Source organism: Rattus norvegicus, chromosome 1 (assembly GCF_021556685.1).
Source record: "Rattus norvegicus strain SHRSP/BbbUtx chromosome 1, alternate assembly SHRSP_T2T, whole genome shotgun sequence".
In the NCBI taxonomy this organism is placed as follows: domain Eukaryota; kingdom Metazoa; phylum Chordata; class Mammalia; order Rodentia; family Muridae; genus Rattus; species Rattus norvegicus.
Window position 1 is genome coordinate 208,984,395 of NC_141534.1, and position 60,948 is coordinate 209,045,342.

General features: G+C 46.4%; 2 protein-coding genes across 14 annotated transcripts; both read right to left on the bottom strand.

Moving 5' to 3' along the window:
• Window positions 1-13,967: 13,967 nt before the first annotated feature.
• Window positions 13,968-15,120, bottom strand: Ifitm3 (interferon induced transmembrane protein 3). Its single transcript, NM_001136124.3, is given in 2 exon segments — window positions 13,968-14,272; window positions 14,787-15,120. Coding segments are annotated over 2 exon segments (414 nt in total). The 5' UTR covers window positions 15,036-15,120; the 3' UTR covers window positions 13,968-14,107.
• Window positions 15,121-19,943: 4,823 nt separating this feature from the next.
• Window positions 19,944-60,144, bottom strand: Ifitm6 (interferon induced transmembrane protein 6). 13 transcript variants are annotated; one of them, XM_087561322.1, is made up of 8 exons: window positions 60,048-60,144; window positions 56,707-56,863; window positions 42,565-42,604; window positions 39,960-40,069; window positions 27,773-27,881; window positions 21,372-21,419; window positions 21,042-21,141; window positions 19,944-20,418 (listed from the first exon to the last, which is right to left on the bottom strand). In XM_087561322.1, the coding sequence occupies exons 5-8, from the start codon at window positions 27,844-27,846 to the stop codon at window positions 20,251-20,253; spliced, it is 390 nt and encodes a 129-aa protein (XP_087417448.1). In that variant the 5' UTR covers window positions 27,847-27,881; window positions 39,960-40,069; window positions 42,565-42,604; window positions 56,707-56,863; window positions 60,048-60,144; the 3' UTR covers window positions 19,944-20,250.
• Between the last annotated feature and the right edge of the window lie 804 nt (window positions 60,145-60,948).

Sequence of the window (60,948 nt, forward strand, 5' to 3'; positions counted from 1 at the left end):
TACTAGGCTATTCATTGCTACCTATGTGGTTGGAGCCCAGGGTCAGTCCATGTATAGTCTTTGGGTAGTGGCTTAGTCCCTGGAAGCTCTGGTTGCTTGGTATTGTTTTTCATATGGGGTCTCCAGCCCCTTCAAGCTCCTTCAGTCCTTTCTAAGATTCCTTCAACGGGGGTCCTGTTCTCAGTTCAGTGGTTTGCTGCTGGCATTCGCCTATGTATTTGCTGTATTCTGGCTGTGTCTCTCAGGAGAGATCTACATCCGGTTCCTGTCAGCCTGCACTTCTTTGCTTCATCCATCTTATCTAATTGGGTGGCTGTATATGTATGGGCCACATGTGGAGCAGGCTCTGAATGGGTGTTCCTTCTGCCTCTGTTCTAAACTTTGCCTCTCTATTCCCTCCCAAGGGTATTCTTGTTCCCCTTTTAAAGAAGGAGTGAAGCATTCACATTTTGGTCATCCTTCTTGAGCTTCATGTGTTCTATGCATCTAGGGTAATTCAAGCATTTGGGCTAATATCCACTTATCAATGAGTGCATACCATGTGTGTTTTTTTGTGATTGGGTTACCTCACTCAGGATGGTATTTTCCAGTTACATCCATTTGTCTATGAATTTCATAAAGTCATTGTTTTTGATAGCTGAGTAATATTCCATTGTGTAGATGTACCACATTTTCTGTATCCATTCCTCTGTTGAAGGGCATCTGGGTTCTTTCCAGCTTCTGGCTATTATAAATAAGGCTGCTATGAACATAGTGGAGCACGTGTCTTTTTTATATGTTGGGGCATCTTTTGGGTATATGCCCAGGAGAGGTATAGCTGGGTCCTCAGGTAGTTCAATGTCCAATTTTCTGAGGAACCTCCAGACTGATTTCCAGAATGGTTGTACCAGTCTGCAATCCCACCAACAATGTAGAAGTGTTCCTCTTTCTCCACATCCTTGCCAGCATCTGCTATCACCTGAGTTTTTGATCTTAGCTATTCTCACTGGCGTGAGGTGAAATCTCAGGGTTGTTTTGATTTGCATTTCCCTTTTGACTAAAGATGTTGAACATTTCTTTAGGTGTTTCTCAGCCATTTGGCATTCCTCAGCTGTGAATTCTTTGTTTAGCTCTGAACTCCATTTTTTAATAGGGTTATTTGTCTCCCTGCAGTCTAACTTCTTGAGTTCTTTGTATATTTTGGATATGAGCCCTCTATCAGTTGTAGGATTGGTAAAGATCTTTTCCCAATCTGTTGGTTGCCATTTTGTCCTAACCACAGTGTCCTTTGTTTTACAGAAGCTTGACTGATCTGCTATTAGGGGGAAAGATTTTATTGTGAATCCAGAGGCATCCGGAAGAGTCCAGAGCAGAGAGCAAAGAGAGCAGTCTGGATATGGCCAAGGAAGCAGGAGAGAGCAGTGGAGATAGTAAGAGACAGAGACTAGCAAGAGATAGCAAATAGTGAGAGAAGAAAGAGTAAAGAGAATCACAAGAGAGGATACAAGAGGAGGTGCCAGGGTATAAGGATGAGAAGCTGCAGGGAGGGAGGCTTATGAACTGGAAGGAGTTTAGGGTAGTGGACATGAGAAGGGCTGAACCAATAGATGGATAATTACTCACAACCCTTCAAATGGAAGGCATCCAAACCACATTGAAAGTGATCCCGTAGTGACTGTAGTATAGGTCTCTTAAGGGTACATACCCATGCTTAGTGCATATGTGTGACCAGAAAGTGTTCTAGAGCCTTAGTTCATGATACAGTAGCAACATCCTAATTGCATCATCAAGCAGTTTTAACCATAAAAGCACCTCATTGCTGCTGTAAAATTATAAAAAAGGGGGGAGGCTATCTTTTATCCTGCACTAGGTCTGGTGCCTTGGTGCCCCAAGACATCTGTTGTATGTCTTCATCTCAGTCAGCAAAGCGTCTCACCTGCTTTGCTCCATCCCATATCACACTGCCAATGGCTACTCTCTGAGCCTGGCAACAATCTCTCTACCCATCTAGTTTCCAAAGCAGGTTGCCACCATGCCAGACATACACATCCCAATTTCATGGCAGCCTAGTGCCTCCAGTCACCACACACTCTTTTAAACTTAAATTGCCACATGAAAGAACACACAACACAATAACCTCTGACCCAATTGATAAGATATAATTGCCTACTAGACAAAGCCCTGTACACATCCATCTCTTAAAAATATTCATAACAACCTGTAAATGTGCAGAGAGGAATCTTAACATCCTCCTCCATGTTCTCTCCTCTGCTTCTCCCTCTTGTTCCAGTCTCCTTCTCCCTGTAAAACTTTTCTCCCACCCATCCTTCTTTCTCATCCAATAACAGGCCTCATTCTATCTTGTACCTGCCTTCACCTGTGTAATGACATCATCCTACATGTTGTGACCACTGGTAAACACAACTACCAAGACTTAGCTGCCATTTTCCTTGGTTCTCTCAAATCTAACTTCTTGCCTATGGAGTATCATCCTCTCTTCACTCTTTTCATGACCAGATGTAGGTTGTGGTAGTTAGTGAAGGTCTTCAGCCTTAGATGAGGAAAGGTTAGATCAGGTGAGTCTATGTCAAGTCAGTGTATGCTATAGTTCAGAACAAAAAATGTCTCTTTAATCAAATAGGAAGGCCCTGTTTCCAGGAGCAGGAAGATGAAGGAAAAGGAGGTGGAGGAGGAAGAGGAGGAGGAGGAGGAGGAGGAGGAGGAGGAGGAGGAGGAGCCACAGAGCCATCAACAACCATTATCAGAACATGGACTCAGATGGCTAAATGTACCTTTCTTGACTTAGTCTTCAGGAAGTATGGGGCTGGAAAGGCATGCAACTGGAGGAGTTAGTCTAGAACAAGAGTGAAGTCGAAATGTGTCCAAACCATAAAACTCTCATCCTGAGACCAACGTGGGTAGAATTGTTCCCTTCTTGCTCTGGGCCTGTATGGCCCCCATGTCTGCCACCCTTGAGATAGTCACATAGCACGGTGGTCAAATTACAGGTTAAACTTTCTCTTTCCCTATAAGGACGTGTTGAGCAAGTACCCGGATTTCCTTTTCATGCAAATGAAGCATTCTCTGCACCTCAGCCCTGGCCAATGATGTCACTTACCCGAAAACCCCTACCCACTCCCCAAGGTTTATATAGTCCTTGTTCAATCCCAATCAAGAGAACTGTTTAGAAGGGACAATTTGCAATTTCATTTGGAATAACAAAAAAACCCAGGATAGTAAAAACTATCCTCAACAATAAAAGAACTTCTGGGGGAATCACCATCCCTGACCTCAAGCAGTATTACAGAGCAATAGTGATAAAAACTGTATGGTATTGGTACAGAGACAGGCAGGTAGATCAATGGAATAGAATTGAAGACCCAGAAATGAACCCACACACTTATGGGCACTTGATTTTTGACAAAGAAGCCAAACCATCCAATGGAAAAAAGATAGCATTTTCAGCAAATGGTGCTGGTTCAACCGGAGGTCAGCATGTAGAAGAATGCAGATCGATCCATGCTTATCACCCTGTACAAAACTTAACTCCAAGTGGATCAAGGACCTCCACATCAAACCAGATACACTCAAACTAATAGAAGAAAAAGTGGGGAAAAGTCTCGAATACATGCGCACTGGGGAAATTTTCCTGAACAGAACACCAATGGCTTATGCTCAAAGATCAAGAATCGGGCTGGAGAGATGGCTCAGTGGTTAAGAGCACTGACTGCTCTTCCAGAGGTCCTGAGTTCAAATCCCAGCAACCACATGGTGGCTCACAACCATCTGTAATGAGGTCTGATGCCCTCTTCTGGTGTGTCTGAAGACAGCTACAGTGTACTCATATACATAAAATAAATAAATCTTTAAAAAAAAAAAAAAGATCAAGAATCAACAAATGGGACCTCATAAAACTGCAAAGCTTCTGTAAGGCAAAGGACACTATCATTAGGACAAAACGGCAAGCAACCAATTGGGAAAAGATTTTTACCAATCCTACATTGGGTAATGGGCTCATATCCAATATATACAAAGAACTCAAGAAGTTAGACTGCAGGGAGACAAATAACCCTATTAAAAAAATGGAGTTCAGAGCTAAACAAAGAATTCACAGCTGAGGAATGCCAAATGGCTGAGAAGTACCTGAAGAAATGTTCAACATCCTTAGTCATCAGGGAATGCAAATCAAAACAACCCTGAGATCCACCTCACACCAGTCAGAATGACTAAGATCAAAAACTCAGGTGACGTTGGAGATTTAGCTCAGCGATAGAGCGCTTGCCTAGCGAGCGCAAGGCCCTAGGTTCGGTCCCCAGCTCCGGAAAAAAAAAAAAAAAAAAAAAAAGGACAAAAACTCAGGTGACAACAGATGCTGGCAAGGATGTGGAGAAAGAGGAACATTCCTCCATTGTTGGTGGAATTGCAAGCTGGTACAACTACTCTGGAAATCAGTCTGGAGGTTGCTCAGAAAACTGGACATTGCATTACCTGAGGACCCAGCTATACCACTACTGGGCATATATCCAAAAGGTACTCCAACGTACAACAAAGACACATGCTCCACTATGTTCATAGCAGCCTTATTTATAATAGGGAGAAGTTGGAAAGAACCCAGATGCCCTTCAACAGAGGAATGGATACAGAAAATGTGGTACATCTACACAATGGAATATTACTCAGCTTTTAAAAACCAATGACTTCATGAAATTCATAGGCAAATGGATGGAACTAGGAAATACCATCCTGAGTGAGGTAACCCAATCACAAAAAAACACACATGATATGCATTCACTGATAAGTGGATATTAGCCCAAAAGCTCGGATTACCCAAGCTAATTAACAGACCACATGAAGCTCAAGAAGAAGGACGACCAAAGTGTGGATGCTTCAGTCCTTCTTAGAAGGGGGAACAAAAATATTCATAGGAGGAGATATGGAGACAACATGTAGAGCAGAGACTGCAGGAATGGCCATTTAGAGACTGCCCCACCTGGGGATTCAGCTCATATACATACAGCCACCAAACCCAGACCATATTGTTAATACCAAGTAGTGCATGCTGACAGGAGCCTGAATTAGCTATCTCCTGTGAGGCTCTGCCAGAGCATGACAAATAGAGAGGTGATTGCTTGCAGCCAACCATTGAATGGAGAACAGGGTCCCTGTTGAAGGAGTTAGAGAAAGGATTGAAGGAGCTGAAGGGGCTTGCAACCCCATAAAAACAGTAATACTAACTAACCAGAGCTCCCGGGGACTAAACCACCACCAAAAGGGTACACGTGGACAGACCCATGGCTCCAGCTGCATATGTAGCCGAGAATGGTCTTGTTGGGCACCAATGGGAGGAGAAGCCCTTGGTCCTGTCAAGGCTGGACCCCTCAGTATAGGGGAATGTCAGGGTACTGAGGCAGGAAGGGGTGGGTGCTTGGGTGGGGGATCACCGTCATACATGGGATAGGGGGTTTTGGACAGGAAACCAGAAAAGGGGATAACATTTGAAATGTAAATTTAAAAAAGTATCCTATAAAAAGAGAGGGGGGTGCTGTTTCACTGAAAACTGTTCTGGAAAGACTATTTCTTCCCCACTCACACCAGTTGAGATCCTGGTAACCCACCTTTCTGCTCAGTTAAGCTTCACTCTTTCCAGTCCTACCCTGCCTGGTTAAGCCTCATTCCTTCTGGTCCAGCCCAGTGCACTACGGTGCCTGGATACCTGGAGGGCAGAAGCAGACCCAGGCTGGCAAAGGAGGTAGTTTGCATTCTACATAGCCTGGGGTCAAACAGTGCTGAAAGAGATGACCTTTTACCTTATCCCCTTCTTCAGAAGGTTTCCATGTCCTTGAAGGATAAGCCTTGAAGTGAGGAAGTAGCCGTTCCTGAAGGGGCCTGTTTTGTGCCTAGGCCTTGATTCCTATCTTGGGATTCTGTGAGACCAAAGAGCGAGAGTTCAGTCCCTATCCCCAAAGCTGCAAAAGGGGCACGTGGGCTGCCTGTGCTTACCCTGAAGTGTTCTTCTAGGGTAGGGAGAGCTGATGAAACAGCGGTTTCCCCCTTAGTTCCAAGTGCTGGGGTGGAACTGCAATGTTGTCTACTGGTCTGTGAGGGACAACTGCTACTGAGGCCACTTGTAGCAAGAACGTTTTCCCTGGGAGACATGAATAAACATTTATCCCCTCCTTACTGGACTTCAATGACCAATCAAAGTACAATTCCATCCAAGTCTAATCTGGTGAACCAAAAAGATTCTTGTTGGGGCTGGAGGGATGGCTCAGTGCTCTAACCTCTTCCAGAGGTCCTGAGTTCAAATCCCAGCAACCACATGGTGGCTCACGACCATCTGTAATGGGATCTGGTGCCCTCTTCTGGTGTGTGAAGACAGCTACAGTGTACTTATAATAAATAAATCTTAAAAAAAAAAAAGATTCTTGTTGATTATTTAACATAGGTAAGGAATTACTTTAAAAGCAAAGATTATTCCAAAGCAGCCCCCCCCCAAAATAAAAGTCTTATCCTGCAACTTCCATAGCCACACTGGCGGAGTGCCCCTCCAATTAACTTCTTCCAATCTCTATATACTCTTTCACCTCCTGAGACCCCAAGGCCATGTGCAACTATGGCAGAATCACAGCTGGCACAGAGGAGCAAGACCTGGTATCTAGACTCTCCCGTGAGGTTCCAGTGACCCTCCCCACCCTCTCCTACTGTGAAGGATTCTCAACAGTCAATTAACCAAATTCAAATTCCAGAGGAAGCATCACATTTGACATGGTTAGGGTTTTACTGCTGTGAAGACACTATGGCCAAGGCAACTCTGATTAAGGACAGTATTTAAGTGGGGCTGGCTTACAGGTTCAGAGGTTCAGTCCATTATCATCAAGTTGGGAACATGGCAGTGTCCATGCAGATGTGGGGCTAGAGGAGCTGAGAGCTCTACACCTTCATCTGAAGGTTGACAGGAGATGACTGGCTTCCAGGCAGCTAGCATGAGGTCTTAAAGCCCACACCCACAGTGACACATTTCCTCCAAAAGGGCCTCACCTACTCCAACAAGGCCATACTTCCTAATAATGCCACTCCCTGGGTCAAGCATATTCAAACCACCACAACATTCCATGACCGAGAGGAAACAGAAGTGTTTTATAATGTCAAGGGGTTATTCAGCCCTATCTCATGGGTCATATGTGTGGTGTCAACTGAGATACAGGCTGCCAACTTGCTAAGTAGTAAATTTTAAAGAACTAGTTCTCTCTTCTCTCTTCTCTCTTCTCTCTTCTCTCTCTCTCTTCTCCTCTCTCTCTCTCTCTCTCTCTCTCTCTCTCTCTCTCTCTCTCTCTCAACAGTTAGGGCCAAGCATCTAATTCATAGAGAATTAAATTCCTATAGTATGAATAAGATGTCCTCCATATTCCCCATATTCACATACATTGAATAATTGATCCCCAATTGGTGGCTAACAGGAGACAGATGTCTCCCTCTGCTTCTTGCTGTGGACTGAGATGTGAGCTCTCAGCTTGTGCTCCAGCCAACACACCTGCAACTTGCTACCACACTCTCTCATTATAATAGACTCTGGAATGTTCTTATGTTCTTTTTTTTTTTTCCTATTCTTTTTTTTTTTTTTTTTTTTTTTTTCGAGCTGGGGACCGAACCCAGGGCCTTGTGCTTGCTAGGCAAGCGCTCTACCACTGAGCCAAATCCCCAACCCCGACTCTGGAATGTTCTTAATGCTCTGGAACCATAAGCCAAATAAATCCTTCCTTCCATAAGTTGCCTTGATCAAAGTTCATGAGGATCCTTCAAGGCTTCAACAGGACTGATTCAAAGAGATGCCAAGAAACCAGGATGAGAACAATCTGGGTTTTTCGTTCATTCCTACATCCCACACTCAGGATTTTAGAACCGAACTCCATAATGTCACTCCTGGGTTGGAGGTGGGGTCATTGCAAAGCCCGATGTCAGGAGGCACAGAAGATCCCACAGTAGCTTTCAGGACTCTGGTTGTTAAGATAGTACATCTAGGGGAGGGCAGGAGGCCTAGAAGTCATATTCTCTCAGCCTCTCCCTCGTCCATCCAGCCATGCAATGAAATTTGAAATGCTGGCTCCACACAAGGTTGCTAAAGAGGATAAAGTATCAAATGAATTGTGTGTCCTTCACCACAAGGGGAACTTCCTTGTTTCTAACAGTCACCCAGCTCCCTCATTGTTTTTGCAGGAAAGTCATGTGTTCCTACAGACTTTGTGTGTGTGTGTGTGTGTGTGTGTGTGTGTGAGAGAGAGAGAGAGAGAGAGAGAGAGAGAGAGAGAGAGAGAGAGAGAGAGGAGGGGGAGTGGGTTCATAGTTTGTTTTTCTTGCAGAGATAAGCATTGTGACCAAAAGCAATTTGGGGATTGTCTTACCTTTTTATTGCTGGGATAAGACACTATGGCCAAGGCAACTTTGGTGTGGACGATCACTGCTGCTTGACAGAGGTCCAGCGCATCGACATGGCAGACCACAATTCTCTACCATCCTTGACTCTCATCTTTGATGAGTCTCACTGTGTGTTAAGGGAGTTTCCTTACACTTTTCTCCTTCAGGATATTTTGCATGAGCTTTGGCAGAGGGTGTGTACAATGGCAGTCTCTCTAAACAAAATCACTCTTTGGCAAAGGTCTCCACCGCAGTGGAACCACGCAGAGTGATCACTCTGCCTACTCCTACACAGGAATCCCTATTGTGCCCCACTGTTTGCACCAAGCATAGAGAAGTTAAAAATTTACTCACTGAAAGATGGTGCCAGAAATTCTTGGGTGCATTCGGTCTGGAGGGTGAAAGCACACAATCAAGAGAAACAATGGACCCAGACCTGAGGCCTTGGCAGTTGAGGTGAGAGTTCAGTTAGTAAGTATAGAACAGTGCCCAGCATTGACTCCCTGGTACAGGACTTACAGGAGGAATGGCAAGGCTGGTGTGCCCCATGAGAAGCAGATCCTGATGAGAAGGTAGACTGGCTTGGTCCCCCTCTGCCATGGACAGCAGCAGGCACTGAAGGAATCAGGATGGTTTGGCCAATGGAAAAAGAGTAAGATGCCAGGCTCTTCCCTTGGGGAGCTCAGGAGGAGGACGGGCCGTGTTGTGAGACTGAGACACAAAGGAACAGGACTAGGAGACGATGTTATTTGTTATTATGCTACCTGGTGCAAATGCTGCCTCATGCATGTCTCTGAGGAATGAGAGCTGCTCTCATGGGACTCAGTGTCTGGCACCCCCCTGACCACAAAGGCTGACCGCAAAGGCTGAGAGACTGAAAGAGGAAATGGAAAAGGGGCACCTGGTGGGGTTACTGAACCTTATTAAACAATGGGGACTTAGATGCTTGGGGAACTTACTGCTTTTGCTTCAAAGAAAAAATATGGTAATAAGGTTAATGACCTCTTTCATTCTGGATGTTGGAAAATGGGCTAAAATGGGTTAAAAAAAATCCATAGAGAGATCATATATTTCTTGGAGTCATTAAGTCTCCATTCAATATTGCTTACGGCTAGCTAGTATACAAATGTAGAGTATTAAAGGTGTATTCAATAAACACAGCTATCTTTTTTTTTTTTTTATTAACTTGAGTATTTCTTATATACATTTCGAGTGTTATTCCCTTTCCCAGTTTCCGAGCAAACATCCCCCTCCCCCCTCCCCTTCTTTATGGGTGTTCCCCTCCCCATCCTCCCCCACTTGTGGCCCTCCCCCCAAGAATCTAGTTCACTGGGGGTTCGGTCTTAGCAGGACCCAGGGCTTCCCCTTCCACTGGTGCTCTTACTAGGATATTCATTGCTACCTATGAGGTCAGAGTCCAGGGTCAGTCCATGTATAGTCTTTAGGTAGTGGCTTAGTCCCTGGAAGCTCTGGTTGCTTGGCATTGTTGTACATATGGGGTCTCGAGCCCCTTCAAGCTCTTCCAGTTCTTTCTCTGATTCCTTCAACAGAGGTCCTATTCTCAATTCAGTGGTTTGCTGCTGGCATACGCCTCTGTGTTTGCTGTATTCTGGCTGTGTCTCTCAGGAGAGATCTACATCCGGCTCCTGTCGGCCTGCACTTCTTTGCTTCATCCATCTTGTCTAATTGGATGGCTGTATATGCATGGGCCACATGTGGGGCAGGCTCTGAATGGGTGTTCCTTCTGCCTCTGTTCTAAACTTTGCCTCTCTATTCCCTCCCAAGGGTATTCTTGTTCCCCTTTTAAAGAAGGAGTGAAGCATTCACATTTTGATCATCCGTCTTGAGTTTCATTTGTTCTAGGCATCTAGGGTAATTCAGGCATCTGGGCTAATAGCCACTTATCAATGAGTGCATACCATGTAAACACAGCTATCTTGATACACCCTCAGATCATATCAGACTTCTCCCTTGCAAACTGCAAACCTCCTTTTCTGGACTTCAGCACAACTTTAAAATGAAGTGTTTACTTTAGGGCTCACGGTTCCAGAGGGCCAGAGACCATTACTATCATAGCAGAAACATGGCAGCAGTCAAGTAGGCATGGCATTGGAACAGGGGTTGGGGGCTCACAAGGGAAAGAGAGAGGAGAGGGAGAGAGGGAGAGAGGGAGAGAGGGAGAGAGGGAGGGAGGGAGAGAGAGAGAGAGAGAGAGAGAGAGAGAGAGAGAGGCCTTGAAATAGCAAAGCTTACTTCACCCTCCAGTGACAAACCTCTTCCACCAAGGCCACACCTCCTAGTCCTTCCCAAACCATTCTACCAACTAGGGGCCAATTATTCAAATATATGAACCTCAGGGGCTATTCTCACTGAAACCACCACAGGGAGGAAAAGGTTTATTTGTCTTATAGGTTACAGTCTGTCACTAGGAGAAACTAAGGCAGGAACTCAGGGTAGGAACAAATGCAGAGAACACATAGGAACACTGCTTACAGGTTCATTTCCATGGCTTACTCAGCCTGCTTCTTAAATAGCCAGGAATACCCACCCTGGCTGGGCCCTCACATATAAATCACTCATCAAGAAAATGTGAGGTTGGAGAGATGGCTCAGCAGTTAATACCACTGGCTGCTCTTCCAGAAGACCTGGGTTTGATTCCCAGCACACATGGAGCCGCTAACAACCGCTCGTAACTCCAGCTATAGGGGTCCAACACCCTCTTCTGTGCTCCACGGACATTGCACACATGTGGTACACAGACATACATACAGGTTGACAATCAGACTAACCTGCAGCAAGTCAGCCCAGGAAAGGGCAGGGGATGGCCCTCCCATGAATGTAGGCTTCAGGCTAGTTTCATTGTCACTTTGATACAAATTAGGGTCATTTTGGAAGTGGGAAGTGCATTTGAGAAAATATATCTATCAGACTGGCCTGTGGTTCATTTTCTTAATTGATGACTAGTTTTGGGTAGTGTTATGTCAACTTGACACAAGTTCTGAAAGGAGGGAACCTCAATTGAGAAACTGCTGCCCTAAGACCCAGATGTAAAGCATTTTTAAAATTAGTGATTGACAGGGGAAGGTTGACTGCTGGGCTGGTAGTCCTGGTTCTATAAGAAAAAAAGCTGAGAAAGCCATGGGGAGCAAGCCGGTAAGCAACAGCCTTCCACGGCCTCTACATCAGCTCCTGCTTCCAAGTTCTTACCCTGTATGAGTTCCCATCCTGATTTCCTCAAATGAAGAACAGTGTGGAGGTTTGCATAAAGATGGCATTTGTGGACTTGTATGTTTGAATGCTTGGCCTTATTAGGAAGTGTGGCCCATTGGAACAGGTTTGGCTTTGTTGGAAGTGGTGTGTCACTAAGAAATTGTGGGACCTCAACTCAGTTCCCTTCCTGCTGCCTGCCTATCTGGATGTAGAACTCTCCAGAACCTCGTCTGCCAACCTGCTGTCACACTTTCTGCCATGATGATGATGGACTAAATCTCTGAGATTGTAAGCAAGCCTCAATGAGAAGTTTTTCTTTATAAGACTTGCCGTGGTGATGGTGTCTCGTCACAGCAATAAAACATTAAGACAAACAGTGGTGTGGGACTGTAAGCCAAATCAACCCTTTCCTCCCCAAGTTGCTTTGGCCATGCTGTTTCACCACTGCAATGGTTACCCTAAAGCAATGACTGATGTCACAGGGCCCAACTCCCCGGGAATGGTACCCACCCCTGAAAAGGGGCTCCTGGCCGGTATAAGAACGTGCACTGAGCAAGGCGTGGGGAGCAAGCCATCAAACAGTGCTCCTCCAAATAAAAGTTGCTTTTGGTCATAGTGTTTTACCACAGCAGTAGAAACCCTAACTAAGACAGAGGTGCTCTAGGCATGGAAGAGACTGTGTGGGGCCTGGCTATGGCTCTGAACAAGGACCACGAGATGCTGTGACTGTTTTACCTCAGTTGAAAAGACTTCCAAGGCCCCCAAAAGCTCCCCTTCCCTAAGCAGAGTTGTGGGCTAGGTCAATTTTTAACCAGGGTTTTGTACAGAAAACTTGCCTGTCCCTCAGCAACTCCTGTTAGCCTTGCCCAGTCCCCAGGATCATCTTCCATCAGATACTGCAGTAACGGAGCAGAAGCCCAGCACTGCCCTCTCTGCCCTGAGAGCTTCCGTCCCCTTTAAGGTCTTCTGTAAAGGAGGTAAGGTTTGACCCTTGACAACCAGGAAAAAATGTCAGGACAAGACGTCTTAAAACAGTAAGTTTGTTAAGTACTAAGATAGGAACCAGGCAGGGGTGGCATACATCTTTAATTTCAGCCCTCGGGAAGCAGAGACAGACAGATCTCAGAGTTCGAGGCCAGCCTGATCTACAGAGTATGTTCCAGGACAGGCAGGGCTACACAGTGAAACAAACAAACAAACAAACAAACAAAAACCCAGGAAGTATTATGACACGCATGAAGGCAATTTTGGCTTTATCAAGTTTCTTAACTCTCAGTGAAGAAGACAGAATAGATCTCTATCCTGCTTCCTTTGTACCCCTTTAGTACTCAACCAATCCCCAATAAGGCAAGATCCCTTTATAAAAGTGTGTTCTGGGAAACCATAGCTGCTTGCCCCAGAGGGAGGTCTCCTACCAGCAGAGGAACCTTATTTTATTCACCTTCCCTTCCTCAGAGTTAGCCTGTAACCACATTTGCCAAACCTTCTTTCCACACACCCTCCTTTAACTTGCAAAAGAAACCCAAATCCTTTAACTTGCAAAAGTGCCCCCACTCCTTTCTACCCACCACGCCCACTCCCAATTCCTGGCTGTAACCGTGACAGCGCCTCCCCCCACCCAAGGTACTTCAGATCCATCGTGCTGCCCTGGCTATTGTGGTGACATTAAAACCCACCACAATGGTTTAGGAGGACAAATGGAGTCCAATAGACACAGGGAGAAGACCCAGGCAACTCTTGAGGTGCTTGCCTCTGGGAACCAGAAATAAGTGTCCTTGGAAAGGCACCCGTGAGATGAATGATTCACCCCAGCACTAACAGAGACAGACAGCGCTGATCCATCCCCGGGAGACTCATAAACTCAATGCACCTAAGTGAAGTGGAAATGTGGGTCCTAGGACCGGACCGCCTCGTCCCAAGGGCATGATTGGCACTCTCCCTTAGCAGATAGGGTCAGGGAATGGGTGGGGGGATGTAGAAGTGTCATCTGGCCACATATATGCAGAATGCCGGCAGGGGGCTCCAGGGCAAACCGGGAATTAACTGCAACGCTGCTATGGGACCAGCAGGGGACACCAGGCCCCCACCACAGCACCCTGCGAATCCTGGAAAGCCCACATGAAGAACAAGGACCCAGGCCTGCTCCTCCACTTCTGAACTGGACTGGGTGCCCTGGAGATATAGAGCCAGGGTCAGATGAAGCTTCGGTTCTCCCTGCCTGGAGCAGCCAAAATACCCCTCAGGACTTTGGCCAGTAAATGTCCACAACGGTAGGTCAGAAACTACCGCCAAATTGAGGATAGCCTACATGCCCACCTCAGAGCGAGGAAGATTGAGGGGTAGGATGAATAAAAGCAGCCCAAGGATGATGGCTATCAAGTGCGTTTTATTGAATCCATTGTGGATAGATGAGTGTTACACCTGCGTGTCGGGAGGGGCAGAGGGGCAAGGAGGGATGCAGCTGCAGATGGTGGAGCACGTCAGGATCAGAAACCAGAATCCTCTATCAAGTCTGGAGACGAGGAGCATTAAGAGCAATGATGACGACAGTAACAATAGTGATAATGACCATGAGGATGCTGAGGACCAGGGAGCTGATGTTCAGGCATTTGGCAGTGGATGCGTAGGCCTGGGCTCCAGTCATATCACCCACCATCTTCCGATCCCTAGACTGGAGCAGAGCACATAGATAGATGGTCAGTGGCCCTGGAGCTGATAGGCAAATGCTCTGACAGTTTTCCTGTCATACTCCCTGTGGACTGCATCTCCCCGACTTAGGTCAGGAACATTTTACATACTCTGATCATCCGGGAGGCCCTAGCACTTGTTGTTCAGCCCTCCATGGACTATTGAATCTCCGGAGCACTTTCCACACAGGCCAGCCTCCCAGTCTGTAAGGTGAAGGGGCACTATAGGCATTCCTCTCGACTGCACTAGGAAAGTCTGACTCCAGAATCCCCAGGCAGCCTCACCCTGCATCTGCACGGGAGAGTCTTTAAGACACACACACACACACACACACACACACACACACACACACACACGCGCGCGCACATACCCCACAGAAGGAAGAATGCACACAAACTTATTTTAAACAAAGGACACACATGGGGCCATCTGGGTTGATGGACTTCAGGCTCACACACACCTCCTTACACCATCACCCCCACCTCTAGCACACTCACCTTCACAGAGTAGGCATAGGCAATGAAGCCCAGGCAGCAGAAGTTCATGAAGAGCGTATTGAACAGGGACCAGACCACATGGTCAGGCACAGAGACCTCTCTGGGCATGTTGATCACGGTAGTTCTGACAGAAGCCGATCCGTGGGGTGCCCCCAGTTCAGACACCTCATATTCTTCCTTGATTCTTTCGTAGTTTGGGGGTTGTCCCCCAGTGGCAGCGTTCACGAAGGCTTGAGAAGTGTGGTTCATGGTACCGAGCAAAAGCAGCAGCGAAAGGTAGAGGATGGAGAGTTCTGTGGCTCTGTCGGACTGTTCTCCAGCAGTTTCGGTTCTCAGAAGTTTCCTTTTCCTGAATTTTGGCTTAATGAAACTGGTCTGCGTTCTGAGAGGCGGGGATCTAAAAAGCCTGCGGATCAAATTACTCCAGGGCAGGATGTCAGGAAGGGTTGTGAATCAGGGGAACTTCCCGGCCAGGAATCCAAGTCAGGACTTGTCCCAGGGCCCAAACCTCGGTGCTTATGAGTGAGGGGTTCCTGGAGTCTACCAAGCTCATGCTAACAGCTGCAGATAGAACCTCACTATCCCTTATCAAAGTCCCAGCCAGGCCCCCAAAAACCCTCTATTCTCTCAGCGATAAAGAGTGCCCAGGGGCTGGGGATTTAGCTCAGTGGTAGAGCGCTTACCTAGGAAGCGCAAGGCCCTGGGTTCGGTCCCCAGCTCCGAAAAAAAAGAGAGCCCACTGCACTCACTATGGAGGCCAGTTCTACTGGCTTCGGTTCAAGTTGACATTGGGGTGAACGGTACTTCTTGTTGTGTTTTATGAAAGGTAAGGAGGGAGAAGGAATATCTCTGGTAGATGTGTAGCCAGATGTGGGGGAAGGGGGTGCCTCTGTGGGCCCATGCTGAAGCATCCCTACCCCCGAGGGACCAGCCACAGGACAAACAAGGACAGTATAGTAGAGAATAGAGTTTAATAAGGGCATGGGGAGGGGAGTTAAGAGGGTAGTAGAGACAGAAAGGCAGAGAGAGAGAGAGTAGAGCCAGCCATGAGCACTGGAGACAGAGGTGGTGGGGAATGGGGAGAGGAGGTGGAGCAGGAGGGAAAGGACAGAACTAGAACAAGAAAGCAAAAGAGAGAGGAGGGGGTGAACAACCCCTTTTAAAGTAAGTCAAGCACACCTGGCTGTTGCTGGATAACTGTGGGACGGAGCCTAGACAAAATGCTAACACTTCTCTGTGTTTCTTTTTGCCCTAAGCCAAGAACTAAATGGTCTTAAGTCACTTGGCTATGACCTCATGGTCCTGAGCTGGCATGTTTGTGCTATGCCAACTCTTTTCCCCTCTTGCCCTATCATAATTTATTAGTGCTAGTGGAATGGTCACCAAGGACCTCCGTCATGCCAGAGAAGCTTTCTCAAATGTATGGTGGGGTGAGGGCTGTGGCCAGGAAAGCCACTCCTGACCATACTGGAGGATTCAGTTTAGTGTCCTTCCCTGATAACTGGGAGGCCTGGCCTATCTTCTTTTGTTAGGAGTTGTACCCACATTCTATCTTGGTGGCTCTGTAAGGACCAGGCTACTAGACCTCCTGCAAGGAGCTCTGTAGCACCCATCCTTCCTAGAGCTGAGTCTTGGGGGCTGGGGATTCTCCAGTTTCCAGGTTCTACTCATTTCAGTATTTCTTGAGTTCTTCACAGGGACATCAGTGTCTCCGACAGACACCCCTCTTTGCAATCCTATTTGCTGGTGCTGGTTTAGTCAACATCTGTGAAAAAGTCATGGACATACCTACCTCACAGAGGCTCCTGCCAGGCCTCAGGGGTACCATGTAACAGAGTAGGGCTTTGGTCTGTCTGTGCGGACTCTGATCGGAGCCTGAAAGTGGTGGTTTCTGATGGATTCTGATAGGCTATTTCTTTGTGTTCTGTGGAATACTCTTCAACAAGGCCTACGTCATGCTGCTCTTCTCACATCTTCCTGTTGCCTTTCAGCCATGTGAGAGATAAAATAATATAAATGACCCCTGAGCTTGTAAATGATAGCAAGTGGCATACTATGGTCACAACACGACCTGGTTTCAGGAATACTGGATCTTGGTATAACTTTTTCAAATAGTTAACAATATTCAATTTCAGCTGTAGCTGTTTACTATGGTCTCACAATATTCCTAAAGGCAAATACACTTGCTTCTGGATTTTCACACAGCCATGACAGAGACCATCCTGAAAGTTAATGGTCATCTCAAACTTCTCTGCCTCTCTCAGTCACTAGGATCCTATTTCCTCTCGCCTGGCAGCCTTGGTGAGCCATGAGGGCTATGCTATATCAAGGCCTTCACATGCATTCAATCCCCAGACTCATCTCTCCACCCACAGAGGTGGGGAGCTATATTCAGCCCTGTGTGAATGTTCACCCTAGTCATTGTCTTCATGTGGCCCCCCAAGTGAGCTGAACAGAAGACCTCTTTCTCCTTCCCATATGGGACATTCCTTGAGACTCGGTCTTTGGATTTCTCTATCTTCTTTGTTCAGTGCTAAGGGCAATCTCTGTTGCCCCAGGGATCATCAGAGGGACAGGGATTGACAAACCCTGATGCAAGAGCAAAGGTCAGGGCCAGCGTTCTGCTCCATCCAGGATGATCCACTTCTACCCATGATGCACAATTGTTGACATTTTACCTGTTGGGTTCTGCCCTTGATCTGCTGTCAAGGGACAGTTCTAGCCAGTGTTCCTTGTCTCTGATTTAGTGTCCCTTACCTTTCAGATCCACATCAGATACCTGGAACTGATCTCCAACTGGACTCCTAATGATGGATCTGCAAGGAGCCCATTGTCTCAGTGTAGGTCAGGGGTGGGGGTTCCTCTGCTGTCCTCTCAGGATAAGACATTGTTTTGTTTACACTCTGGCATCAGATAGGGAGCAACCTGGAGTCTACTGCCAACCAGCTGACCACCTAACCTTGCCCTGAAGGCCACCAACACAATGGGAAGTTATAATGACTTCCCTTGCTTCTGCTCTTACACATTTGGTGAGTGGGAAGTGAGTGGAGGGACTCTTCATGGCTGAGCAGCCCCACTGTGGACTCATTCGTGGGTTGCTGTAAACACTAGGCATATCTAGTCTCATATGTTCTACCACAAACAAGTGGTTAGGATGATGCTCATTCTAGAGATCATGGCCTGCCTCCTGTGTCCACCAGTGCCTAACAGGTCTGGGGTTTCCGTGCCCTCAGGATAACTGCCCACACATTGCTCATACGAAGCATTAGGAAGGACCGAAGTGTGGCGGTAGAGACTGTGATTCTCATCCTGAAGTCTCTACCTTTCTTCAGTCATAGGCCCAGGACTGAGGATGAGCACTCTGAAGTTCACCCCAGGACCATGAGTTTTAGTAGAAATTGCATCCTGGGTTCTTCTAAAAAAACTCTTGTTCCTTCCTGGTGCAATCTGAAAAGGTCTTGGTTTCCCTAGGACTTGGTCATTCCCTTCCAGTATGATAGCAGCTCTACCAGTGGGATCCTGTCTCCACTGCTATTAGGGTCTCTGTCTTCCTAAGACAGGCTCATCTTCCCAAGACAGTGAAGGAACTGATATTGCTCCAGAAGCCTGGACCTTGGTGAAGTGGGCATCTCTAACACCACTTACCCTCACAAGATGAGTTTTAGGGCCTTACATTATCTCAGACCCCAGGACTAGAACCCACATACCAACACAGGGAGACAGTACCAACCCCGGAGGGCTCCTAAGACTTCTAATTTGGGGTGCCCAAAATGAGGTGGAAATGCAGGCTCCAGGGCATCCAGGAAGAGGAGAGGTGAATGAAGTGGAAACCTGTGGTTCTTCTGAAAGTTAGTTATAGTAAATGTTGTTTTGCTGGGGCACACAGGTGAAAGGATGTCTTGCTAAAGCAAACACATAAAAGACTGCTTTCCTAAAGCAGACACAGGTGAAAGGATGTTTAGATATAGCAGACACGTGAAAGAGTGCTTGATGAAGGAGTGTAGATATGACCCCCACAGATGGTGGGAAACGAGCACTGAACACTGTTGTGGTTTGCACTGCCTTGCTATTCTTCACTGAAGACACATGTGTATTGGTTCGCCTTGCATAGCCTTGTTGAGCTCAACTTGTGATAACATTGTCATTGAGAGAAACTCAACCAAGAACTGCTTGTGAGGTTCCTGCAGAAGCTTGCAGCTTCTGCAGCCTTCCCTCGGGCCCCTTGGCAAGCCTGAAAGTTTCTTCAGGATTAAGCTACAGTTGCTGGTTTGTGCCTGGTGTCTGCTTGCTGAAAGGACTGGACTGAAGCTGCTGGTTCATGCTTGGTGTCTGCCTGCCTAGAGAACCAGTCTGCAGCTGCTGAGTCGTATTTGGTGTTTGCTACAGGACTGAACTGCTGCCCAAGAAGATTGAGCGCTCCCCTAAGGAACTATCGCTGAACAGGACCACTTCCCCCATCCTAATAACTTTTCTCCTCCACTGCCTCTGCTGGGTGGTGGGTTAGAGGAGAGGCTGAGCCCTTATTAAAAGTAGGTTGCAAAAAATGTTATGCCTACAGGTGAATTTTGAGAGCAAACTAATGGTGAACGTTGCAGAGGTCTCTTAAGATATGCCCCACCCTACTTCAGGATCTGAAGTACACTGGATCAGCCATGGCACCTAGCATTGAAGATTCAGTGTTCATTTCCCACTGCCCATCCCTGACCTGAAATAAACCTGTAAGATGTGTGTGAGAAGGGTCAGAATCCAAGTGGGAGACCTCCATAGAGATCTTGAACACAGCTTGTCTGGGTCAAGGGTTTTTTCCTCCTAAAAAGGGAGGACCCTGGGCCTTGTCCTCTATCCCTGGCTTAAAACTCATTAGTGCACAGTTCTACACCCTTTCTGTGTACTCTAGGGACATGGAGCCGGGCGTAGGCAATGCTCAGTTACTGCCTGTCTGTGCCTGCTAAGTAAAAGAGGACACTATTCAGGATGCTTGTCAGCTGCTGTCTCCATCCTGAGGAAATCTGCTTAGGTGTGGATGCCCTGCACTACAACCTCCACCCACCCACCCCCTCCCCATCCACACCCCTGCCCCCCCACTCCTCTTCAACAAGAAGGAAGTCAGGGAAACTTTGAGTAAGCTTAGTACAGGACCAGTCAGGGGACAATGAGTCATAGCACAAAGGGTACCACATGCACTTTATTGAATCCACTGAGAACAAACAGATGTGGGAAGGTAAACTGACAGGTCAAGGCCTCTGACCAGGATAAGGGGCATCTATGAAGGGTGGTGTACATGCACACTTTCTTCACGAAGACAGTGCATGGGAGAATTTAGACCATTGACTCTGATATCAAGAACACATACTTCATGGAGTCCTACTCTTATATCTAATAGGTACTAAAGGTACTAAATTAGGTACTAGTTTAGTTAATTAATAATTAGTTAACTAACTAGTTAGTACCTAACTAGTAGGTTCTAATTATGTCGGCTATAGGATAGGCTTGTTATCCCTGCACTGTATAAAATGATAAGTATGATGAAGCAGACGACGGAGATGACCACAGCAATGATGTTCAGTTTCTTGGCAGTTGAAGCGTAGGTTTGGGCCCCATTCATGTCGCCCACCATCTTCCTGTCCCTGGACTGAAAGAGACAAGATCAGTGTGTGACCTCGGAGCAAGTCTTTGAGAGCCAGGTGCTCTGCCTCAGTTCCCTCATTGTCCTTCCTGCCCAGTGCAATCTCCTTCCTCAGGTCAGTGACCCCTATCCCTTTCACACACTAGGACCATCCAGCAGACCCAAGTGCTGGCTGCTCACCTCACCATGGGGGTGTCATTTCTTATAAGTCTCACCTGTACCCAGCCTGGTACCACAGGCTGCAGGGTGAAGGGGCATTTCAGAAACTAAACACTAGAGGTTGGGGATTTAGCTCAGTGGTAGAGCACTTGCCTAGCAAGCTCAAGGCCCTAGGTTCGGTCCTCAGTTCTGAAAAAAAGAAACTAAACAGTAGAGCAAATTCCTCTAAACTAGAGTGAAGACAATCTCATCCCAGAATCTCTGGGCATTCTCTCCCTTTGCCTACATAGGAGAGTCTCCAACGTACAACCCACATATACATTCTATATGGTATTTACACAGTCTATACATTCAGGACACCAAACAGAGGGTCACAAATACAAAAACACGGGCTGCACATGTCCAAGGTGCCCTGTCCTGTCCAGGGCAGGAGGAGCCATAACCTCATACATGCCTTCTACAACACTCACCTTCACAGAGTAGACATAGGCAATGAAACCCAGGCAGCAGCTGTTCAGGAAAATTGTGCTGAATGTGGACCAGGCGACATAATCCGGCTGGATAGTGTCACTGTTGATGTAAACCACAGTGGATGGCGCCGGAGCTGAGCCAGGATCCTCTTTAACCATGTTTTTGTGCTTAAAGAAAACTCTTGTCTCAGAGAAGCTCATATGAGTGGTGGAGTCATGGGCACTTTTATAGAACCATTTGTGAGATAAGATCCAGATGCCTGGGGATGGGCTACATAGGATAGCTCCACCCCCACACACTCCCCCACCCCCACCCCACTCCACCCTTACCTCCTCAATGGCCTCTTCGAAGTTCTACTTTCTCCAAAATTTCTGTTCCTGTTTGCAAACCAATGAACTATCTGAGAAGTGGGAGGTGGAAACAGATTACTGAATGGTAATCACACTAGGACAGGGTTCAAGAAGGGCAGAGATCCGGAGAACCTTCTGCACTGGAACCCAATTCAGGACTTAACACTCTACCTCTCTACTTAGAATAAAAGTATTTTATTCCAGTGCTTTTCTCCAGGCCCGGGAGTCTCCCCAGCCCAAAGCCAATACTCACAGCAGCTATTTCCCTAGCCAGGAACCCTGAAGCCTTCTACCATCCCATCCCCGGGTGCCCAAGGCTAGTCCTCACGATAGGAGGCTTCTCTGCACAAATCCATGTCCTCTTACTGGCTGACTTGCTTCAGACCAGGGTGGAAGAGCTACAAATCAGTCAGCCCTGTTGTGCCAGGACTGATCGTCAGTACGGTGCCTTTCTGGCCGGGGCTCTGCTTACAGGCTGGGAGACTGCATGATTTATTCCAGGCACGTGGGAGCAGTCCTTCCCGTGCTAGCCTAACTTACTCGTGTGATTCCACTTTTCCTTCTCATCCTTCATCTTTTTACTAAAAGACTTGGAGTTTGGGGGGGAAAGATGGATGGGTCTGGACCACACCCAGTGGGGCCACAGGAGTTGCAATGCCCGGTTGACCAAGACCTTCCTGACACTGCAATTATTTCTTCTTGCCTCAGTACACCCTGACGGAAAGATGGAGAAACAGGATGGGAAAGAAATAAGCAAGTTCTGAATGTGCTCTTCAGTTTCCCCCTGAATGACAGACACTAAGATCCTGAAGCAGTCCCCATCCCCAGGCCCTGGCCCTCTCCTCACACCACAGATCCTAGACTACCTGCTCCTGCTGTGTGCTCAGAAGGCCCAAGACCAGTAGTCCTCAGCATGGCAAGGCCACCAAGGATAGGATGACTTGTCCTATCAGCCTGGACATCTGTGCTGGATCTTCCTTAAGGCAGTTTTGTGACCAGCGGCCTGTCGCTCGTGGTGGGTTGCACCCATCAAGTGCCTAGCATAGAAAGTACCTTCTGGTTTTGAAGACTTGGTTCTGGCTCCAGTTCTGCTGCTATGACAAATACCCCGGCAATAAACAATTTACAGGGGAAAGGTTTAGTTGCTTATAACTCCAGGTAAACACACATCCACACATCGTCCCAGGAACGTAAAGGCAGGAACTCAGGCAGTCTCAGCACAACCGCAGTCAGGAGCAGAGAGATGCGTCGATTGTGTGATGCCTACTTACCTGCTTGCCCTCAGCTAGATTTCTCCTCTCTTACACTTTGTGGACCACCCCTGCCTAGAGAATGGCATTCTCCACAGTGGACTAGGTCTTCCTGTATCTATTAACAAACTAGACACTCCCTCATAAATAGGCCTACAGGCCAACCTGATCCAGAGAATTCCTCTTCAAGACCCTCTGCCCAGATGATTGTAGGCTGTGTCAAGCTGATGCTCAGAGCTAACCAATATACTCAGTAAGGGGGGTGGTGAAGATAATTTTAAAATAAAGTACGGCACGTATATTTCAGCAATTTTTTAAGACTTATATATAAGTACACTGTAGCAGTCTTCAGACACACCAGAAGAGGGCATCGGATCCTGTTAGAGATGGTTATGAGCGACTATGTGGTTGTTGGGATTTGAACTCAGGACCTCTGGAACAACAGTCAGCGCTCTTAACCGCTGAGCCATCTCTCCAGCCCTCATCAATAATTTTTAAAAAGATTTATTTTTATAATTTTGAATGTTCTGTGTCTTTGGGGGTGTTTGTGAACATGAGTACAAAGGCCTGAGGACACCGGAAGGGGGTATCAGACACCTTGGACCTGAAAGCTTGGGTCATTGTTATAGGTTCTGGGAACCTAAAACTTTTTGTTGGCCAAAATATTTTAGTTGTGTGGTCATTTTCTTCAGACTGCAGAACCACTTCTAATGCTTTCTTCTTTTGACAGCATAGCTTGGCATAAGAGGGCGTGCACAGGAGCGACTGCGCTTGTGCGACTGCGCTTGTGGGTAAGAGCTCTGGTTTATCAGGAGTGCCCTGTACACGGCAGCACATGCTGTAGAATGAGCTTCTCCACGTGGCCACTACCCAAGGGAGTAGCACAGACCCCTCTGCTACTTTTCAGACCTGCATGAAAAGTAGGCACCGTATGCTCAGCTTGGGCTGAAGGGGAGAGGTACCAGCTTTACAATCCCAGAGATACTTGGTAAGCAAAGTTAGAGCCAAGCCAACATATAGCCAGACGGAAAATGCAGTGTCCACTTCTTGTAGCTGGCTTCATACTCTGGCAACAGAGATTGAGGAAGGATCCAATTAGTGGGAAAACAGGAATGAAAGGAAACTGAGACAATGCCTTTCACCCTAGCCCATCTTATATCTGTGTCTCCCTTGGCCAAAAGGTGCTGAGAAAACTGTGTAGATTTTACACCAACAAGATATACCCTGAGGGCAGGGAAGAGAGGGTATGGTGTCTCTTACACACATCTGAGTCTTGTTAGGAACTATCTGGCCCCCGGGGGTCAGGACCTCCTTTACCTACACAGTTACCATAAAGCTATTTGCAGCCTCAGATCAGTCCACTGCAGTACGTACGTACGTACGGCTCTTCATCTGAAAAGTGGTGGGGACACAAGGTCTGTCTGTGTAGCCAGAGTGCATGAGTTGTGAAAGAGCTATGCCAGAAACAGGTAGGAATGTTTGCATCTTCCCACAGTCTCAAAATATATTGACTGACAATAAATAATAAATTCACAAGCTATGTCAGTTTTGCTAACAGTCATTTTCCAGATGAATCTTCTCTCTCTCTCTCTCTCTCTCTCTCTCTGTGTGTGTGTGTGTGTGCGCGCGCGCGTGTGTGTGTAACTCTCCCCGTCTCTATTTCTGTCTCTCCCTCTCTCTCCTCCCTCTTTTTCTCCCTCCCTGTAGACAGGGTTGTCCCTGTTATAATCCTTGATAGCCTGGAATGGTCTATGTACACCAGGGTGGCCTCAAGCTCACAAAGATCCACCTGCCCCTGCTTCCCAAGTTTGAACACTGAAAGCACACACCACTACAGAGACAAGCAGGGTCACAGGTTTGAGCTGAGTCTTGATCTTAAATCAAACTGCAGAAGCAAGGTACAAGACCACATCCAGACAGATGACTGAGAGGATAAACAGAAGGCATTTCAGGGAGGCTCCACCAGCAGTGGGGGAGTGAGCAGTGCTGAGCCCTGGGACAGTTGGGGATTCTCTGAGGGTTCCTCAGTACTGAATGCTGAGATCACTGGATAGACTGTTACCATCCGGCACTAGGCGCCTCCTTTTTATGGAGTCCAGATTCCGCCGTGTCGTCGGTCTGGTATGATCAGTCAGTCCTTGGTCTCCGTCTGGAGATCAGAACCCTCAACCCTTCCCCACCTTAGTTTTCTAGTGAAAACTGGGAAGAGAGCAGTTGGGTGCTGTTTATCACCTACAGGCAAAACTGAAAGCTGCCCTTTCACAATTTCAGTGAACCGTGCCGTTTCGTAATTTCTAGAAACCTTCCTGCTTCTGCACACCAGATTTACTGCACTTCAGACCAGGTTTGCTAACAGATCCCAAACCATATGGCTTTTCCACATGAAGAAGTCTGGAGTAGAGAAGATTCTCCATGGTACCTGATCTTTAAGACATCTAGAGATTTAGCGACAGCACGTCATTTACTTTAACTTGAACGATGGGTATGAATCACCAAAGAGATTAGAAAGATGTTCGGAAGTCAACAGAAGCGAGGGAGCCTGGCTGTCTTGAGGTTGCCTTTCTTGTTAGGGAATTCTGTAACAGATAAAGTGTGTTTGCCCACTGTACTCCGAGGGACAGTTTGCCTTCGTTGTACCCAAGGCTAAGGGCTCTATGTGGATATCTCTTTTCATGAGACTCGCAAGCTTCAAAGTGCTTCTGTTCACTACAGACTTGAAGACGCTGGCTTGGTCTTCTACATTTCTAAGGGTTCTAGGAGCATTCAAGTTATCCAAGCACTTATTTTTCTTCAAACCTCTTAAGTAGAGCTCTCTTTTATCTTTTCCTCCTGTATAGACGTAACATAAAGCTGAAATTCTGCCTCGTAATATTACTGCTGGCCAGTAATCAATGTTGTTTATAGACAGAGTAAATAGAATATAATAGTATCATAAAGATATAGCACAGGAAGTAACCCCAGTGTCTTCTGGAGTCGTAGGTCAATATGCCCTGATGGCTGGTAAGACCTGACTCTAATGACTTTGGTCAATAATTTTATCAAGTAATTAGATTTATGAGAGCTGAAATGATGCTTATACCCAACATGCAATGATTTACTTTCTCGGCTTTGTGTCAGCCATGTGTCCAGAGACACAGCCCAGCACTGCTGTGAGCAGCCTGAGGTATTCCCTTCCCCTGAGGGACCACCACTCAGATGCAGCCAGATCCTTGACCAAATATTGCCTTTTGTTTAAAATATATATTTACTTTTTTATTAGCCCATGGGGATGCACACTCATCCAAGACCGAGTTTCTGTAACATTAATGTCCTCATCAAGAGTTAGAAAAATGTAGAAACAAAAGCTTAATTTCAAAAACTGAGCCATAGCAATCAGAGAAAGAAAACATGATGGGGCACCGTATGGTGGCTCACATCCGTAACCCCGGCAATAAGGAGGCTGTGAGAGAAAGATGCTCATGAGTAGGAGGCCAACATGGGCCATGAGTTGCCAGCCAGAATGGGCTACAGTGTAAGACCTCAGGAGGGGTGGGGGCACAGGAACACACACACAGAAGCAGATGCAATAACTTACATTAGAAAATCTTAGCCATGAGCCAAAGACGATAAGGTGTGTCCCTTTGATACTTAAATTTTGGGGGAGATACCTTACTACAAAAGAAACACAAGAGGCTATTTGAAAGTTAGGCAGATCTTAGCTTTTCTGCAAATATTATTAAAAACCTGAGCTACGGGGTTGGGGATTTAGCTCAACGGTAGAGCATTTGCCTAGCGAGCGCAAGGCCCTGGGTTCGGTCCCCAGCTCTGAAAAAAAGAAAAGGAAAAAAAAAAAGAAAGAAAAAAAAAAAAACCTGAGCTACAAGCAAGACGTGAAGCCAACTGGCCCTTTCTAAACTAGTGCACTTTGTACTAGCTTATCTAACTCATGAAAGGAATACCCTTAGGTCCTAAAGCAAGAAAACTTTTAAATTTAATCTTTTATTTTAAAATATACATCTCAAAGACCAAAGAATTAAATAACATAGTTTGCCGAATCAAAACAGAGAGGGGCATGTCAAGGCCGGCTTCAAAGGACACACAGGAAAATCTCCAAACCAAGAGAGTCCTGAGAAACAGCTCGAAGCACAGGACTTCTGTGTGTGTGTGTGTGTGTGTGTGTGTGTGTGTGTGTGTGTGTGTGTGTGTGTGTGTGGCGGTTCAGTCCCTCAGGAGCACTCAGCTGGCCGGGGGGGGGGGGGTCTGTCTTCTTTAGCCAGGTTGGAGAGAGCAGAAATCATAGGTAGTCCCAGAAGATCATTTCCATGAGCCCTTCCAGCAGCCCTGGTCCTGGTAGCTGTCCTTTCCTTTAGTAAAAAGCAGCATCTGCAGCCAGCTACAAGCAGCTCATAGTGAGACCAGAACTCTCAGTCCTACGGTGATAGACAGATGTTACAGCTCTTGTAAAGGCCTGAGGAGTCCGGAGTCATCCGCCCTAGGCAGCAGCTAGTGCTATGGTTCCTGGGTCTGAAGTGTTTGAAACATTCAGTCCTTACAGCCTGACAGCTCACTGGAGCCCTTCCAGTGATCGTGTTTTTGCTTCTCTGACTCATTCTCTCCTTCAGCCTCGCTCTGATCTCTCTCTCTCCTTTCTGCCCTGGTCATCCCCCAGGACTCTTCAGTTTCCTATTATTGTTATTGCCACTGTCACACCAAAAGAGCCAGAGTTGGGGCCGATCTAGGGCCAGTGGGAAAATTCCCACCACAAACCTCCGAGCACAAGGACCCCTCCCTTCCAGGAAGATAAAAAGCTGGTTTAGTTCCTAGAACAGCTGCAAGCCAAACTGTCACACAAAGCTACCTGTGACTCCCAACAGACCCCCACCCCACCTGAGTCCAATCTGAAAGTTGTTTCAAGTCACCAAATGTGCATAGTACCCTGCCTAGTTTCCACTGTGCAAATCCTGCCCCAATTGTTTGAATTCTGCCCCAATTGTTTGCAAGGTATATAACTCTCTGTTAGAGTCTGCTCAGGGTCGCCTCCCCTTGAAGTGGGACGACCCTGACATGTCAGAATTAAACTTCTCTTGCTTTTGCCTCCATGGGTCTCATTCAAGAGGTCCTGGAAGAGGTTCAACTCGGACCGCACAATACCTGTTGCTACATTCAGTAACAGCCAATGCCACTTCTGCCAGTCTCATCCTCATGGTCACAGCCCCTCGAGTCATCAATCTTCACAGCCAAGGAAAGACTTTTATTGAACCTAATGTTGCAAGAACAGGGCAGAAACACAGAAGGTTATCTCAGGGAGGTCACAAAGTGACCCAAACAACTATTTAGAAGAAGAAGAAGAAGAAGAAGAAGAAGAAGAAGAAGAAGAAGAAGAAGAAGAAGAAGAAGAAGAAGAAGAAGAAGAAGAAGAAGAGAAGAAGAGGAGGAGGAGGAGGAGGAGGAGGAGGAGGAGGGGGAGGAGGAGGAGGAGGAGGAGGAGGGGGAGGAAGAAGAAGAAGAAGAAGAAGAAGAAGAAGAAGAAGAAGAAGAAGAAGAAGAAGAAGAAGAAGAAGCAGCAGCAGCAGCAGGGTGTTTGCACTGATCACAAGACATTCATAGAATTGAAGAGATGTGTTTACACCAATAATGAAATTGTCTCTTTTGTACCCGTAGCCGCAGTCCCTCTGCTGGGACACCAGAGGAAGTGGGCCACTTGGTCTGGGTGGGAATAAATGCAGGGAAGTCTGGCATACGAGTGTAGACATTAGACTGTGCCTCAGCTAAATTACTCCAGATGTATGCAACAGTGACTTTCAGGCCATGTGTGCCCCACCTTCAGCTATCAGACTATTGAAACGACAGACCTCAAAGAATGAAAATTTCCTCAGAAATCTCATGCTGGAGGAAGAAAATGTCCAAAGCCCAGGTACCAGTAAAAAGGCTCATCTCCTACAGAGGAAATTCATACCACTCTGACAACTTACCGAACCACCTTGTGGACAGACTAGATCGAGTAAGACAATGATAGGTCAATGTCAAGAAGGACCACACCTCCACCTGGACTCCTGCTATGCATGCTTCTTGCCCTATCTTTAAATCTAAACCTCATGTCAGTACTGCAAAGAAGGACCCGGGCATTGGATCTGAATTGATTGAGGTAAAGTGAGGATAAAAGAAAAAGGAGTCCAACCTCCACAGAAGTGCATGGTCCTTTAATCAGACCCACAAAGATCAGCACTCTAGGACAGTGGGACAGGTGCAGGAGGCTGGAAGGCATATAGGGCAGAAAAAGGAACTTTAGGGGTAGAAGATGCAAATCTGTTCCCTGCAGCACCATGGTTCATATTTTGATTTTATCAGAAACTTCCTGGATCCTAACGTCCTGAAGATGTTTTCAGCATGTAAACTTTCCTATTCAGAGTTTCTCTGCTAATCTAAGGGTTTGGGGTTATTAAAGTTCTTTATTGGAGCTCCCTGGACTTCTTTATCTGTTCCTCTTCCCAACATAGTCACAATGAAGAAATCTTCCACTGCTATTTCTTTATTACCTCTTTCTTAAATTTTTTATTACATTCCCATGTGTGTGCACTTGCATGTTCATGTGTGTGTGTGCACATGTGAAAAACACAGTTTCTCTAAGAATGCACTCTGAATTAAAACAGTTGTTTGCACTTGTCATTTTGTTTCAGTCTCTTAGTTTGTGTTTGTGGCGAGTGACTTAATGACCATAGCAAGTCTTATTAGAGACTTATATACATCCCTGGAATTTGGAGAACCGGTGCTCCCTGCACCTCCTCCACCACACTCATGCCCATTCTGGCGACTCTAGGTGCCAGAGGGCATCCAGCCCCCACCATGCAATGGTACCGATCTCTGCTGGGGTTTTCATGAAAATGGAGTAGGTAGGTACTGTTGAACCAGCATGTTCCAACTTAGGCTTGAAAGCCGTCTTAAAGACAAACTGGACTCATTCCTGTTTGTGATGAAACCTCTGTGTCTCACCTGTAACCTTAAGTCCAAATGGCTGGTCTTAGGAAACAGCAACCATGTCTTTGTTTCAAAAAGTTGTTACAGCCATCTTGCAACCCTACCTTTGTTTCAAAAGGTTATTATAACCACCTGTTGTTATGACTCCCTTGTTATGATCACCTTCTTACATTCTGCTTCACCTGTTTGCCTGCTAAATCTCCCATTTGGGAACCTCAACCCCTGAGCTATAAAAACTTTGTCTTCCCCATGTCCAAAGCTGACCTCTTAAACCCCACTTCAGTGGGAGGCAGCCTGTGTACATGAATAAAAAGCTGGCTTTAATTAATTTGGCCATAATGATTTGGGTCACTGGTCTTTCTCTTCAGATCTTTGGGATTAACCAGACATCTGTTTCTGAACTTCCTGGAAATAACTGGAGGGGTTTTTGTGACTTTTTCTTGTTCTTTCTTTCTGTCTGTCGGTCTGTCTACCTTTGCTGAAGAATCTATTTTTTGGATATGGGAATTTAAGTTAACTGTCTCAGCCACTGCTCTACTGCTATGAAGAGCCATCATGACCAAGGTAACTTATAGTTTCGGAGGTTTAGTCCATTATCAGGGTGGAGAGCGTAAGGCACAGACAAGGCAGACAAGGTGCTGGAGAAGTAGCTGAGAGTTTTACATCCCAATCAGCAGGCAACAGGAAAAGAGACTCTAGGCCTGGTGTGAGCTTTTTGAAATCTCCAAGTCCCCTTCCAGTGGCATCCACCAAGACCACACCTACTCCAATAAGGTTGCTCCTCCCTTGCTGGTGCCCAAGCATTCAAATGCAAGGACCTGTGGGGATCGTTCTCAGTCAAATCACCACAACCAGCACAGTTTTATTCTGTCTGGGGTTTGTTTGTTTGATTGCTTGGAAGGATTTGGCTCCTCTGTAGAGCTTTCTGCTAAGATAACCTTTATTCAAAACTATGAAGTCAGTACCACTGGAATCAAGGTACTCGGGATGGAAGAGGGAAAAGGTAATATTGCTCTCTCCCATAACATTTTTTATTAATTATTTTATGCCTATGAGATTTTGCCTGTATGTATGTATCGGTACCGCTTGCAAGTTCGATGCCTATGGAGGCTGGAAGAGGGGATCTGGACCTCCTGGAACGGGAGTCTTAGATGGTTGTGAACTGCCACGTAGATGCTAGTAACCAAACCCAGGTCCTTTACACGCTTGGTAAGAGCTCTGAACCACCGCGCCAACTCTCCAGCCTCTCTGTGTAAGTTTTCATTCTAGATGTATATATAAGTCTTTCAAATCAAAGTTCTGCCATTTAGTCAAGTATTAGAAATATAATTTGGATTTAACTGTCTATTAATAGAGTTGGTGGGCTGGAGAGATGGCTCAGAGGTTAAGAGCACTGAGTGCTCTTCCAGAGGTCCTGAGTTCAATTCCCAGCAACCACATGGTGGCTCATAACCATCTGTAATGGGATCCGATGCCCTCTTCTGGTGTGTCCGAAGACAGCTACAGTGTGTTCACATACATAAAATAAATTAAAAAAAGGTTAATTCCTAATTACTTATTAAAAAAAAATAGAGTTGGTATATTTGTACTATTATACTTCTTTGTCTTATGTACCTCTCAAAATTATATTTGGGCGTAATGATGTGCTTCAAAGATAATTAACATATAACACTGTGGCACAGCATGAGGAGACATATGGTCAGCCAGGCCGCGGTGATGCTCATCTAGTAGTCCTAGTACAGGGAGGCAGAAACGGGTGGATCTCTGAGTTAGAGGCCAGCCTGGTCTACAGAGGGAGTTCCAGGACAGCCAAGGCTACACAGAGAAACCCCACCTCAGTGCTGGGGTGGAGGGGAGTTGTGATCTTCCAATAATTTTATAAGACCTATTTTTAGAGGGACAATATGTGAATTAGGACTCTCTGGAGTAAGAGAACTGATAGAATGAATGAATGAATGTGTGTGTGTGTGTGTGTGTGTGTGTGTGTGTGTATAGATAGATAGATAGATAGATAGATAGATAGATAGATAGATAGATAGATAGATTGATAGATAGATAGATAGATTCTGGCTAGTTTTATGTCATTGACAAAAGGTATAGCTGTCAAAGAGGAGGGAGCCTCAATTAAGAAAACGCTTCCATAAAATTGGGCGCTAGGCATGCCTATACGAAGTGGAAATTTCTAGTTTCTTTGGAGACTCAGTTGTGTCATGTGATGTTTTTCTGGAAACAGTCTTATGAGAGGATGTTTTTGCTGAAGCAGACATGTGGGAGGATGGTTTGCTGAGAACAGACACATATTTTTCTGGAAGCTGCCTGGGAAAACGGCATGTGATATCTTGTTAGAGCAGACACTTGAGAGGACACCTGATGTTTGGAATGGATATAACTCAACAGACAGTGGACAACACTGTGGTATTGCATCACCTTGCTACTCTTTGGTGGTCCTCACTGAGAATGCTGAGGTATTGGTTCACCTTACTTTCTTTGCTGATCATTGTTTGTTGTGTCTTCATGTAGAGAAATGCACTGAAGAACTTCTGGTGGTCTCCCAGCAGCTTCTTGCCACTTCTGAAGATTCGGGATGATTGGCAGATCCTCGAGGTTTCTTCTGGATCAAACCGCCATTGCTGAGTTGTGAATGGTGTTTGCAAGTGGATTGAGCTACCACTGCTGATTCGTGTGGACTGAACTGCTGATATCCTGACAATGAAGAATCACCCAAAAGAACTAGTTCTAGGGCTGGAGAGATGGCTCAGTGTAAGAGCACTGACTGCTCTTCCAGAGTTCAATTCTCAGCAACAACATGGTGGCTCACAACCATCTGTAATGAGATCTGATGCCCTCTTCTGGTGTGTCTGAAGATAGCTACAGTGTACTCATATACATAAAATAAATAAGTAATTCTTTAAAAAAAAAAAAAAGAACTAATTCTAAACAGGTGCACATCTCCCTTTGCCCTATTAACCTTTCCTTCCCACTACTTTCTGGTGGGTGGTGGGCTAGAAAGGAGGTTAATGTGCATAAGAATACTTATTAAAGTAGGTTTTAAAAACTATAAACCTACACCTGTAAGGTATTTTCTTAACTAGTGATTGATGGGAGAGGGCCCAGACTTCTGTGGGTGGTGCCATCACTGGGCTGGTGGTGCTGAGTTCTATGAGAAGGCAGGCTGAGCAAGCCATGGATAGCAAGCCAGTAAGCAGCGCCCCTCCATGGGTTCTGCATCAGCTCCTGCCCTGCTTGAATCTCTATTCCCCACTTCCACCCCTTTCCCCTCTCCTCTCTCCCATCCCTTTCCCCTCTCCGTTCTCCTACCTCGGTCCTGACTTCCTCAAATGATGAAGAACAATGATGTGGAAATGTAAGACAAACCAACCCCTTCCTCCCCAAGTTGCTCTGGTCATGGTGTTTCACCACAGCGACAGTAACCTTAGGTAGGACATATACACATAAGCTTTATTACAGTGGCTTACAGGCTGTGGTCCGGCTAGTTCAATAGTGGTTTAGTCCACAAGAATAGATATCTTTGTTGGGGTCCAGGAATTGCCTCAAAAACCACACAAACCTGGTCTCAGTCAGACAGAGATAATCTATTGAGCATGCCTCAGGACTGGGGGACCAGGGTCATGGTCCTGATTTAGGAACTGAACCCCCCAGCAGTGAGTTAAGATTCTACAGGGTTTTTAAGCCCAAAAATCCACAAACATCTATGTGAAGTTATTTCACCAATCAAGATTTAGGGATAGAGGGTCTCCTTAGGAACACGTCTTAGTTGTATGCTTATCCTACTCCCACTGGTTGGGGTGTTCAACTGTGTCTGGTGACTTGCCTGTCTAATATTCATGTCTTTTTTTTGGGGGGGGGTTCTTTTTTTCGGAGCTGGGGACCGAACCCAGGGCCTTGCGCTTCCTAGGCAAGCGCTCTACCACTGAGCTAAATCCCCAACCCCCTAATATTCATGTCTTAACTTGTCTATCAGGAAGGGACTTGTCTAATATCCATGTGTTAACTTGCCAACCAGGATGTCAGTTACCTGTGTACATGTCTCTTTCTGCCAGGTAGGATGTCAGTTCCCAGGGAGGTCTTGGGAATTTAAACTTTTTCAACTACTACTTAAAGTGGAAATTTTATTCCAAATAGTTTCTTATATTGGTGCAGGTGTCTCTCTTGTGTTGGGGTTCATCCCAGGGGCAGCTTATACCATAAAAGCTTAAACACAGGTGCAGGAAGCACTACTGGGTGGTTGACTTGAGTCCAACCTTTTGTATACAAGATAGTTCTACTGCCTTCTATCTTGATTTGTTTCCAAGGGCACAGAACATAACAGAATATGTAATCAGTCTTGGCATTAGAAAGTTTCCTAGTAACATCAGAAACATATGAGAATGTTTCCTTACAATGGCAGGCTAGCCAGGTAACATTTTACCTAGACCTTAACATTCCATTGAGGCCTTAATATTTTACCTAGGTTCTAACAGTCTTAAGTTTATGTGGGGACTCCAAAGAAGTGGGTTCTAACACCAGTGAAGGAATGACTCAGGAACAGGACAGATGAGCTTGCCACCAAGAATGAGAGCAAGCAGGAAAAAGGCAAAACCTTCCTTCTTCTGTATTCTTTTACATAGACTACCATCAGGAAGTGTGGCCAAGATTTAGGGTGTGTGTCTTCCACCTCAAATAATCCAGTCAAGAAAATCCCTCAGGTTTTCATTGATTACATAAGTAATGAAGATCACTGAGGTCATATTTCGTCATCAATTTGGAATGTCCTTAGAGTCTGTAATTTGTATAAATATTAAATCTATTTGATATTTGAACCAGAAAATAGTCATGGTATATAATTATTGTTGCTTTGAACTTTCAGCCTTTGATTTTAAGGATGGACTGACCCAGTCAGTATCTGTGTAGGCACAGCTGTGTATGAACACATTCACACATATCTCTCAATATTCAAATGAAACAGTTTATTAAGTCGCAAAATAGAAATTTTGTTAAGTTGCTGGAAATCTTTATCTAGCTGCTCAGATAATATGATAGTATGTGTGTATGTGTCTGTGTTTATATGCCACAAGTGTATAGGTGTGTACTCACAGAGACCAGGAGAAGACATCAGATTCCTGAAACTAGGAGCCAAACCTCTGTAAGAGCAAGAAGTGCTCTTAACTACCGAGCCATCTCTCTTGCCCCAGAAATACCTTAACGTATGATGATAGAACCTCCTAAGGTTCTAAACTGGAGACCTCCTAAGTAATATATTAAAAAACCTTTTATCAGATAGTTAATGTTTACAGACTTTCATTTTATGTTTTAAGTTAGTATACAAAGTAACAGGTTACATTATAAGATGTGCAGTTGTTGGGGCTGGGGATTTAGCTCAGTGGTAGAGCGCTTACCTAGGAAGCGTAAGGCCCTGGGTTCGGTCCCCAGCTCCGAAAAAAAAGAACTAAAAAAAAAAAAGATGTGCAGTTGTTAAATGTAAAGTTGTACTAACAGTACTATTTTTATGACAATTATGGGTATATACATGTTTTCAAAAGTCCTATGTGAATGCAGATGTGGTACATGATTCCCTTTCATGACAGAAATGTAGAAGACACCAACTGCTACTGCTAAAAACCATAGGTGGTGTCTGGGCTGTTGCCTTGCTCTGTGGACGACAGGCAATTGTTAAATGTCACCTATAGACAGAAATAGCTTACACTCGAACAGTGATCAAGTTGCTTTTGTTGATTTCTGAAAAGGAATTTCTTTTGTTGTCTTTTGAGACAGGATTTCACTGTGTAGCTCTGGCTATCCTGGAAATCACTGTGTAGACAAGGTACTTATAAAAATCCTCCTGCCTCTGACTCCCAAGGGCTGGTATTAAGGCCTGAGCCGCCACCACCTGTTACTAAGGGATTTCTAAGCAGCTTTGCATAAGACAACCTTAAGATGTAGGTTTGGAAGTCAGTAGACTCTGTTGTACACAGCTACACGCGTAGCAGAGGCAAAGGCAAATAGGATTTCTCTCTCTAGTTTTGAGCAAAATTGTAAATCCACTTATTCCTTCATTTTCCTGCACATTACATTGCGTTGTCTTGATGTGGGTAAATACCCAGACCCAGAATGAGCCTCATGGCAGGGGCTCCAGCAACAGGCTCTTGAGCCCTGGTCAGAGTTTGTTAGCACACTCAGACTTGTTGTCCTAGGGTGATACTATCCATGCTGGGTTGGGCTTTGATGGTTTGCAAAGCTCAATGCTACAGACACTCTGTCTAGTGGTTTTTTTGTTTTGTTTCTTTTTTTTAAGATTCGCTTATTTTTATGTGTGTTTTGCCTATATGTATGTTTATATAGTCTTAGATTTTTCAAAACCTACCTTTAATAAGGCTTCTCTTCTATCCCACCACCCAAAGGTAGAGGAGAAAAGATGGGAAACAGGACAGCGGGGTGTGGACCTGTTTAGAAGTAGTTCCAATCTCCATTGTTAGGATACCAGCAGTCCAGTTCAAAGAAACATGAATCAGCAGCGGTGACACGATCCAGCAGAAACATCCAGGCCTTCACCGAATCAGCACAGGACAACTGGAGCTACCAGAAATAGCCAAGGCGCCAGAAGTTCTCCGCCATGCCTCTCTCAAGGAAGTGAAAGTCAATGAAGGTGTGAGACCAACAAAGCATTGCAAGGCTAGCTATGCAAGCCCCCCATTATTCTCTGTTGAGTCTTATTTATACTCTCTGCAAACATCATGTGTCTTCCCACGGGTCTTGCCTTGGCAAAACACCATGTGAGTCTGCGTTACATGACACGACCAAAAACTTCCACTCCGTGTCTGTGCACCACTTTCATGCCTGATGCCCACAGAGGCCAGAAGACATCATAGAATCCTCTGGAACTGAAGTTATATAGTTTATACAAACAAGCTTCACACCCAGCAACCATCAACACTCATGGAGGCCCACATTCTGCTGGCTCTGCTCCAGGGACAGGAACCATCTCGCTTTGTCACTTCTGTGACATGCGGGGCTTGGCAAATGGATAATACAAATTATTTTTCATAGTTTTAATTGCTTTAAATTGTTTTAAACTATCAAAATGAAGATACTTATAAGTTCAATGGTTATGATGGTATTATACACCCTCTATGAGAGCGGTCAAAATAGAGCAGGCCTAAAAAAATAAAGGACTGAATCAGTCTGTACTTTTAATGACTTTAGACAACTGGTCAAAGGACGGGCTATGTTGGGAGAAAGGCTCTAGGTTTGTGTTAACTGGAAAGAAGAAAGGGCTTTGGATTCCTTCCAAAATAATAAGGATCAGATTTGATAGAGAGAGACTCTCTGAAGATCTCAGCTGCAGACAGGAGAAAATCAAGAAGATCAAACAAGCAGGTGATGTTTTTCCTGACCCCTCCAGTTGGCGAAAACTCTGAAACTGACTGAGTAAGAAAAATGTCTCCAACCAGAACTTCAGCTTGTATGGCCAATAAATCTAGTTGGCTACAGAGTCAAACAACACCCGAGCTAAGTGTCAGCCATGTAGTGAACCTATTGGGCAGCCACTACAACAGCAGGAGAATGTCAAGAGTGCAACATCAGATACAGTGGTGAACACGTTTAGACCTTTCTATAATGTCAGAGTTCGTTAAATAAGCATGATTTACAAAGTTCAGTAGTTTCAGCAGCAGTGGTTTGCCGAAGATCCCTGTTTTCTTTGATAATCCTGACCAAGGCAAACACTTTGGCTCCTATCTTAATTAATAATATTAACTCTCAATCATACATTACACATCACACAGTAAATCTATGTATAGGTTATGAGGTATCTGTAAGAATACGAGGGGGCGGGGTTGGGGATTTAGCTCAGTGGTAGAGCGCTTGCCTAGGAAGCGCAAGGCCCTGGGTTCGGTCCCCAGCTCCAAAAAAAAAGAACCAAAAAAAAAAAAAAAAAAAAGAATACGAGGGGGCCACAGCAAGGTTTGGGAGGTTTCCCAAATCCTGAGCACCTCAAGGAAGTTTATTGGAGATGCCTACCTTAGAGTTTGTACCAGTAGATAACGATCCTACCAAACAACAAGGAAGAAACTGAAAACCCTGTGGTAGCTGCAAGTCAGGCCACGGAAAGGCACAAGTTTGACAGTGAAGCTGCAGAGATAGAAGAGCAAGATTGGATCCACACAAGGAAATAGGTGGGAGGATGTGGTGGGTGAGTAGATGGATGGGTGGGTGGATGAATAGGTGAATGGGAGGATGGGAGGGTGGACAGGTGAATAGGTGGGTGGGAGGGTGGATAGGTGAATGGGAGGGTGGGAGGGTGGATAGGTGAATGGGAGGGTGGGGGTGGATAGGTGAATGGGAGGGTGGAAGGGTGGATAGGTGAATGGGAGGGTGGGGGTGGATAGGTGAATGGGAGGGTGGGAGGGTGGATAGGTGAATAGGTGGGTGGGAGGGTGGATAGATGAATGGGAGGGTGGGAGAGTGGATAGGTGAATAGGTGGATGGGAGGGTGGATAGGTGAATAGGTGGGTGGGAGGGTGGATAGGTGAATGGGTGGGTGGGAGGGTGGATAGGTGAATGGGTGGGTGAGTGGATGGATAGATGAATGGGAGGGTGGGGGGTGGATAGGTGAATGGGAGGGTGGGAGGGTGGATAGGTGAATGGGTGGGTGGAGGGTGGATAGGTAGGTGGATGCACGGATGAATAGACAGCAGATTTAGATGATTAAACAGGTCAGGCAGATAGCAGTTGAGTAAGCATTGTCAACAGAGGATGCTGAGAAAATATGAAGGAAGCACCAAGGCCTTTGGCAGTTCCCTGTTTGTGAGTCCTTGTTGCACAAACCAGGTAGTCAGATGGCGGATGTTAATCCTACCAGGTGAGAATAAGGCCACTACCACACTTTTGAGCCAAATTTGAAGTAAGGTTGATTTTATTGCAGTGTACCCATGAACTGCCCAGCAACTGCCTCCTGAGTCAGGTTAAAGACAGCAGCAGCGATCCATTTCTTTGGCTCTTTTTAATGAGTAAAATCGCAAGTAATTGGAAAGCAGTTTTACAGAAGAGAGACTATGGAGCGATACAGAGATACAGAAGAATCTCAAACAAGCAAACCAAGCTCTGTGTGGTTGCCTTGTGACTACGAAGGGTCAGGAAGAGTAAAGGTATTCTCACAAGCAAGTCAGAATCATCTGTTGGGGTAAGTCAGGCTTCAGGAAACAGACTTAAAAACAGCAACTCCGTTCTTGGAGTAAATGGAACTTAGTGTTAAGAATACAGCATAATGTCTTCTGCCTTCAAAATGGAGTTGGGCAGGTTCCTCAAGGGTCGGCGGTGGATGTCACCACAGCCATGAAAAGAAGAGCAGTCTAGGTCAAAGTCTCACTTCACAAAGTTCCTGGCACAGTTCTGCAACTTCTGGCTACGTTCTTTGGCTATTATTAGATTCCTGGACTGAGCTTGGAAAATTTCCCCAGTTAACTTCCTATTGTCTTAGTAATAACCACCCTTCCAGGTTATAGATGGACTTGCTTTTGTTATTCCAGAATGGTAGATTTCTGAGGCAGATTAAAGAGATGGAAGGCAGAAAAACTGAGGTTTCCGTCCTTGGATGGGACCATGTTTATCGATGCACTTGGTAAAGGGGGTGACATAATCTACCCCTCACCCCTGGAAGTCGAGCCCTCTGTAACCCTTTTTTAGGGGTGAGAATGACCACGCCCAGGAGTTCACTTTTCCTCCTGTAAGCGCTCTTTAGGGAACCTGACTGCAAGGGAAGCTGGGAAATGTCGTCATTTAACAGGAAACCCAGATTCAGTTCTAAGCACCCAATCTGTAACTCCAGCTCTAGGGAATCCATTTCCCTCTTCTGGCCTCCACTCCCACTGCACACATGTACTTTACAGGCAAACATGCAGGCAGAACATGCCTACATAAAAAATAAAAATAAAGATTTTTTAAAAAGCTCAACTTCTATCTCCTTTCCAGATTTGAGGATGGGACATGGGAGGTTTGCAGATCTTTTTGTCCCTCCTCCCAATGTGGCTACATTTAATAAATCACTTGCTTTCTCCGTTTAATTTGGCGCTTATAATTGGCTTATTCAGGGCAGATGGCTGCACTGACTTAGGACAGGGTTAGGGGTTAGAGTTGTGTCCCCCCAGGTTCGATAACACTCAATTATGACAGCAAGCAGGCACCTGGCAGAGACTCAGAAGTGCTGCCCTGGGTAAGCAGCTGCGCAGCTTCACTGGGAAGAGGCTTCTGGGAAAGAAAAGTACTTTATCTCATTAATCAGAATAATTCCTCCTAGCTCCTCTTGGTTAGCTTGGTCTCCGCCCCAGACCAGAGAGTAGACTTTAGAGCAAAACCCAGATACCATCACCTTTTCATATGCTAATTCAGATTCCAGGAAAGGGCAAAGCTGATGTTTACATTTCTAGCGTCTCCACGGAACCGGCAAGTAAGGGCCAAAGCTTTAATAGCTTGAGGCAACTGTAGCAATAACAAGGAAAAAGAAAAGCCCTGATTAGTTGAGCACTGAAAACACCCCTACGATATTTCCATAACTAACAAGACAAATCCAGTATCTCCTGCTATATTTGCATAACTACATTTTCTCTCTCACCAGTTGGAGTCCCCCTTGCTAATGGGCCTAAAAGATGAACTGAAGGCCAGAGAGGACATGATTGCTCAATACTTGTGAGCCAAACAGGCAGCCTGTCTTTGTTGAAACTGACGTACTCTAAATCTGGGCAAGAGTTTTCAAAGTTAAAACAAAACAAAACAAACAAAACCCTGGAGGAGAGTCTGAGTTTTCAGGCTTCCTAGTCTCCCTTCTCTTTTACCCAGGCACTTTCTCTGTGTGTGCACTTCCACGTCCCTGATAAAAGCAGTTCTTCACCGTCTGACTCCGTATGCTGTCTCGGAGATTTTCCCAGCTGCTACCTGGCACATTTGAGATTTTTTTTTTCCTGCTGTTTGGCTGAGGCCTGCCCCACTAGCACAGCGGCAGCCATTTTGTTCCATGCCCACCAGCTACTTCTTTTTTTTTTTTTTTTGGTTCTTTTTTTTTCGGAGCTGGGGACCGAACCCAGGGCCTTGCGCTTCCTAGGTAAGCGCTCTACCACTGAGCTAAATCCCCAGCCCCACCAGCTACTTCTTATTGTTGCTGTGACATGCCTGCCAGTCACTGACACAGAAAAGTAAGGACTCAGAGCAGGGCCATGTTGAGCTCATACCCTGTTATAGTCTGTATGTTATGAAGGTTTGCCAATCTTAAGAAATTCCACAATTATAAGCTTCACATAGAACCCATCAAATTAGAGGTCAATGTGAACTGTTGTGTCTAAATTGGCTTGACTCAGAGCTGACCAGCGGGCAGCACTTCCAGCACCTGTGTATGAGCTCATTTTGGGTTTTGTGGCTTTAGCCTTTATAAGCTGGCTCTGAGAAATGTCCAGTGCACAGCTTTGAGCTGTTGCCCTGGTCAATCAGTCTTGGGGTGTACGTTCAATAAATCATCCCTATTTAACTGAGATTGGTGTACGTGTGGTTTATGGGGCAACTGGACCCCAACAGTTTATTTATTTTTCCCTCAACACAAGGCTTCTCTGTGTAACCTGGCTTTTCTGGAACTTGATTTGAAGACTAAGCTAGCCTCGAACTCAGAGATCTGCCTGCCTCTCCCTCCCAAATGCTAGGAATAAGAGCACTTACCACCACCACCTGGCCTGCTTTTTAATTCTTTAACTAACAAATTAAATGAACCTAATTAAGACCCTTTAGACATAATGGGAGACTAGGAGTTAGACCCCCTGGTAGGCAGAGAGAGAGGGAGAGGGGACGTGTCTAGCTAATAAAGATGACAAATTTCCATGATGGCTAGCTTCTTCCTCAACCTCCTGACTTGAGACAAAAAGGTTTTATCTCCCACCCACAGGATCCCCTCTGAAGGACTGGCTGAGCGAGTTCAAGGTCTGATCAAGACACTGTTGTGAACCAATAAACTGGCCAATCCTAAAGTAGGAGAGAGGAGTGTTAAACCTGAGAATCAAGAGGAGAAAAGACCAATTAATCCAAGCTGTATTTTAGGGTGCACTCAGGAATGGCCAGCTGGCTGTCTCACCCTAAGTAAGGATTTAAGAGAGCAGTCCCTGGGGCCTTGTGAAGTCCCTTTATAGGAGAGGGAAGGTGTTAGCAGGCAGAGAGAGTTAGTTGTTACTCAACTGGAAGGAAAGGAACCAGAATAAGGATTACATCTTATGAGTGGGGTTGGGAGCAGTTTACAGCAGATCTAGGAAACGGGATCTCAGTCGTAATTACAAATAGAAACCTTAATTTGCAAGGACTTAACATAGATCAAACAGAACCTTATTCTTTAACTATAAACAGAAACCTTAACCTGCCCAGGAGCAACAGGAACTTCTCAGTTACAAACAGAAACCTTAACATGCAAGGACTTAGCACAGGACAGACAGATTCAGAATTGTCTTAGTGGCAAACAGAGCCCTTAACCTGCAAGGTATAATGTTGGTATTCTGTCTAAGCTCCACCAAGCTACCTGGCAACAGCCAAATATGCTCCGCCCCACAGTTACCTGGCAACAGCCAGCTGTGCCTAACACTATATAAAGGGTTGCTTGCCCCCCTCCTCTTCCTCTTTGCTCTTCTCTGTGCCCTCTTCCTCTTCGCCCCTTCTCTCCCCATCCCCCTCCCCTCTTTCCTCCATGTGCCCATGGCCGGCCTCCTTTGTTCCTCCCCTCTTCTCCTCTTCTTCTCTCGTTAAACCTTTCCTCGTGGAGCCATGTTGGTTTGGTGTGTTCAGCCTGGACACAAGTGGAGATTTAAACCCCAACATATATGTACTGGGTACTTTTCTGTGTCAACTTGACACAAGCGAGACTCATCAGAGAGGAAGGAGCCTCATGAGATCCAGCTGTAAGGCATTTTCTCAGTTAGTGGTGGATAGTTAGACGTTGTGGGTGATACCTCCTGGTGCTGGTAGTCCTGGTTTCTAGAAAACAGCAGGCTGAAAAGAAAAAAGAAAAAAAAAAAAAACTGCTTTAGGAGGTTGGGGATTTAGCTCAGCGGTAGAGCACTTGCCTAGCAAGCGCAAGGCCCTGGGTTCGGTCCCCAGCTCCGAAAAAAAGAAAAAAGAAAAAAAAAAAAACTGCTTTGGGCTGGAGAGATGGCTCAGTGGTTAAGAGCACTGACTGCTCTTCAGGAGGTTCTGAGTTCAAATTCCAGCAACCACATGGTGGCTCACAGCCATCTGTAATGAGATTTGATGCCCTCTTCTGGTGTGTCTGAAGACAGCTACAGTGTACTTATATATAATAAATAAATCTTTAAAAAAAAAAAAAAGAAAAGAAAACAGCAGGCTGAGCAAGCCATGGAAGCAAGCCAGTAAGCAGCCCTCCTTCATGGCCTCTGCATCAGCTCCTGCCTCCAGGCTCCTGCCCTGTTTGAGTTCCTGTCCTGACTTCCTTCAGGATGAACAGCAATTTGGAAGCATAGCCAGAATAAACTCTCTCCTTCCCAACCTGCTTTTTGGTCATAGTATTTCGCTGAAGTAAGAGAAACCCTAACACAGTATAGCGTTCCTGTTTTGGCCACACATTTACTGCTCGCAAGGTATATTGTTCCTGTTTTGATCTCATAGGAGGAAAACTTCTACGTTTTAAAGGCCTCCAGCCCTCAGGAAGACACTAGGTTTTGGGCTTTCCCAAGTTCCCCTTCTGCTTTGCAGAGGGTCTGTGCTCTGTATGCACGCTTCCTCCCCCTAATAAACATCTTCTTTTAACTACTGATTCTTCCAGTGTTGAAGATTTTTCTGCTGCTACCTATTACACTTCAGATATTTTTTTCTGCCTTTTAATTCTTTTGCTGGCAGAGAAAATGAGTCTGACCAAGACCCCTAGATTCTATCAATAACACCACCAGCTGGGTAGCTTCTCACTCAATTCAGTCACTGGGAAATCAAAGAAAGAGGGACCAAGCTTTCCACAGTAAATTGTCCTTTAATGAGAACAACAAAGGACAGCAGTCTCTCTGGGGAAGTGGAGACTCTATGCAAGGCACCAGGGCCTTGGGGACTTTATGGGGGGTAAGGGACAGGGAGAGAAGGGAACTTTGGGAGGGAAGAGTCTATCGGCAGGTCAGTTCCCTTGCAGTCTCAGAGTGGTAAATACATTAGAGATTGGCACTTGATCTCATCAAAAAGTTTCTGGGGGGCTGGAGAGATGGCTCAGTGGTTAAGAGCACCCGACTGCTCTTCCAGAGGTCATGAGTTCAATTCCCAGCAACCACATAGTGGCTCACAACCATCCGTAAAGAGATCTGATGCCCTCTTCTGGTGTATCTGAAGACAGCTACAGTGTACTTATATATAATAAATGAATAAATCTTAAAAAAAAAAATCGGGGTTGAAACATTCTAAAAAAAAAAAAAAGTTTCTGGGATCCTAAGAGCCCACAGGTGTTCTCAATCAGCCAGGTCAACTTTCTGGAGTTTCTCAGCCCACCTAAGACTTTAGGTTCTCAGCCCTTCAGAGATTGCAACAGGTGAGGGCTGAGACCAGAACACTAACTCCCCACATACATATTCACTTCAGATGCCAGTGACAGCACCTGGCCATGACCCCACCCATGCTTCTGGATGGCAGGCCATACATTCAGACACCCTTCTTGAGTCAATTCATCTTCTCAAGTCTCCCACAAAACTCCAGGGAACACTTTTACTGACCGGTTTATTGTAAAAGATAGTTTAAGAGTTATAACTATTTTACCTTTATTTACTTATTGGGGGACAGTGAAATCATGCTACATGTTGTGTCATAGCCTTGGGTCATGAGGAATTGAATCAGGTTGTGCTTGGTGATAGCCCCTAGCTGTAAATAATAGCTTAGTCCCAGTCTGACCATTCAGCTTCACTCGAAAAAAATATGTCTACATATCAAAAACAGCCCTCCTTGATGCCAGTCAAACCATAAGGTAACTTCCTGGTAGTTAGGCATACATTCATGCAGACACATGTTCACACACATGTACATACATCTATACGTATATACATACATCTTTACATGCCCCCCTGCTCCTTTAAATGCACTCAACCTTCATCCAGAGGAAAGGCCGGGGCCCCTCGAGGTTCCAGCAGAGCAGTCTCTGCCTGTTGAGACCAAGTCTGCCTCTCCTCCTGTTTTCTGGCATCTGGTACTGAAACCCAGGGTCTTTTTATGCTCCCCGGGCAGCATGTTCTCCTTCTTTCCTCTGCAGGATCATTCCTTTTGGAGAAAAGACATCCTCTGAGCTCACTATAGAGGCTAAACAGCCACCGGTTTTGACCGGTTTTGACACTGGACCTCTTATCTTCGGGGACTCTGCCACCATAAGTTGTGCAAGTCTCACTGATTGAACCCCCTTTTGAGGACTTTACTCTGTATAGACCCATCTTGACCTCAGTCCTCTGCTCTCCTATGAATCAACCCCATCCATCTTCCTCTGGCCTCTTCCTAACTCGCTGATATCCAGGCTGGAAGGACTTTGCCATTTGGTCACTGCCATTCATGTACCCAAATTCTGCAGGACAAAGTAAAGCCTGTGTCTGACCAGATCCTAAGTTCCAGGGGCTTCTCACTCCTCCAGATCACAAAGGTGGAGGTTCTGGAAACCTCCCACATTTAACTCTGTGGTTCCCCTGAATCTTAGGAGTGTGGGGACAGACCCTCCTAATACTCTGATCACTTTCCTCTTTCCCTCAACGTGGGAGACACATAGACAGTGGGATTAGGCACTCCACCAGTCCTGCCTATCATTTCAAATTCAAACTAAAATTTTTAAAATGGGATCTAAATTATCTGTCCCAAAATATTTTCCCTTGGTTTGTCTTTGAGGAAATTTTAAAAAGCTCTATCTTAGCAAACTCTAACCCACCAAGCCCATTCAATTATGCACTCAAATGTGGCCTCAATACTCCCTCAGTAATGGGCATCACTGGCCCCAATTTGGAACTTGTGGTTTTGACATTCTTACAGACCTAGACAACTTTCTCCTACAGAACGGCAAGGGGTCCGAGGTACCCTATGGCCATGGCTTATTCCCCCTTCATGCTCACCCTTCTCTGTGATTCCTGCTCTGCCGCTAAAAGCCTAGACCCAAACCTGACCGCCACCTCCAATTTCTTGGCTTTTGATCCCACTAACGAACCTCCATCCTTCTCTGCCAATAGCAATGCCCTATTGCTCAACCCTTAGCTTACTCCTCAGAAACCCCCAGAATTTTATCAATTCCCACCCTGATAAAATGTTCTGTCAAATAATTTTGAGATGTTCTGCCACATACCTACATAACCAAAATTCCTCTGGAAACCCCCCAACTCTTGAAAGCTCCCTCTCCCCAGTCTTGTAGTTCTTGAGCTAGATAAATCCGACTTTCTCCTTTGTTCAATTCTGCTCTTTCAAACCCCACTTTAGAGAGACAGCCCTGTCTGGCAGGAAATAAAGCTTGCTTAGTGTGATGACCTCGCCTGGGCAGCGCAGCAGAGCTGGCCCTGTTTACACGGGTTGCAGAGGAGTCAGACCAGATAATGTAAGAACAGAGGAGCCCAGCACCACTCTCTCCCTCGCCTGCTACAGCACTGAAGAGAGAAGGCCCTGCACCTCACCTGGGCAACACAGTGATGCTGGTCCTCCCGGTGTGGGTGAGGGTTTGGCTGTCCTCACAGGAATGAGAGCAGGAGAGCTGGCGCTGCCCCTGCCAGCTGCAGCAGTGGGTGAGCTCGCCAGGGCAGTGTAGACAGTGTGAGCGCTGTGAGTGTGGGAGAGTTGATGGGCTGATCAGCTCAAATGCCACCAGGGCCAGGTTCAGGGCTTTCGGTCGCCCACCCCAACATCTCCCTCGTCTGTGAGCTGCTGCAGCATGTGAAGGGGCTGGTCCTGCAGATCCAGAGCTGCAACATCTCCATGACACAGGATAACAACAGGATATCCGATAGATCCAGTATTGATAGTGTAGAGAAGCCAGGGGCCTTGAACCAGACCAAAGACTCGTTGCAATGAACATTTGCAAGTGGAGAGGTATGGATGGAGGTGTGTACTGTGGGACACACTGAGATGTATAACAGCTTCCACAAGATTTTCTTTTCTTTCGTGGAGGAGGGGAGGTTGAAAGAGTAAAGAATCTGTCCGAGGGGACGGGGAGATGAGTGGGATTGGGGTGAAGGATATGAAATTTGGCAAGAATCAATAAAAAGTTAACCAAAAAAAGGCGAAAAAAAAATCTAGGGGCTAAAGAGATAGAAAAATTGGGGGGTTGGTGCTCTCTCTTTACTCTCACTGAGTGGGATTAACAGAATATATTGTATCCTGACCTTTACCCTCACCCAGGATGAAAAGGACCGCATCTGGAAGGCAGCCCAAGACCACACTGATAAACTCCATCAATAAAATGACACCCTCCCCTCAGGGAGGAGACAGTCCCTTTGAGGGACCCAAGCTGGAATCATCAGCACACGGGCACTGGGACAGAACACCTGCAGCCAATTATAACATATTTAGCTGAAGGCATGCAAAATAAGTCAGCTCACTCTGGAGCTGACTTCACCATCCTAAAAGAGGCCACTCAGGGCCCCAATGAAATCCTGCTCTTAGCCCACTTCACGGGAGCGGTAACAACGTGTACTAACGTGTAAGTCAATGCCTGCCCCACCGACCCCCAACCCCCGGCCCACGCAGGGAGCTTCGTTACTCCATGTTCATTTCCTGGGTCATGCCCCAGGCATTAAACACAAGCTCCAAAGATTACAAAAGAGACCCCTAACTCCTCAAAATGACTCCTAGACATGGTTTTTAAGGTTTTTAACAACAGAGAGGTTGAGGCCAAAAGGGAAAGGAAAGAGATCACAAGACTACAAGACAGGAGAGAATGAATGCCAGTTCTAATTCCTGGCAATGACTCTCAACAAAACAGCCTATCTCATCAACCGATGTCCTAAGGAAGCAGGGTCAGCCCCCACCCCCAAACACACATACACACACACACACACACACACACACACACACACACACACACATACACACACGCGCACACACGCCCACACACGCACACACATCTTGTTTTCAATGCAATCACACTGGCCACTGAGCTATGGAATGCCCTAGCCTACAACCTTCCAAGGGTTGCTCCAGTAATGGAAAATGGGATCGCTGGAAGGTGGATTGGGTGTTGGGTCGCCATGGTGTCCCCATGACTTCTCTTGACATTCCTCAGCCAATCCCTTGGACCAGTGAAAGGGCTTCAGTTCTTGGCCCCTGGATGGATGCCACCTTGGCTCATCAAAACTCAGGGGGAACAGTACAGTGGCTGGTAGAATTCTCTCTCTCACACTTTCCCATACCGACACAGGGCTTCTTTCTCCTTGTTCACGGACTGGCATGGGCCAACCAAAACTACTACCTTAGCAATAATAGCAATCTCAGGAATCCCCATGATCCATTCTGTACATCCGACTTCGTTGCCAATTTGGCAACATAACCTTCACCCATTGTTTTACTCTAATGCCTCACCTATGAGGACCCAGACATGCTGCGTGCCTACCCAACAAGTCACCTGGACAGTTTTGCCCCAGGGATTCCGGGACAGCTCTCACTACTTTGACCAGGCCTCACAAAAGGACCTCAGCAGCCTAGATTCATCCCCTACTTTCCTTCTCCAGCATCGAGATGACATCCACACCCTTCCTTGACTCTCTAACCTCTTAATACTCCAGGGTCTACTAACACAAGGCCCAGATCTGCCAGCTATCAGTCACCTACCCCAACTTCTCAGTCTCACAAGAGGGGAGAACTGTACCCTAGGGCTAGAGGAACTCCTCACCACTACTGGGGTCCAGCTCCAATGGGGTTCACATCCCAAAGAGGAGGTGTGGAGTCAGCAAGGAGGGAGACAGACAGACATGATCCGAGGGTAAATCAGGAGAGCTCATGTGTTTATTGAAAACAAGTTTACACATTTTTAAACTCTCTATTTGCATAGTAGCTTAATTACGGGTAATGTTGAAAGCAGGCTTATTAATTCCAAGAAATATATGATCTTTCCACAGACTGTTTTTAACCTATTTTAGCCCTATTTTCCAACATCCAGAATGAAAGAGGTCATCAACCTTATTACCATATTTTTTCTTTGAAGCAAAAGCAGTAAGTTCCCCAAGCATCTAAGTCCCCATTGTTTAATGAGGTTCAGTAACCCCACCAGGTGCCCCTTTTCCATTTCCTCTCGCAGGCCCTCAGCCTTTGCGGTCAGCCTTTGTGGTCAGGGGGGTGCCAGACATTGAGTCTTGAGAAACAAACCCATGAGAGCAGCTCTCATTCCTCAGAGACATGCATGAGGTAGCGTTTGCACCAGGTAGCATAATAACATCGTCTCCTAGTCCTGTTCCTTTGTGCCTCAGTCGCACAACACGGCCCGTCCTCCTCCTGAGCTCCCTAAGGGAAGGTCCTGGCATCTTACTCTTTTTCCATTGGCCAAACCATCCTGATTCCTTCAGTGCCTGCTGCTGTCCATGGCAGAGGGGGACCAAGCCAGTCTACCTTCTCATCAGGATCTGCTTTTCATGGGGCACACCAGCCTCGCCATTCCTCCTGTAAGTCCCATACCAGGGAGTCAATGCTGGGCACTGTTCTATACTTACTAACTGAACTCTCGCCTCAACTGCCAAGGCCTCAGGTCTGGGTCCATTGTTTCTCTCGATTGTGTGCTTTCACCCTCCAGACCGAATGCACCCAAGAATTTCTGGCACCATCTTTCAGTGAGTAAATTTTTAACTTCTCTATGCTTGGTGCAAACAGTGGGGCACAATAGGGATTCCTGTGTAGGAGTAGGCAGAGTGATCACTCTGCGTGGTTCCACTGCGGCCGAGACCTTTGCCAAAGAGTGATTTTGTTTAGAGAGACTGCCATTGTACACACCCTCTGCAAAGCTCACACAAAATATCCTGAAGGAGAAAAGTGTAAGGAAACTCCCTTAACACACAGTGACAATCATCAAAGATGAAAGTCAAGGATGGTAGAGAATTATTATCCGTGATGTCGATGTGCTGGACCTTTGTCAAGCAGCAGTGGTCGTCATGCGGTCCACACCACCCGCCTCACAAACCAAGTGTTAACTTCTTGCATTACTAGGCCTCTTTAACGTCTTCCATATATGGATCCCCAACTTCCCCCTCACTGCACAGCCTCTTTACGAAGCCACTAAGGGACGCCTGGAGGAGCCACTCTTGTCTCCCAAGCCCTTGTTTGTCCCATAAACCTGCTTAGATCTGGTCATTCTCATGCCTCTATGCTAGCTCTTCCAGACCTACACAAGGCCTTGTCCTTTCACATTCACATACTAACCAAGGACAAACCTTTACAATACTCTGCCAAGGCAGGGGTGGGGGGAGACACACATATTGCCCCATAGCCTATATCTCCAAACAGCTACACATCGTGACCAAAAGCTGGCCACCTTCCCTCTAGCACCTTAGCTGCAACTGTACTACTTGGCACTGAGGCAGAGAAAGTCTGGCTTCACAGCCCCCTCCTCATTCTCAGTACAGATTTACCAAAGCTCTCATCAGTCACCATATTTTTCTAATGCATCGCTATCTGGGCTACGGCTTCTCCATGCTTACTTATTAGAGCCCAACCTTGTACATGAGTCATCCCTCATCCCCACAACTCTCCTCCCCAAGAACTCTACATCCTCACATCTCCTCAACAATGCTCATATCTTTGATTACCCTGCAAAAGCCCCAGATTGAAAGTGCCCTAAAACAAGCTCCTTTACAGAGTAAGATATGCTATATTTCAAAGGGATCCAACTACAGCAACAAGCCTACATACTAGAAGCCAAATCCCTACGCCCACACAACTTCTCAATAGCAGAACTAATTGTTCTCATGTGGGCTCATGGAAGTACACTTGTTTCCAACCTTACGTCAATATATCCCCTGACTCCAAATATATCTACAATATAATACACTCACTCCAATATCTTAATCTTGAAAGAAAGAAGCTTCTTAACTCAGAAGGGAACTTACCTCAACCAAGAATCACCTGAGAAACAGGTCTCTGAGCACCGGGGCTGTTTAGGCTCTCTGTAAGTCAGTAAACGATTATCATAACCAGTTAATGTAGGGAAGACCTCCTGTCAGCATGACTCTTCCCTGGGCAAGGGATTCTGTACCATCTAAAACAAGGAACGTGAGTTGGGCACTGGTTTGCCGGCATTTATTACTCTCTTCTTCTGACTGTGGACATAATGTGACCAGATGCTTCAAGCTCTGGGTGCCTTGACTTCCCCAAAGTGAAGGACTGTAGCCTGGGACTGTGAACCAAGATGAACCCTTTTTCCTTGAGTTGTTTCTGTCAGGGTATTTTATCACAGACAAAAAACTAAGGCGGGGTAGTAACTTTTTCTTCAACGTATGTCTTACTTAGGGTTTCTGTTGCAATGAAGAGACACCATGACCACAGCAATTCTTATAAACAAAGACATTTAACTGGGGCTGGCTTGCAGCTCAGAGGTTTGGTCCACTATCACCATGGCAGGAAGCATGGTGGCCTGCAGGTAGCTGAGAGTTCTACATCTTGATCTGCAGACAGCAGAAAGAAGCAGTGAGCCACTAGGCCTGTCAAGCTTCTGAGACCTCAAAGCCCACCCTGTAGTGACACACTTCCTCCAACAATGCCACACCTTATAGTGCCACTGCCTGTGAGCCTATGGGAGCCATTTTCTGTCAAACCACAAGGTAGAATTGAGGAATTTTTTTTTAAAGATTATTTTTATGTGTAGGACTATACTGATTGTCTATATGTCTGTGTACCATGTGTGTGCCTGCTGCCTGGAAGAGGCTATCAGGTCGCCTGACACTAGAATTACAGACAGTCGTGAGCCTTCCTTTGAATCTTGGGTCCTCTACAAGAACTCTTAACCACTGAGCCATCTCTCCAGCCCTTGACTTGGGGTCTTTCTTCTCTGTTCTTGAAACAGGGCCTCATTTTGGAGGCCAGGCTAGCCCCTAACTCGCTATCATCCCTGCTCAGCCTCCCAACTGCTAGGATGACCGGGCTGAACCACCACATCCAGTTCCTGGTAAACGCTGCTTTTGCTTGCTTGTTTGTTTACTGAGTCAGGGTCTCCTGTATCCCTGGATGGCTAGGTAGCTGAGGTTGGCATTTACACTCTCGGATTCCTGTCCATTCACCCTGTATTGCTGGTATTGCAGGGGTCTGCTCCCACTCCTGATTTATGCAGGACCAAAGATGGAGCCCGGGATTTTGTGCCTGTTGAGCCAGCACTTCAACAGCTGAGCTACAACTCCAGCCCCAGAAGTTTTAAGCATCTTTGTCCTAGGGTGTCAGTTTTCTTTGTACCCTGTTTATGGTTTCTCGTCATATAAATTTCTAGCATTTCATAACCATGTGCACTCCTCTGGTCTTTGTGGTTGCGTCTGGTCTTTAAATGTTCCTCAGAAAGGCATGCCTTAACGTTGAGGCTAGGGAGTTCCCTGGGAAGCTTGTGCAGTCTCAGCTTTTGTGTTCAGATCCCTGACCCGTTGGGGTTCTCTTGTGTATGGTGTGAAATACAGATCTCACGCTGTCCCCCCAGCCCCCCAGCCCTGCAGCTGCTCCGGTACCATTCACTGAAGAATCTACATTCACTTCACACACTTGCCTCCTGTGTCTGAGTCAAATCTGAACTTCCTAGGTTCTCTCTGTCCCATGAGCCTATGGTGGTGCTGACCTTTTATGGCCTCCTCCTCTTACTTAGCCCTTGTGTCTTCAGCTGCATTCCTGAGCCTTCTCAATACAGGGCCAATCTGTGGGGCAGCCCGAGCTGCCTGAGCCTTTCAATGGTCTTGCTTCACTTCTTAGATCTAGGAGCAGATTCTGAGGATCCCCAGGGGGAATCACTGATCCATCTGTCCAGAGGCCCGCTGTCCAGGGCTGGCTAATCTGTAGGCAGCCAAGCTCCACTCCGGTTCTTCCACCGGCCCTGTGGAGAAAGGGGTGGGAAGCAGGACACTTCCCCCCAAGCCTCCATTCAAAGCCAGACAGTGGGCCCAGTGAGGAATGCTTCCCGGCAGCCAGATCTCCAGAGGAAATTTGAGGGAGGAATGATCTGTTCTTCTCTCATTCTGGACTGACTAGAGTCTCTCCCTTCCTAGGTCCTCGTTTCCCTCACAGACACCAGGACCTAAGGAACTCTGCCTTTTCTCCTGAGAGACCCCTTACAAACTGTGTTTGAAAACTGGAGTGATATGAAGCTTATCCTCATCCAAGTAACTTTTTAACCTTTCCAAAAGAGAGTTTGGAACTATTAATCTAGCCAGAGGGTCTCAAGCCACGCCATCCCTCACAAGCAAGAACTAAAAGTCTGTGGTCAGGGCAACCTTGGCTGTGGCAGAATACATAAAACACGGAGAAAGACTTTCAAACAAAACAAACAGAAACTCAAGCCTTCCTGACTTCTAAACAAGAGTCTCGTAGTGACGCAGGCTTCCAGGCTGCAGCTCGGGCTTGCCGCCAAGAAACCAGCTCCAGGCCAGGCCCTGTTGGTCCCAGCTCTACAGGGCAGGAAACAATCTCTCCTGTGCACATACCAGTGAGTCCATCCTGCCAGGGCCGCGTGCCAGGCCTGAGAAGCGTGAGCCACAGCAGCTCTAAGCGGGAATCAGGAGGAGCGGTTTGTTCTCCTTGACCAAGTTCTGTATTGTCACGTGTTTGGAATAGTCCTCCATTACAACCCATTTTGAATTTGTGCTGAAGAAATGGAGTTCAGGGACTGATGGCTCCGTGGTTAAGAGCACTGCCTGCCCTTCCAGAGGTCCTGAGTTCAATTCCAAGCAACCACATCATGGTGGCTCACAACCATCTGCAATGGGATCTGATGCCCTCTTCTGGTGTGTCTGAGGACAGCGACAGTGTGTTCACATACATTAAATAAGGAAATAAATCTTTAAAAAAAAAAAAAAAAAGATCGGAGTTCAAGCCAGGTATGGTATAGTGACTCCGGCTTGTAATCCTAGCGGGATGATCATAGCTGAAGGGCAAGCATGAATTGCATAGCAAGACTCTGTCTCAAATACAAATAAATAAAGAACATGGAATCTCCTTGGGGTTTGGCTCACTTTAGGTTTCCTTGCACAAAACTTCTCCCTGGGACATTTATGGATATCAGGCTGTGAGGCCTTCCATAGTCAGCGGAATAGTGAATTTTAGGCTGTGCTTTGCCCTGGGAGACTACATTTTACAAAGCATCATTAGGCTTCACTGTGACACAGACACAGGACAACTGTGTCTCATCTGTGCACATACACACACTCCCAAACCTGTCCGGCATCAGTCATGAGGATTAAAACAAGTTAAAGACCTTTGTTGGGCTTTCAAACCGGAACCCCTAACCCTAACCCTGGTAATATATAGGCTGTCCCACTGGCCTGCTCTCAGGGAACTAGCAACTGCTTACATTAACACCTGCTGCCGCCAGGTGTGCCAGCTGCAAGCTGCAGATAAAAGGGCCCGCCAGCACCTGTGCTCTCTTTCTCTCTCTGCTCCCCACCTCCCAAACCCCTGCCTGCAGCCTGACTTCCCTCACCCTTTCTCTGAAACCAGTCAGAGTTATCTGAGAGCTGCCCCAAATAAACCTGCTTCTCCTTGGGTCTCCTTGTCTTAGTTCAGGAGGTACCCGTGGGCTGGCCTGCTCCACCATGGCACGGGCTACCCTGTTCCACGTGAATTGACTTACTCCATCAGAGGAGAAAACCTATTAGCTGTGTATGACCACCCATGACCGTATCAAAGCAGATCAGGATTACATGGACACATTAAAACCATCTCAGGAAAGCCAGACTGGTTGGCTTACTAAACACGGAAGATGAACCAAAGGATGTAGATCGTTCACCCAGTTCATGTTAAAATAAGGGACAAGTAACACTGTGGTAGCCCCACTAACAATTGCTCAACCATCCAATGTCTGTATGAAGGAGCGGATAGAGTAAAAGTCTGCCCCTGCGGCTTCAGCTCAGTATAGTCCCTGTTGCTTGCTTGGTGTCCTTTTGAATTACCACGATGGTCTGGGCTGGTCTTGAATTTCCTGTCAACTTACCTCAGCTCTGCACCTGGGTGCCTACAGCAGCTCTCTGAGTTCCATAAAGAACTCTCTGAGTTCCATAAAGAACTCTCTGAGTTCCATAAAGAACTCTCTGAGTTCTTATCAAGGGGCTGGAGAGATGGCTCAGCAGCTAAGAGGACAGATTGCTTTTTCAAAGGACCCAAGTTTGATTCCCAGCAACTATTTCAGCCAGCCACAACCACCTATAACTTCAGCTCCAGGAACATTTGATTCCTCTGGTCTCTGTAGGCACCTGTACTCACACGCGCGCACGCGCGCGCGCACACATACACACACTTAAAAATCATAAAATTAAATTTTTTTAAAAAAATTATCTAACCAGCTGGGCCCAATGGTGCACACCTTTTATCTCAACGCTCTGGAGGTGTGGAAGAATCTCTGTGAGTTCAAGGCCAACTTAGTCTCCACAGTGAGTTCCAGGATAGCCAGAGCCATATTGTGAGATTCTATCTCTAAATAAATAAATTAATTAATTAAATAAAGGGAAAAATTCCTTAGCTAACCACCAGAATCTTTCTTGGCATCCATGTCACCTTGCTGTCTCTACCTTCGGTAAGGTGTTTTTAAACTGTGACCTATAGTTAGTTTCATAAAGTGCAACACATGTGCTAAATTAATATTAGGAATTAAGATTCTAATACAGGCTGGGAGTAATGATATATGCCTTTAATCCCAGCACTGAGGCAGCAGATGCATGAGGATCTCTAAGTTAGAGGCCAGCCTACTCTACCTGAGTTCCATGCAAGCCATGGCTACATAGTGAGATCCTGCCTATAAATAAATAAATAAATAAATAAATAAATAAATAAATAAATAAATAAATAAATACAAACAAACAAACAAATTTGAATAAAGGAACTTGTGAACATCATGACCATACTGTCAAGAGAAATCTGGATTTCTATAAATTGTAGCCAATAAAACCAATTAACATAGTTTGTGGACCTATTTTTATTCAATGGACTCTGCTGTGGAAAAACACAAAGATGGCCTTATTTCTGATGTAATGTGCTTATTTTGGATCTTAGGAAGGGATTTCTACTCAAACATAGACTTTTTTTTTTTTTTTTTTTTTTTGGTTCTTTTTTTCGGAGCTGGGGACTGAACCCAGGGCCTTGCGCTTGCTAGGCAAGCGCTCTACCACTGAGCTAAATTCCCAACCCCAAACATAGACATTTCAATTGCATGTCATACAGGGTCAATCCGATCAATAAGCTACTTCGTTTTCATGCTGGGATTCCACTCTACACCTGACCTGGGAAGTCCCAGGATCCTCTGGGGGCTACAGTCTGTGAAGGAGGGAGCTAGAGGAGAGCATGCCCAGCCTGGTGGGTAGGTCTTCACAGTATGGGAGACTCAGCACAAGGTCGAATAGTTACAGGAAGGAGAGGCTGAGCCTGCAGTGACAGACAAGGGCAAGTGGCCTTTGTCAAATTTTGGTGAAGCCGGGAGGGTTCTACCTATCTGGAACAGCTCAGGGACAGTGTAGGCCATGCCCTGTGGCTTCCTTAATCCCTAGGTTGACTCTTTGCTGGATATAAGAACACTGCTAATTGTTTAACAATAGAAAAACCTAAGACTGTTATTAAATTTAAACATCATCAGGATGTTCGCATGATGGAACTGTTTTTTCTGAGGTGTTTGGGGTCAATGGGGTTTTCGTTTGTTTTGTTTTGTTTTTACTTTTTCTTAAGTAGAAGTAGACTGGGACTCAGCCCGCCATCAGGGAAGCTGCCTCTTACAGCAGATGGGAACTAACACAGAGACAGACCTAACACAGCTGGACAATGTACACAGAGTGAGAGACCGTGGAGTGCTCAGTCCTAAACAGGATGTCTTCGTCAGACCCCCTCCCCTCAGGGCTCGAGAATCTACGCGGAACAGTAGACAGACAGATTTAAGAGCCAGAGGGGACGGATGACACCAAGGAAACAGGCTAGTCCTAGCAGGTCTCACTCACGTATGAACTCTCGAGACCACGGCGGCCTGCAGAGCCTGTACAGGGTCGAGCCACACAGGGTCCCAGCACTGAGAGCAACAAAGGTCCCATCTTAACCAAGAAGCTGTATCCACTTGGCATCTGCTTTCAAATGAGAAATCAATTTCCTCCCATAAGCCTAGAGGGAGAGAGATGAATAGATAGATATAGATATAGATTGGTACAGGTATAGATATAGATGACAGAGATAGGACAGAGATATAGATCACAAATAACAGTAGGCCCTATGCTCAGCAGTAAATGGCCAACACAAAAGGGACTCAGTGGAAGTGCTTTGCTGAGGCATTTTTGTCCTATTGGTCTTTTGTTTGTATAATATGATTTCTGAATTTGTGGTTTTATTGGTTTTATTTGTGTCTGCCTTTTAATTGTTGCTTTTGGGGGGGGTTGTTTTGTTTTTGTTTTTGTGTTTTTTGCCCGTTTGTTTTCTAAAGAGAGAGAGAAAGAATGTAGAGTTGGATGGGTGGGAGGGATTCCAGAAGGGGAAACCATGATTAGAATATATTGTAAGAAATGTCTTTTTTTTTTAAATCCAAGAATAAATAAATAAAATAAAAGTGGAGGTCACGGGGTTGGGGATTTAGCTCAGTGGTAGAGCGCTTGCCTAGCAAGCGCAAGGCCCTGGGTTTGGTCCCCAGCTCCAGAAAAAAAAAAAAAGTGGAGGTCACAGGATGGTGACCACAGGGCCTCGGGGTTGGTCTTGTGCGCTGTGTAATGTGTGCTGTGTAATGTGCGCTGTGTAATGTGCGCTGTGTAATGTGCGCTGTGTAATGTGCGCTGTGTAATGTGCGCTGTGTAATGTGCGCTGTGTAATGTGCGCTGTGTAGTGCGCTGTGTAGTGCGCATTGTATTTTTAGATGCTGAGTTCTGTGCCCCAAGATCAGGTTACAGTCTATACACGGGCACTGTATTGACCAATGCGCTGTGAAGAATGCCCCCAATAATCTTTGATTGAGTAATTAAAGGCTAGAGCCTCTGACTGGGCGGGAGAGAGAGGAAGGTGGGACTGGAGATCAAGTAGGGGGTTTCAGGGTAGGGACCATGAGAGGCAGGACAGGGGATGTGAAGAGAGTCACCATGAGGCAGGGTGGACCATGAGACTGGACCATGAACATGTGGCCAAGAGAAGCTCCCACACACGAAAGACAGATGCAGTTGGCAAGTAATGGGGGTATTTATTTGGTTATTAATAGCCTAGCCGGGTTATAATACTTTCAAAACCTGTGTATCTTAGGCTTGCAGCCTGTCAATAAATTCTGACATCTCTGAGTTGTTTACTTAGTAGCTAAACAGGAGGGAGTGGGGCAGAAATAATAGACTGTTCTCTCCTATCATGTGGGTCACAGGGATCTGTGAGGCCCAAGTACTCTGATGTGTTGAGCTATCTGGTCAGCCGAAAGAGAGAGAGAGAGAGAGAGAGAGAGAGAGAGAGAGAGAGAGAGAGAGAGAGAGAGAGAGATAACCAAAGTAAGATGTGCTCACAGATTTATTTCTTTTACTTATTATGTTTTTTTAAAAAAGCAGAGCCCGGGATGACCTTGAACTTCTGATCTTCCTGCCTCTACCTCCCAAATGCTGGAATTAAACATGTGTATTGCCACACCCCCTTATACTGTTCTGGCAAACATACCAAGGGCCTGGTGCATGCTAGGCAAGCCTTTGAGGCAATGAACCATGAGTCTGTGAAGGAAAGCCATAGCTCGATTACGAATAGTGACAGTAAGCTCTAGGGCTGACATCAAGTGATAAGGAGTGACCTGTTAGTGGAAGAAAAAGGTAGCCGCAAAGCGTGTGTTCACTTCCGGCTCTGGGTACTTCACTCAGCTCAGTTAGTTAACTGTTAAGCTTAGTTACCTCAGTGGCCACAGCAGTTTTCTGCTTCAGTGTGCAAAGTATATGGTTCCCAAGAGACATTGTGGTTTCCTGCCTGTGAGCAAAGAGGCCAAAGAGGCCTTTCGAAAGTTACAGCCCTGGGGAGGCCTAAGTTTGAAACAACTCCCTTCCCAGCTCCCCTGTGGGAGCTACCACATTGCCAACTGCAAGGGCTTCCAGTCTGATATGGACCCTACCTGACCCCAAGTTAACAGGGAGTTTGCCAGGTCCTTGGAAACTATCAGAAGACAAGAATCTTTGAGTGAGAGCCAAAAGATGTGGCTCCCCCAATCCCAAGAGGAGTAAGTCAGCAGCATACATGGTCACAGTCTAGACTGACCCTTCAATTGGTGTGACCTTTGGCCTAGGAAACTCTGCCCACTGTGCTCAAGGTGGCTGAGCAGAGGAAGGCCTCATGTAATAAGCCATTCCCTTTTCACCTTAAACCCCCGTGTTATGAAAAAGCCACTTCCCCTGAATTGGGACCCGAACTGGCCTCACCAGGTCACTTTGCCATCTCTAAAGTCTGAGCTGGACTGGTCACTGTAAAATCTAGTGCTGTGTCAGAATTACCACTCGGTACAGAGACCCAGGCACAGGTGGGGCACATGAGGGTCATAGCTTTCTCTTGAGAGGCTGCCAACTGAGGTTTTCCTTCCCTCCAACCTCCCACAGCAGGGAAACTGGTACTGAGAGGAACCCTGGCAGCATCCGACATGTGTTCTCCCGAATCTCTAGAACCAAGGGCAGAAGCTGTGTCCAGACAAACAGGGTGGACATTCTTCCTGGGAGAAAAAGGGTGGTGCTGCTTCCTGTACTCTGGGCCCTTCTTTCTCTGTAGAATTAGAGCGCCGTGGCCCTCACCCCTAGCCCTAGCCCTGGATCCCTCTCAGCCTCTTCCCAGCTCCCATGCTGTACTCCCCCACAATCCCAGGGGGCCTCTTTCTGCCCCTCCCCATCTTCAGAGATTCCCCACCCCCGGGTCCGCCCTCATTGCTTGGTCACCTAACCCCATTCTCCAAGATCTCCCTCCCCCCTGGCGAACCCCCATTGGCTTGGTCCCCTTCCCAGCCAGCCCCACCCTGCAAGCACTGTCACTTCTCGGAAGAGAGAACGCAGGAAGTTGGGAAGCAGCCAGTCTTCTGTCCTCCCACGTCCCTACATGCCCGGGTGCACTACAGTTCTCCAACTCCAGCCCCTCACCCAACCCCGTCCTTATCCAAACTGGTTTGCTCCCTGTGTCGCCCCTCCCTTCCTTTGTCTCCGTGTGTTCCCCACACATTTCCACGCACCCCTTCTTTGACCTACTGCGCAATTGCCAGAATGCCCACGTTGTCCCATCCCCCTGCCTTCCCGCCCCCACGGACCCTGTCCCTTCCTGTTGCCTGGAGACTAGGGAGCCTCTATACTCGAGGATACTGTGGACATACCATCCCGATATTGTGCACCAGGCGCCAAGCACATCAGAAAACGTGCCACCCACGTCCAACACCTCTACAGAGCACTCTGGCTTCCTAAACGCAGTCTGACGGAGATCCTGTCCCGGGGCGAGGCCCTGAGCACTCCGGGACCCAAACGGCGGGTCTGCGGCGCCACCTGGTGACCATTCTAACAACACGGAATTCGTGGACAGAGGGACAAAGCCCAGCGGGGCGGGAGCAGGCGGTGGGGGGGGGGTGTCGAATGGGGGGGGGGTGAAATTATTCAATTTCAAGAAGGGGCTGCCCCAGTAGCTGTCCCTTTCAGTTCCGCAGGACCCCACGCGCCCGCATTTCGTCCAAATGTCCACTTCAGTTTTCTTCCAAATGTTAGGCATTCCTGGTTGTACAAAAGTCAGGCGCGGTAACTTTAGAAAAGATAGGGCTGTGACTTGGAAGAGAGGTCCAGGTCCTGCTGGCCCTAAGGTCTGGAGCAGAGTGGTCGGAGCTTAAGTCTAGAGAGGATACAGTCAGTCATAAAGGCAATTTGAGGGGCTGGGGATTTAGCTCAGTGGTAGAGCGCTTACCTAGGAAGCGCAAGGCCCTGGGTTCGGTCCCCAGCTCCAAAAAAAAAAAAAAAAAAAAAAAAAAAAAAAAGGCAATTTGAGCACAAGTCCCCCAAACCCACTCACTCATCTCCAGGAAAAGAGACCCACCTCCACAACAGTTTAGGGACAAAACAGAAAAATGGGGCCAGTGACAGGTTCTAGGACAGAAAAGGTCCAACGTTGAGCCTGGAAAAATCCCAAAATGCCTAAGTCAAGAACTGGGAAAAACAAAGCTCATAAAGACTGATTATATCAAAGTAATGCAGAAGTCAGACAAAAGAGCCCTCTTGTGGTCAGAGCTGAAC

What these genes read in the sequence shown, in the direction of transcription:
- Ifitm6 (XM_087561344.1), bottom strand. Translation starts at nt 27,846, where the DNA reads ATGACTCGAGGGGCTGTGACCATGAGGATGAGACTGGCAGAAGTGGCA. An exon ending in GTTACTGAATGTAGCAACAG is followed by an intron (nt 21,420 to 27,772) that starts GTATTGTGCGGT and finishes GTTTGCAAACAG; the next exon opens with GAACAGAAATTTTGGAGAAA. An exon ending in TCGAAGAGGCCATTGAGGAG is followed by an intron (nt 21,142 to 21,371) that starts GTAAGGGTGGAG and finishes TTACATCAACAG; the next exon opens with TGACACTATCCAGCCGGATT.